The sequence below is a fragment of the Adiantum capillus-veneris genome, chromosome 21, assembly GCF_014529385.1.
Source record: "Adiantum capillus-veneris isolate H3 chromosome 21, ASM1452938v2, whole genome shotgun sequence".
Classification (NCBI taxonomy): domain Eukaryota; kingdom Viridiplantae; phylum Streptophyta; class Polypodiopsida; order Polypodiales; family Pteridaceae; genus Adiantum; species Adiantum capillus-veneris.
This window is the reverse complement of record NC_140951.1, coordinates 100,270,494-100,342,582: the sequence shown is the minus strand read 5'-3', so window position 1 is coordinate 100,342,582 and position 72,089 is coordinate 100,270,494. Positions and strand designations below refer to the sequence as shown.

Below are 72,089 nucleotides of genomic sequence, written 5' to 3'. Positions count from 1 at the left end.
TCTTTTGGAGCTCTTTTTGATCCCAAAATTTGGTCTCAGTCAATTCAAATCAAGATCTATCAATTGGTCTCAGTTTGGTTAAATTTTGTCTCTGGGGTACATGGATCACGATCCATGTTCCACCACAAATGAATCTGCAACTTTCTAGATTACTAAACACTGATTATTTCTAACTATTCCACTTAGTCTTTTCTGATTTGGATCTTAGAATCTCAAGATATGTCTAATTTTGTGTCTGAAAGCCTGTTTTTGCATTTTTTGCTCTATCAGCTAGTTTTGATGTGATTTTTGAAAATTTATTGCAACCAAACTTTCTCAGAGCAAGGTTCTACTTATGCAAAGTGTCACTCGCAAATTTTTTGCAAAAAAGACCTCTGAGATACATGGATCATGATCCATGTTCCTCCACAGATTCATGTGAAATTTATGAGATTGTTTCTTGAGAGTTTGTTGATATCCTTTTCCACCAAAATTTTGGGTTTTGATCAACTTTTATGTCTCTACCATCAAATTTCCTAAATTTCAAAGTTATGGTCATTTTTGCCCAAATATGGTTTTCATCCCTTTTTGCCCTAATCTTTTCAGCCCAATTTGATGGTTTTGGTTTATACTTACTCTACTTCTATGTGCTGAAAAGAAAGAACCAAAAAAAAACAAAACAAAACGATACAAATTAAAGCCAAAACGGAAAATGGAACAGTACTTTCAAATCATCGAGAAGATTTGCAGAATGAAATGCTTTTGGTATCTCACTCACAACTCTCTTTGTCCCTCAAAGATAGATCTAGCCGATCCCTCGACTTTAAACTCTATCAAGCACTAAACCCACGTCTAGCTGCATTGCTGCTAAAGTGTAAACGGAATGGAAGACAAATCGTTGGAAAAGAACGCTCTAAAGATGTACTAAGTCACTCACCATTTAAGGATCATTCCTCAGCAATGGTGCCAATATTAGCGGGTCGCCGCGATGGACGTTTGCAAGCAGAGGCACGGTGTGGTGGTCACCATGTCACCAACTACATAGGCATTGTGGGCCTAGAACCCAATACCCAATAAATCAATAACCTCACCCAAGGAGAGAGAGAGAGAGAGAGAGATCTCCCAACCCACTCACACAAGTTTTTCTCCTCCTCTTCATTCTCCATCCTCCCTCACCTCTGAGTGACATAACATAGAATCCTTTGTCCTTGTCAGTCTTCGTCTTCAAATCCAAGAAAGAAAGCGAGAGAGAGAGAGAGAGAGAGAGAGAGAGCGAGCGAGAGAGAAAAAACTTCTTCTTCACATGTGAGAGAGAAAAACTATTCCTTCTTCTACTCTGAAGTAAGAGAGCCCACAAATTCCTCTCTTCTTCCCTCCTTCAGAGCGAGCTAGAACCCTTGGTTATTTTTGCATTAGTAGAAACTCAGCCACCAACCACTAATAGTCTCATGCAATACCCACTTGGGGTTGTGATGGCACGTGACAATCCATTGCACCATCAATGTGTATGAGCCCAACTTTCATAACGGTAGCTTGTAGGCCCTCCCCCATCCCCAAAAATCCTCAACACCCATCATCAACAAATCACCAAGCTAAGCCACCATCGCCTAGTAGCTACGAATGGGCATGAATGAACATCCAACAATGTATTATTCATGACAAAGATTAAACAAAGACACCATGCTTCAAGCTCCAACTGAGCACCACGTTTGTGATGCCTTATGAAACTACACATTCTAGCATATATAGCCCTTAAAATTCTCTTGAAAATTACCCTCTGCCACATGGTGGCATGAGATGCACCCCTCTTTGGAACCAAAGGACCTCACCAAAATCTTGAGGGGTGTATCTTACAAAATCCTTTAGATTAGGTACGATCAAAGCGTAATCAGAACCCCCTCTATAGATTTTGTGGATTGCAATAAAAAACTACGCCTCTTTCTTCATATACCTATAACTTCTTTTCAAAATTGTATCAAAATCCCCCTTCTATAAGTATAAATGTGTAGCTAATATGAATTATAATATACTCTCATGTTGAGCACACGTGATACACCTACATACACGCAAGATGCACCCCCAAAACTAAAATTGACAAAAAAAAAGCGGTTTTTTGACCATAAATCCTTCACCTAAACCCCAATGAGAGCTTTGAAAAGCCCGCCATATTCTTGAACCAATTGTCTAAATCTTGAACTTCAATTTTGGATCACAAATCATGGAATTCCTCAACCATTATATTGAGTTTTTGCACATTGATAACTTTTTAAAAGCCATAAAACCAACATAATTGAAGAATCTAGCTTCATTTCAAAATCAATCCCTTGCATTTCAACATTTTCTCAGCGTTAAAAACTCTTGTCCCACCGTTTGTGGCTGCATCTGGTGCACACCCTAAGTGCTAAAACCTACCAAATTGACAAAATTACATAAATGACATTTGATTTTTGTTTTCCTCACTATGTCCACAGAACGGTGTGACAACATGAAGCTCATGGGATATTACAAATTTACAATGTGCATCAAAGGCTCAAGGTCAAGTGCCACTACATGTGGGGCCATCTACCTCTCAATTCATATCTCTGAAAATGCCCGTTCATGACTCATTTGCACAAACATTCTATCCTTCACAACCCCCTTGTCCATACTAGTGTTGTTTCCTTTGTATTGTCTAGCATTTTGCCTATACTTGAGATCGATGTTTATGAAGAAATTTTCTTTTTATCACAATGTTGTCAGTTTCAAGAACCAATCATTGTAAGTACTTCAAATTACAATGTTTTCAATTTGATGAACCAATCATTGTAAGTACTTGTAAGTACAAGTCGTCAGTTTCATGAACCAGTCAATGTAAGTACTTCATGAGCCAATCATTGTCAATACTTCAAATTACAAGCTGTCTTGACAATAGTGGTTATCTAAAAGCTAATGGTTTTGTGAAAGCCACTAGCCACCAAAAATGATGGGCCAAAAACCATGCATTCATAAATCCATATAAACTCTACGAATCTCTATAGTTTCACTTACATGGAATTTTATTTCTTGTAGTAGCATAATTTACTTGCAACACATAAGAATGTCTAATATAAGACATGATCAATCTCCAACACAATTCTCAACATAAGCCACCTCCTATTGATAGCACCTCGATAACTTCTCTGCGTGATGGCTGCATTTCATGCAACAACAAGCTAGGAATATGCCCAATGCTTTTAGGCCTCAAGAGAAGACTTGTGAGTTGGAGGGAAAGATGGTGTGGAGTCTGCTAGCTAGGAAAAACACAAGTTAGGAATATTCCCACTGCTTTTAGGGCTTAAGAGAAGACTCGTGAGTTGGAGGGAAAGATGGTGTGGAGTCTACTAGCTAGGAAAATTTATAGAAATAGACGGTGTGGTGGTACTCGCGACCTCAGTGTTTGGTCTTTGGGATGTCATGGGCTAATAGAGCCCCCCCATAGGACATCTTTGAGAAGGACTCTTGATAAATGGGCTATTTTACATTCTACATGACACTACCTATGAGTATTTAGTCTCTCTCTCTCTCTCTCTCTCTCTCTCTCTATCTATCTCTCTATTTTCAAAAAAGCTTGCTTGGCTGCCATAAAGCGCTTGCTAGAAAATGCTTGCCCAAAAATGTTGTTCATTTAAGTCCACCAACTCATGATTCTACCCACTAGTTATTATTGAAGCAACACATTAGAATGTCTAATACAAGACATGATCAATATCCAATGCAATTCTTGACATAAGCCACCTCCTATTGTAGCACCTCGATAATTGCTCTACGTGATGGGGTAAAGTGATGGCTGCATTTCATGCAACAATAAGCTAGGAACATGCCCAATGCTTTTAGGGCTCAAGGGGAGCCTCATGAGTTGGAGGGCAAGATGGCATGGAGTCTGTTAGCTAGGAAAATATTTATACATAAACGATGTGGTGGTACTCACAAACTCAGTGTTTGGTCTTTTGAAGGTCATAGGATTATAGAGACCCCCCCCCCCCCTTCTTGCACATCACGTTTAAGAAGAACTCTTGACAACTGGCCTAAAAGATGGAGAAATGTTTTTGCCAATTGACATGACACTACCTATGAGTATTCTTGGAGCCTCCCATAGGAGGAAAAAACTTTTCAAAATATCCCCAACATGGATGACTAGATAGGTATGATGTATGTAGAGATTAGTGAGAAGATTGAATTAGTAGATAGTATATGGAACACGACAATACTCTTGGTTGTAAGACTCTTTTAGTCAGCTGAAATTAAATCTTGTTTATTTTCTCTCTCTCTCTCTCTCTCTCTCTCTCTCTCTCTCTCAAAAGACTATACTTGCGATCCTCAAGGCTAATTCTATGGAACAACAAATCAATATATTCAAGCTACAGAGCAATAACACCATCAAACTAGTTAACCTATATGCCCAAATAATGATACAAAAGACCCAAGGGTGACATCTCAAAAGAAACACTAAAATCAACCTTAAATCTAACAATGTGATTTTCTTTTGGTGCATGTCATTACCTTGATTATCTAATATCGGTTTTGCCAATCCTGTAAGGAGACGTAGGCCACTTGGCAATACCTCATTGGAGGAGATAAAGATAATTATTGTTTAGCTTAACTCCACTGGTGGTAATTTAAAAAGCGCATGCAAAAAATATGCAGAAAAGCATGCAGCCACCACCTTATATAGCAGCCACATCGCACCGTTCTTAGCGTGCATAAAAGCAACGCGCGCGCACACAAAGATAGAGAGAGAGATCAATTGACGTAGGCTGCAGAAGAAGGTTGACGGAGAGAGCAATTCACTTGGAGTGCAGAAGAAGGTAGCGCAGAGAAGTAAACAAGATAAATATTCCTTGGTTAGTTGAGAGCGAGAGAGCGAGAGAGAGAGAGAGAGAGAGAGAGAGAGAGATTCAGTTGCAATTTCAATTGTGGTAGCATCATCCCATGCATATGGCGGCCCTTTATTTAGTGCTCTCATCTCCTTTGCAACGCTCTCCAGCAGCCCCTCTCCTTCTTCTCGATAACTGATGGTAAATATTCCTTGGTTGGTTGAGAGAGAGAGAGAGAGAGAGAGAGAGAGAGAGAGAGAGAGGAAGGACTGCAACCCAGGCCGGAAAAGAAGAAGAAGAAGAGAGTTGCAGTGTTACGTTTTCCTTGGAGAGAGAGAGAGAGAGAGAGGGAGAGAGGGGGGGGGAGGGATTCTGCGGGCATCTTGAGTAATTCGCGATAGTATGAGAGAGAGAGAGAGAGAGAGAGAGAGGGAGTCCGCGTGCATCTTGAGTAATTCACGAGAGGGAGTCTGCGTGCATCTTGAGTAATTCACGATGGTACTGTTAGTCAAAAGTTTTCCGATTATACTATTGCCAATTTATTCTTTGAAGTAATTCACCCTGATATTGTTAGTGGAAGGCGTTTCGATTATACTGTTTCTTATTATACTATTGAACAGTACCCAATTGCTTTTTTTTGAAGTGGCCATGGTAGTCCTTTCTTAAAAAATACTACATGCATTGCTTGTTTCTTGAATCAACTGTAAGACAACGAAGGTAACAAACTATCGTCATTTAAAAATAAAAGATTTTACTAAGAAAACTAGCCCCTCTAACACTAAAGGAAAAGCATAAGTCCCCCTTCAACACTGGAGGGGATAAAAGTGGCGGGGGAAAGGCACATTCCTTACGGCATTATAAAGAATGTGGAGAATTGTGCGAACTCCACACCTTAAGTCTGAGAGTGAAACCCTAACCGCTCTCTTGTACTTTGATGATTGATTAATATAAAAAGAAATACCGAAAGGGGCGCCAGTCTTTGGGGCCAATATCTCTAGGCACGGAACTCCGCCGGGCCAGTGCAAATCTATTGTGATCTGTGAATTGTTTTGAAGTGGTTATTTGGTGCTGTCGCGGTTGATTCTTGACTTGGAGTGTCCAAGTCTGTTTTACAGTTGGTATCAGAGCACGGCCGATTTCTCTTCTACGGGAAATCCGATCCGCGAAATTTTTTTTCCGCGGCACCTATGGCTTCAGGCAATGATCAGTCCACTCCCTTTGCATCTGGAGATGCAGGCTGGGATCACAACGAAGATTCAGACAGAGAGTATGGCCCGCCTAGGCCTACTCAAGCGGAGCAGCAAGAGATGGAGCGTCGTCAATTGATTGGCAATGCAACAAAGATGATGCTCAATTTTGCCAAGGACCCGAAGATGGCAAAATATATGAACCAGACCTCTTTGGAAGAGGTATAGACAGAGTGGCAGAAAACCACAACACCACTCCCGAAACCCGCTCTCAAGAAATCTTCTGCCTCCAAGAAATATACGGAGAAGGAACTAGAGAACGTGGTTGATGCACGGATTGCTCAGCTTTTCGACGTGCAAAAGAAGGACAAAAAGCACGGCAAAAAGCAGAAGAAAGGCACGGACTTCCCGGGATATTTGGGTCGTCGGTCAACATTCGACAAGGCAAAGAAACTGAAGAAGCGCGTCAAGTTTGAAGGCCTACCCAGTTCTTCTTCTTCTTCTGACAGTTCTTCTAGCTCTTCAGACTCTAGCGAAGAAGACAGGAAAAGCAAAAAGCGAAGCAAGAAACAACGCTTCGGAAAGGGTAAGAAAAAGGCAAGGAAATCTAGGTCTCGCCCAGTGAGTGACACTTCTACAGAGGACTCGTCTACGGACAGTTCAGACTCTGACAACGGAAACTTTTATGCAAACAAGAGGAATTTATACAAAGCCAACCAGTATGACTTTCTCGAAGATAAAAGCAAGAAAGTCCGAGAGTTTAAGGAAGGTGGCCAAGCACTTAAGTTTGATACTTTTTCGGGATACTCCGATGCTTCAAAGACTTTGTCTTTTATACAGCAGTTTGACATCGCTTTCGCGGGAGGACGCTATTCAGAGCACTCCAAGATTCGGAGAGCTGCCTCTTATTTTAAGGGGAATGCTCGCACTTGGTGGTCCACGCTTCTATTAAGCAAGACTGTGCCAATTGCATGGCTGAAATTCAAGAGGCTTTTTATTTCTTCTTGGTTGACTCAAGAGTTTGAGCGAGATATACGAGCTGCTTGGAACCATCTCCGGATGACCAAGAGCGATACAGTGAATTCTTATTGTGAAAGATTCTGGAGCTCTTTTCTACCCGCCTCTTCATTCAAGAAGATCTCATTCAGAGAACAGATTGAGCGGTTTACCTTGGGTCTACCTACAGAGATCTGAGATCACTGCTTGGAACAGAAGTCGGCTTCTATTCGGGAGTTGATGAGTCATGCGAAGCGGGGCTTTGCCATTCACTCTGGCAGTCTGACCTACCCCACAGATGAGGCCATGACACAACGAGCCGAACAGACTTCTGGGAATGAAAGTAGAATGAAAAAGAGCAACCCAGAGAAAAAAAAAAGGATGCACGACCCAAGCTTACTCCCGAGGAGAGAGCTCGCTTCATCAGAGAGGGGAAGTGCTTTGGATGCGGGGAACATGGACATATTTCCGCAAAGTCCCCTGATAAGGCACAGAAAGAACAGAATGATAAAGACAACAACAGGTCTAAGAGTTCGAGAGCACCTGAGGAATGTGGCAGAAAAGGCAGATAGAAAAGCAAAACTGGTACCACATGGCGTGGGACCTGCACCGAATCTAATGAATGAAAGTACAAACTTTGCCGCTTTCGGGGCAAAGTGAAGGATCAGGAAGCTCTTTTGAAGGAGCCAAGGCCAACTTCTTTTCACTTGGAATTGGCGGCTCGATTTGGAACTACACCCGACAGACTGACGTCACAGGCGGAGGTAGTTCAACTGGCACCCGGATGGGATGTTGCCATTACACCGAGCATTGGCAAACTTCGTTTGCAATGACAGGGGTGTTCAGGGCACGTGAGTGACGTTCTACTCGGGACGTCATTCTTAAGCATATAGTGCTCATGATGTTGCCCATCAACAAGCTGCTCATAGATCCTTGCAAAATCTGAATCTTCAGCATATTGTGTCTTCATTTCGTCTAGTTCACAATGGTACGGAATTGACACTGCTGAAATTTGGGGCTTTCGTGACAACGCATCAGCCACCACATTCTTTTTCCCTTGCACATGCACAATCTGAAAATGGAACATTGACAAGATGTTTGCCCATCGCATGTGCTTCTCAGACAACTTCGTCTGTGTGAGAAAATATCGCAAGGTTTGATGATCCGTTTGGACAACAAAATCAGCCCCTAGCAGATAGTGTTTCCAACTAGTGAGAGCATGAATTACTGCCAACAATTCTTTCTCATAGACTTGCAAGTTCCTTTCAGTCTTCAAAAGAATTATGCTCTCATATGCGACTACTCGGCCATTCTGCATTAGAACTGCACCAAGACTATGGCCACACGCATCACACTGAACCACAAAACGTTTCGAAAGATCTTGCAAAATGATTAACGGATCTGAAGTCAGCTTCTCTTTCAAGTGTTTGAACGCTAAAATTTCCTTGGCTGTCCACTTGAAAGTAACTCCTTTTCCTTGTAGTGCATGGAGTGGAGAAGCAATCTCAGCAAAATTTCGGATGAACCTCCAGTAGTAGGAACATAAGCCTAGAAAGCTTCGGATGTCATGTACGGACTTCAAGTCTGGCCATGATCTAATTGCTTCCACTTTAGCGGGATCCATGCGTACCCCATCCTTTGAAACAATGTGCCCAAGGAAGTGAATCTCTTGCAAAAAGAATTCACTCTTCTTCGCATTAATGAGTAGCCTGTTCGTACGTAACTCATTGAAAACTGCAGTCAAGTGATCCTTATGCTCCTCTTCAGACTTTGAATAGACAATCATGTCATCAAAGAAGGTACCCACCAAGTTTCTATGTGGTCTAAAAATTATGTCCATCATTCTATTAAACGTGGCAGGAGCATTTGTGAGACCAAATGGCATAACAAGAAACTCATAGAGACCAAATGTTGTCCTGAACGCAGTCTTATGGACATCTTCTGGCCTAATGTCACAAAGTGATGATGTGGCTACGGGTAGCTGAAACCCTAATTTGAGGTTGAAACCCTAAAATCCCTGCAAACCCTAAAAACTGCCAAAAACCCTAATTTCTGTGAAACCCTAATTTCTGACGGGGTGCCACGTGGCAACAGGAGCTTTCCGGAAATTGCGCCGCAAAACGCGCTGACAGCTTTTGGGCGTTGCTTTTGGGTCCACACGCCATGAAAGAGAGAGAGAGCTTGCTTTTTTTTTTTTTTTTAAAGATACTCTCTAAAGAGAGAGAGAACTGCTGCTTATGATTTTTAAAAGCTTTTGGGGCTCTGCTTTTGGGCATCCCTTGTACCTTTAAATATGTGGAGAGGGCTTCACTTCTGAGAGCATCTGGACGAAGAGTCTGAGAGTGAAACCCTAGCCACTCTCTTGTACTTTGATTTGATTAATATAAAAAGAAATACCGAAAGGGGCGCCAGTCTTTGGGGCAAATATCTCTAGGCACGGAACTCCGTCGGGCCAGTGCAAATCTATTGTGATCTGTGAATTGTTTGTCGCGGTTGATTCTTGACTTGGAGTGTCCAAGTCTGTTTTACAGTGGTATCAGAGCACGGCCGATTTCTCTTCTACGGGAAATCCGATCCCCGAAATTTTTTTTCCGCGGCACCTATGGCTTCAGGCAATGATCAGTCGACTCCCTCTGCATCTGGAGATGCAGGCTGGGATCACAACGAAGATTCAGACAGAGAGTATGGCCCGCCTAGGCCTACTCAAGCGGAGCAGCAAGAGATGGAGCGTCGTCAATTGATTGGCAATGCAACAAAGATGATGCTCAATTTTGCCAAGGACCCGAAGATGGCAAAATATATAAACCAGACCTCTTTGGAAGAGGTATAGACAGAGTGGCAGAAAACCACAACACCACTCCCGAAACCCGCTCTCAAGAAATCTTCTGCCTCCAAGAAATATACGGAGAAGGAACTAGAGAACGTGGTTGATGCACGCATTGCTCAGCTTTTCGACGTGCAAAAGAAGGACAAAAAGCACGGCAAAAAGCAGAAGAAAGGCACTGACTTCCCGGGATATTTGGGTCGTCGGTCAACATTCGACAAGGCAAAGAAACTGAAGAAGCGCGTCAAGTTTGAAGGCCTACCCAGTTCTTCTTCTTCTTCTTCTTCTTCTTCTGACAGTTCTTCTAGCTCTTCAGACTCGAGCGAAGAAGACAGGAAAAGCAAAAAGCGAAGCAAGAAACAACGCTTCGGAAAGGGCAAGAAAAAGGCAAGGAAGTCTAAGTCTCGCCCAGTGAGTGACACTTCTACAGAGGACTCGTCTACGGACAGTTCAGACTCTAACAACAGGAACTTTTATGCGAACAAGAAGAATTTATACAAAGCCAACCAGTATGACTTTCTCGAAGATAAAAGCAAGAAAGTCCGAGAGTTTAAGGAAGGTGGCCAAGCACTTAAGTTTGATACTTTTTCGGGATACTCCGATGCTTCGAAGGCTTTGTCTTTTATACAGCAATTTGATATCGCTTTCGCAAGAGGACGCTATTCAGAGCACTCCAAGATTCGGAGAGCTGCCTCTTATTTTAAGGGGAATGCTCGCACTTGGTGGTCCACGCTTCTATTAAGCAAGACTGTGCCAGTTACATGGCTGAAATTCAAGAGGCTTTTTATTTCTTCTTGGTTGACTCAAGAGTTTGAGCAAAATATACGAGCTGCTTGGAACCATCTCCGGATGACGAAGAGCGATACAGTGAATTCTTACTGTGAAAGATTCTGGAACTCTTTTCTACCTGCCTCTTCATTCAAGAAGATCTCGTTCAGAGAACAGATTGAGCGGTTTACATTAGGTCTACCTACACAGATCCGAGACCACTGCTTGGAACAGAAGTTAGCTTCTATTCAGGAGTTAATGAGTCATGCAAAGCGGGGCTTTGCAATTCACTCTGGCAATCTGACCTACCCCACAGATGAGATCACGACACAATGAACCGGACAGACTTCTGGGAATGAAAGTAGAAAAAGAAAGAGCAACCCAGAGAAAAAGGATGCACGACCCAGACTTACTCCTCAGGAGCGGACTCGCTACATCAGGGAGGGGAAGTGCTTTGGATGCGGGGAAACTGGACATATCTCCGCGAAGTGCCCTAAAAAGGCACAGAAAGAACAGAATGACAAGGACGACGAAAGGCCTGAGAGTTCGAGAGCAGCTGAGGACCGTGTACGAAAAGACAAGATGAAAACAGGACTGGTTCCAGATTGTGTGGTTATTGATCCCGACACCATGGATGAGAGTACAGAACTTTGTCGAGCTTGGGGCAAAGTGAAAGATCAAGAGGCCCTGATTTTCTTTGATGGAGGAGCCAAGGCCAACTTCATTTCACCGGAATTGGCGGCGCGGCTCAAGATTACTCCCGATCGGATGGGACCACTTGCAGAGGCAGTTCTAGCGACACCGGACAGGGACGTAGCCATTACACCTGTCATTGGCAAACTTCGGTTGCAATGTCAGGGGTATTTGGGGCATGAGGACTTTTTCATAATGCCTTTGGAGGGTTGTGATGTTCTCTTAGGGATTCCCTAGTACCACAAGAACAACGCCGTGGTCGATTATCGGGCGAGAAAAGCGACTTTGACTACAGAAAAGGGCAGAACAATTGTACTTGATATTAAACTGAAGGACGAGTCTGTCCCTATTGTATCGGCTTCGGCCATTTCAACATTAATGAAATCCAGTCTGTTTGCTTACTCGATCTTTATGAAAGAGTTGAGTGATGATGATAGGACAAATATGTCTAAACTTGATAAAGAACGCCAAGATTTTCTACACTCTCACGCCGATTGCTTCTCAGAAGGCCTGCCAGGAGAGTTACCACCTGCTCGTCCTGAAGATCATACCAGTGATCTGATACCTGGTAGTACACCACCGAACCGGCCACCCTACCGTGTGAGCCGAGCACAGAATAAAGAGATTATGAACCAAGTGAAAGACCTCTTGGAAAAGGGTCTTGTCCAGCCTAGTACTTCACCGTATTGCTCTCCAATGTTGTTGGTTTTGAAGAAAGACAGATCTTGGAGAATGTGCATCGATTATAGAGCTCTCAACAAAATCACCATCAAGAACACATTTCCGATTCCTAGGATCGATGATATACTCGACAGGTTACAAGGATCCTCGTGCTTTAGCAGGATTGACTTGAAGAGTGGATATCATAAGATCAGAATAGCGTCGGGAGACGTCTACAAGACAGCTTTTCGGATGACTTTTGGGTTATTTGAGTTTTTGGTGATGCCTTTTGGCTTAACCAATGCTCCTGCGACATTTAACCGGATGATGGATAGGATTTTTCGAGAGTGCAGGCTATTTGTTGGCACTTTCTTTGACGACATCATTGTTTTCTCCAAGAATGAGGCAGAACACAGAGATCATCTGCTTCAGGTCTTTCAGGCATTACGAGATCACAAGTTGGTGATTAATACAAAGAAAAGTGAATTTTTCCTACCAGAGATACACTTTTTGGGACACATTGTGTCAGCAGCAGAAGTGCAAATGGATCTGGCCAAGATAGAGACTATCTGTGATTGGCCCGACGTGAAGAATGTCCATGAAGTTAGAAGCTTCTTGGGACTATGTTCGTACTACAGACGGTTCATACGAAAGTTTGCAGAGGTTGCTTCCCCTTTGCATATCTTGACACAGAAAGGAGTACCTTTTTCGTGGGGACCCACAGAGGTGACTGCCTTTCAGACATTGAAAGAGAAATTGACTATGGGACCTATTTTGACTTTGCCGGACTTGCAAAAGTCATTCGAAGTATATTGTGATGCTTGTGGTCGTAGTCTGGGTGCGGTCTTGATGCAAGAAGGCCATGTCATAGCTTACGAGAGCCGTTTGTTCTCTAGGCCGGAGATGACAGCACAGATTTATGAGAAAGAGCTTTTGGCGGTTATCCATGCTCTTACTCAGTGGCGGCATTACCTACTCGGAGCGGATTTTACTGTCTTTACAGACCATCAGAGTTTGCGCTACTTCTTGTCACAGAAGCAGCTTTCGGAAAAACAGATGCGGTGGGCGAACATCTTGTCTCAGTTCCACTTCCAGATTGTCCATGTGCAGGGACAAAAGAATGTGGTGGCAGATGCTTTGTCTCGAAAACCGCTGGTTCTGGCTATTTCCGCGATACATCATAGGAGCTTCGAGGATATGGTCGATCAGTATGCCACAGATACAGATTTTGCAGATATTTTCACACGGCTACGGGATGGGGAGACAGTAGCTGGATACTCCCTTCGGGAAGGCTACTTGATGAAAAAGACTATGTTGTGCGTTACACAGCCGTTGAGGGAAAAGGTTATGACTGAATGCCATTGTCGACCTTTTACGGGTCACCGCGGCATTGCTACCACCATGAAAGGGGTAGAGAGAGATTTCTTTTGGCGGAGACTGAAGAAGGATATGGAAGAGTTTGTGCGCAGTTGCTTGGTATGCCAGAAGGTCAAGTTTGACAGGCATAAAGCACAGGGATTGTTACAGCCTTTACCCATACCCACCCGCCCCTGGGAAAGTATAGCGATGGATTTCATTTTTGATCTCCCGAGAACACGGAGTGGTCACGATGGTATTTGGACTGTTATTGACAGATTTAGCAAACAGGCTCATTTCATTCCAGTGAAGAAAACAGTCAAGCCGGATCACTTAGCGAGACTGTTTGTGGCCCAAATTTTTAGATTACATGGCATGCCTGAGACAATTGTCTCCGACAGAGACCCCAGATTTACGAGTTTGTTTTGGAAGGCAATTTGGGAGAACATTGGCACGCGGTTGCAGTTCTCGTCATCGTTCCACCCGCAGACTGACGGGCAATCCGAGATTGCCAATTCAGTGGTTCTAGATTTATTGAAGTCTTATATCTCAGATCAGAAGACTCAATGGGAAAGATATTTACCTTTGGTGGAATTTGCCTACAATAACACGATACACTTGTCGACAGGGAAGGCGCCATTTGAGATTGTTGAAGGTGTTACGAAGGTTCCACCCTTCCTGAGCACGAAAGATAAGATCTTTGAAGCGGATGAATATACGTGAGATCTGGATACGGCTTTTGCCAAGGTTCGCGAGACTTTGCAGAAGTCTCAAGAACGACAGAAAAAGGCAGCGGATCGCCATCGTCGCGACATGAAATTGAAGGAGGATGATTGGGTGCTCTTACGTTTTGAGAAGGCACGCCTACGAAAGAAAAAGGGAAAGGAGAGGCTTTTTCCAAAGCTTAGTATGCGATACTACGGCCCTTTCCAGATTACTGAAAAGATAAATGAAGTCTGCTTCCGACTGAAACTGCCAGATACTTGGAGGATTCACAATGCATTTCATGTGAGTCTCTTGAAACCTTTTAAAGGTGATGTGCCTGATGATGGGAAGCCTGATGAGCAACCCGAAGTGGAAGAAAACGAGGAGATCCTTGTTCCTGAACAGATTTTGGCACATAAGAATACGAAGAATAAGGGTAAAGTCCGAAGGCGGTTCTTGGTTAAGTTCAAGAATTCTCCTGCACTTGATGCGAAGTGGATGGAGGAGGAGGCCCTAGCAGATACTCCTCAGATTGTGAAACTTTACCTCGATGCTTTTGGTTTAGCATAGTCTACTCCAAATGGAACCCAGAATTCAGCTTGGCCGGAGATCTGGTGCAGTGGGATGCACAAGAGGAGAGTCACTCCACTACTTTGTCAACAGATGCCTTGATTTAGATACTAGAGTCACTGATGTCTCTTTGAGCTTCAGGGATACTGAGAGCTGACAGTATTCTGCTGGATGACTTTATGAAATGGAATTCCCGATAATGATACTGATTTGTTCTTGACTTCTTTTGAGTGCAGGAACTGATAGCCGAAATGACTGCAGCATTTTGGTCTGATTGATCTCGAATAGACATGGTTGCAATAGGGGTTAGTCAATCGGACATCGATGAGGTCCCGATTGGACCTAGATGTGATTGCTAGCTACATTGCCGATAAATCGTGGTCTAAGATCCGAATGAATGTTGAATGTCATGTGATGTCCTGTGATGTCTGGTGATGTCCTGTGATGTCGTGTGATGTGACTGTCGATTTAGTACATGTGCTAGATGTGTGTTCCTAGTACGTAGGTACTAACAGTCAGTGTCTGCTGACGGTTTATGCTTTTGTCGGTTTTGCAAGCGTAATCGCGGTCGATTACAATCCTTTCAAGACGGGGGTATGTCACAAAGTGATGACGTGGCTACGGGTAGCTGAAACCCTAATTTTAGGCTGAAACCCTAAAATCCCTGCAAACCCTAAAACTGCCAGAAACCCTAATTTCTGTGAAACCCTAATTTCTGACAGCAAACCCTAATTTTTGGCGGGGTGCCACGTGGCAGCAGGAGCTTTCCGGAAATTGCGCCACAAAACGCGCTGACAGCTTTTGGGCGTTGCTTTTGGGTCCACACGCCATGAAAGAGAGAGAGAGCTTGCTTTTTTTTTATAAAAAAAAAGATACTCTCTAAAGAGAGAGAGAGAACTACTGCTTATGATTTTTAAAAGCTTTTGGGGCTCTGCTTTTGGGCATCCCTTGTACCTTTAAATATGTGGAGAGGGCTTCACTTCTGAGAGCATCTAGACGCAGAGTCTGAGAGTGAAACCCTAGCCACTCTCTTGTACTTTGATTTGATTAATATAAAAAGAAATACCGAAAGGGGCGCCAATCTTTGGGGCCAATATCTCTAGGCAGGGAACTCCGCCGGGCCAGTGCAAATCTATTGTGATCTGTGAATTGTTTTGAAGTGGTTATTTGGTGCTGTCACGGTTGATTCTTGACTTGGAGTATCCAAGTCTATTACACCTAATGCGTATCTGATGATACCCACTCTTTAGGTCTATTCTTGTAAACAATGACGCTCCCTCAAGCGGATCAAGAATGTCATCTATCCTCGGTATGGGGAACCTGTTCTTGATGGTATTCTTATTCAAGGCGCGATAGTCAATGCACATACGCCATGAACCATCCTTCTTCTGCACTAAGAGTACAGGCGAACAAAAAGGGGATGAACTGGGCTGAATCAGCCCCTTCTCTAAAAGCTCGTTGACCTAACTCATAATCTCTTTCTACTGGGCTGCACTAACCCTGTATGGTGGTCTATTTGGTGGACTAGAACCTGGCACAAGATCTATACTATGATCCTCAGGTCTCTCAGGAGGTAACTCCCCTGGCAAAGAGTCCGAAAAACAATCACTGAAATCACTCAAAAAAGTTGACCTGTCTTTATCTAAGGTAGACAAATTAGATACAACTTGCGGTACTTCTTTTGCAAGGATCAAGTACGCAGAAAGATGATTCTTTATTACAGATGAAATAGCAGAAGCAGAAACAACTGAAACAGACTCGCCTTTAAGCTTTACATCAAGGACATGAGTCTTTCCTCTATGTACAAGGGTAATCTTTTTGTTGTAAGTATCCACCATAGCATGCAACTTGTAACACTATGGGATACCCAGTAACACATCACAGCCCTCAAGTGGCATAATATGAAACTCTTCCGCATCGACATAACTCCGAATGTGTAGACGAAGCTTCCCCAAAATGGGAGTAACGGGCTCTGAATGACCTGGGCATGCCAAACCTGCTTCCCCTGTCATACCCATCTCCTCTGCACGAATGCCCAACTTTGATGCCAATTCTGGTGATATGAAATTTGCACAGGCTCCTGGATCAAAGAAAACCAACATTGTCTGGTCTCTAACTTTGCCCCAAGCTCTGCACAGCTCCGTGGCATTCGTGTTTGGCTGGTCTCCAACCAAATCTGGAACAAGTCCTGCACTTGGCTTTGGCTTCTTCCCTTTATGGTCTGACTTGTCATCCTTATCCTGTGACTTCTTCTGTGGGCATTCATTCGCAAAATGTCCTTCCTGTTCACAAATGTAGCATTTCTTGGCCTCCCTAAGAGCTTTCCGTTCTTCAAAAGTTTTGCCAGAAAAATGCCTCTTTTGTCCTTGTCCTCGTCCCGAAGAAGACTTAGACTGCTTCTTGGACGTATCACCGTGGAGGGCTTCTTTGTGGGAGGCTCAGAAGGCTTTGCTGCAACATTGCCCTTGGCTGAAAACTGTTTGCCCTGGGACCCTTTCTTGTGGCTATTAAATCCATCGGAATCTCCCTTCGACAGATTGCTGGCCACTCTTGCATTCTCTATCAACTGAAACATATTAATGACAGTAGTCTTTGTGCAATAGTCCCTGATTTTCTTGGGCAATCCGCAACAGTACTTCTCAATTTGTTCTGACAATGGCACAAACCTGTAAGAGGTGACTGGCAACAGTGCGGCCCAAAACTGTTTATTGTACTCTTCCAGATTCGCACACTGTTTAGCATTCAACTCGTGCCATTCTGTCATCACATCCACTTCAAAAGTGTTTGTCAACCATGCAGGCGCAAAAAGCTGTTTTGAATTGGACCCACGTTGTTGGGGCTTGACCCTGGTTCAACAATGCGGTCCACCATTGAAGCGCATTCCCTCTCAAGAAAGTGGCAGCCTTGCGTATCTTTGAAGATTCCGTGAAGTTTCCTCCAGCATAAGCTGCATCGAACTGCTGTATGAAGGTCAAATCCTTCAATTGATCCTCAGTTCCTCTGAAAGTTTCAAACTTCACTCCCTGCCCACCTTCCTTGTAATCCTTAAGCTGACTCAAAGGAGCCACATTATCATAAACAGGTGCCTGTAACAGTGGTGCTCTATGATTGTTTATTCCAGCACTCGCATCAACTGTTTTACCTGTGGTATCTGCATTTGGTACGTATGGCTGCCAAAAACCAGCCATACCAAATTGTGTTCCAGGCACTCGAAACTAGCCGTAGGCACCCTGAAAACCTGGTTGGACACCCATGTTCGCGTATATAGGGTTACCCATGCTTGTTTGCATTGTCCCGAACACATTCCCTGGCATATAACCTGTGGAAGGTCCAGCCATAGCTTCAAACACTGAACCACCTCCAAAATAACCAGGATAAGTAATAGGTAATGGAAGGGTCTGACGCATAGCGTGTTCATTACTCCCTTGACCATGCACAATTGGTTCCTGTCCAGCTAAAGCAAGTTGCTTTGGATCATTGGACACCGCTAGTTGCTCAACCACATGGGCTTTCCCTCGAGCATCATGAGTCTTCTGCGCATTGGAAATCTCCTTTTCCTGCAACGGCTCAGTCATGCCCTGTGTAGGAGGCTGAAAACCCTGTGTCGAAGCCTGTAAGAACTCCTGTATCCTTGGGTTGTTAGCCAACTGCTGAAACATGTCCATGCAGCAACGCAGTTGAGTTCTAAACAACCTGTCCTCTTATTGAAGAGTTGAAGGAACTTTCTCCGTGCCATGTGAGGAAGATCCCTCTTCAGGTACTTGGTCTCTCTTCTCTGCCATAACGACAAGCTCTGTGTTGCTTTCACCCACAACAATCCACGCTGCACTTTTTGAAGAAAAAGTGACTATCCCATCAATGGAACCATATAACCGGCCTGTACAACATAGAGGGCTTTACTATTTCAATTACCTGTTAACTTTACACAGAGCACTGAGAAGGGAAGAGAACACAGTTGCGTCCAACGACTAGAATGTCACTGCGCACACGAGACCGACACCCTGTAGGCTCCCAAAGACTGGCGCCCCTTTCGGTATTTCTTTATTCAAATTAAGGTAGACGATCCGACCACTTCGCACAAGCTTTCACAAAGCTGTCCAAACCTGGCGAGGGCTGAAAACGCAGGTTTTCGACCTGATTTTGGCAACATAACGACGCAAAAACCCCTGTAGGTCAAAAGCACCTGTCTAGGACGGATTCCCTCGCTATCTGGAAGTTTTCTGGTGAGCTGTCACAGAAATTCAGCAGGTTGTAATTCCCTGTTTTTCACTGCCGGGTGCCCAAAAGCCTGTACACGCATCCCAAGGCTCTCGCGAGGCTCCCCCGGTGTTCCCTTGCAATTTAGGTGCGAAACCCTAAACCTGCAGAAAAACACAGCAGGCTGTAATTCGCTGTTTCGGATCGTTTTTAGCGGAGCGAACATGCCTACGCGTGTCCCAAGGGCTCCCGCACGCAATGGGACAGTTCCCCTGTACGCGAGAAAACTCTCCGAACTCGCAATCTTTCGCGATGGAACAGTGCGTACCTGTGGGGGATTAGCAATTAGCTAATCCGGTTCCTACTCAGAAGGCTCTTGCCTTGGCAAACGCACATAAACCCCCAGAACTGTACATGTTCAACTGAGTAGCCCAACTAGTGGGGTATTACCATATGTGCCAAAGGGGAGAGAGAGATGCACGAGAGCAAGTCATCGCGCTACATGAGACAGAGGAGAAGGCAAGCTTTCCATTAAAGCTGCAGACCTGCACCCACTACTCACACACACACACTGTAGGTCACTTATGTGTGAAAAATCAGCCCCCTCTCTCTTGGGCGCCTCCTCTAGCTGAGGTGTCCTGCAGATGGCTCTACAACTGCCAAGTGTCCAGTTTGCCCCTTTGAGTTAATTCCCTAGTTCCCACTGACTTATAAAGTTATAAGTGACTTTCCGAGTGGCCCAGAGTTCATTTGGCGCACACAGCCTTCCATACTCATCAGAATTCAGTGCTAACTGGCCCGACCAGTCCCAGACTGACCGACCCAGACTCCCGCTGTGAGAAACCTATTCGGCCGCAGCCGTTTCACACTGGCCATGCAATGTCCACTTGCACCTTTTCAAGGGTCCCGGGGAAAATAAATAAAAATTTCTAGTACTTATTTACGGAAGGCAACAGGAAAAATACACCTCCTGGTGACACAAAGGCTGGCTGTACACAAACCTGTTGCTGAAAGACTTCTACACGCAGGTATCTAGTCAAACTGAAAGCTGCACACACACACACTCTCACAGGATGAGGGCGAAAACTGAACCAGGGCAAAGAGGGGACGTAGAGGTGGACAGCACACCGAAGCTGCAGTGCACAGAGCAAGGCAGTGCACGCAGGGTTAGCAGCGCGCAGACCAGGGCAAAGAGGGGACGTAGAGGTGGACAGCACACCGAAGCTGCAGTGCACAGAGCAGGGCAGTGCACGCAGGGTTAGCAGCGCGCAGAACAACTTCTGACAACGCGCAGAGCAGAGCAATGCCACGAACTGTCTCCACACGCACACACACATGAGCATACATCAACACAAAGTTCAGCGTACTGAGTTTCTGTCATGACTCCGGAGATAAGGGCAAACTCAGCCATAATGAAGCCTAGCACTAAAAGAAGCATTAAATCGAAATATCTTTGTGATCAACTTGAACTTCGAGGCCACAAGGCAAGATGGGCCGAGCTCATGTAGTAGTTCAACTTTGAGATACACTACCGTAAGGATGCTACCAATGTGGTGGTCGATGCCCTTAGTAGGATCCCGGAGATGAATGTTCTTTCGTTCACCGAAATCTCCATTGACTTCTATCGTTTGTAGCCCGAAGAGCAATGGCAGTCTGGATGCATGTAGGTTGGCTACAGAGAGAAAGGTAGCCAGAAAGCGAGAATGTACACAATGTCAGCTTATTAAAGCCTAACAAAGCTAAACGTCAAAAGCCTGTTGGGCTCTTACATCCTCTGCAAATTCCCGATAAGAACTAGCATTTCTATGGATTTTGTAGTTGGATTGCCTTGGACAAATAGTGGTCGTGATTACCATCTAGGTCGTTGTTGATTGACTCACGAAAATGGCGCATTTAATACTACTCGCACCACTATAAAGAGTCATGAGTTAGCTCAGCTCTTGTAGAGCACTAATGTAAGTTGTAAGGTTTACCGAAGGAGATTGTTAGTGACCATGACCCTAGGTTCACTAGCAATTTTTGGCAAATGGTCTTCCAAAAATTGGAGACGCGCTTAGGTATGTCATCCTCAGATCAGTCTGAGACTAATGGACATACTAAATGCACCAACCAAACCATGGAAGATATGCTACATGCATATGTCTCCCGCCGTCAGTCTGAATGGGAACGTTATCTACCGCAGATTGAATTTTCTCATAGAAGCACTCTGGCACAAGTTATGATCAAAGGAACAGGCGGTCTCTAAAGGCTTCTTACCCCGAGTATTTGATCAAGTGGAAGCATCAACCTGAGTCAAGTGCTACTTGGAAATCAATACAATTCTTCGAGGGTCGTTTTCCCGGATTTATCACCGAGGATATTGCTAAGGACAACAAATAAAATTAAGGGGGGAAGTGTTACGTCCCCAGACATTAGGATGGGCACCAGAGCTATGCCACGGCCAAGTGTCAACATGACCCTTTGGTTAGGGCGGTTCTATAAATAGGACCCTAGGCTCATTTGTGAGCTATCTTGTGTAATCACCACACTTAGACTCTAGGCCCTTGGCTGCTCTACCCACACACCTGTATCGGTGTGGGCTTGGAGGTAAGGAAAACCAGCCCTTGTGGTACCCACTAGAAAGTTGCAGGAGCATTGGTCGATCCAGAAGGTAAGACTACCAATCGGTAACGTCCATAACGTGTATGGAATGCGGTTTTCACGACATCACGCAGGTATATCCGTATCTGATGGTAACCACACCAAAGATCAACATTGGTGAAGTATCACATACCCGAGAGTCAATCCATGAGGTCATCAGTAACAAATACTTATTCTTGACGGTGACCTTATTAAGACCCTTGTACTCTACGCAAAAGCGCATCCCTCCGTTCTTCGTTTTGGCGATAAGAAGACGAGCATTCCACGGAGATTTACTAGGCTGAATAAAACCTTTCGCAAGATAGGCTTGTAGCTACATAGCAATCTTGTCCTTCTCTTTCGGGCTGAACTTATAAGGTTGCCGAGAGACAAGATGGCAAGGTCGGATCCACGAGACAATGGAAGCCCATCGGATAAATCTGTTGGAAACACGTTAGCGAACTCTTTTAAAACAGAATATCCTTCTACAGTAGCATCATGCTCGGATGAAAGCACATTAACATTTAAACATATTGAATGACAATCAAAAGAGAAATCAAGATTGCAGTCCTTAAAACAGGAGACTGAGACAAACATTAGGATCTTGACACCATATCTCACATTCTTTTGTTTGCCCAAAAATAACCTCCCAATATATCGGCTGCCAATGACCAAATGATGGTGTCACACACACATGCGCGCGCCCGCACGCCTACCCGCACATGCGCTCACACAACAAAGAGACAACACACGCACCAATCCATGAAAAGTAAAGTAAATACAACATATGTACATGCAAGTATGTGAATGTGACTTACACGTAAGAGAAACTTACAGATATATCAAGCTTTTCAATTGGGAAAGCTCTGCAGGCAAGGATCCTGAAATAGCATTGTTGTCAAGTTTCCTGTGAATATGGAAAATGAGAATTTTACAGAATGTCAAAATACACCACAGCTTCATAACTGATTATAAGCACTTACAAAGTGATGAGGTTTGACAGGTTGTAAATGGCAGTAGGAAAGGTGTTCAACTGAATGTGGTTGAAACTTAAATTCCTACAAAGAAAAATTAGTCGTGCTAAATATAAAATTACAGACTCAAGACCTGTCTGAGTATGACATATTTCTTTAGATAGAAGGAAATAAGAGAAAGACAAAAACAAAAAGCTACTAACACAACACACCACAGTACATGTAAATCCGCATATTTTCAATGAAAACGGTGACATTTTCTAGGAAACAACAGTCATACAAGTGTAAGAGGCTTGTTAGAGATCCTAGTGGAGACAAGTCGCCTACAATAAGATTGTGAGGGGGTTTGGAGTTCCTGACATTGCTCAAGTCCAGATTCGTGAGATGATTAAGGTTTCTGATCTCATCTGGCACAGGTCCATCAATTCCAGTGTTCGATAGGTCCCTATGGAGACGGTTGCACAAAAGCAAAATCATGACATGCCCAATTACTACACAGTGCTACTTGCACATCACATGAAAGCTTATTTCTCAATTTATCATTAAAAAAAACCAAAAAAGGTACTTTAGAATTTTTCTCATGGAGAAACAATGTGAAAGGAACAAAAGTGACATAAACTGGATGCACTAGATGTAAGTCCTCACGGTGAAAGCATTTGCGACTATTCAGGTGCAGTAGATGTGAGTTTTCTTCCTGAAGACATGACTAACAGCCCAAAATCGCAAATATTTCCAAAGTTTCGGGTAGTACTGAAAGAAAAGATGGAAACACTGGGAATTATGTTGATGAGATGAGGTCAAAATTTTCTGAAATGTTTTAACTGTTTTTGTCATTGCAGACATCTGATATATCGATGATGGTATTGCTCACCTTACAAATTTTCTGAAATGTTTTAACTGTTTTTGTCATTGCAGCCATCTGATATACTGATGACGGTATTGCTCACCTTATACACACGCATGATGTTTTTTTTGTTTGGTTCAGGCCTTTGAGCAACCAAGCCTTACATTGTATGAAATAGTAGCTACACATGCAAAAAAAGATGTCGTGTGCAGAGCTTTGTACAAAGAAAAGCACCTACACAAATGGCTCATTAGAATAAGCGTTGCGAAAGTCATGATAAGCCTTTCTTACTCTCTTGACGGCCCTCTTTACATAAAAACAGGGACCGTACAAATGCACCTTTGTAACAAATAAAGTTGGCGGAGATTTTCTCACTTATTGCATCTCAAGAAAAGAATAAAATATCAGTGGGAGGCTCTCATATAAGAACGCTCTACAATAAAACTAGAATGGTCAATCAATCAGAGCTATGCACTTGATTGTTAATCCTGTGCTTTACAAGCTTACACCATTGTCCATATAGCCGGTCGAGACGATGCAACCATGACTGTAGAGCTTTTTAAAGAACCACTGAGGTAAATGCATCCTAGATGTGGATTGAATGTTAAAATCTCCCATCAACAAACCAGGTCTTCCAAGTTTAATGCATGAATGTAGCTGCTTCCATAAATCACAGCATTGCTTCACATCATTCGGTGCATATACACCAGCAAACCAAATAATCTCAACTTAATATATAAACTCTAACAAGGAATCTGCCATAAACATCCCATTTAATCAAAACTGGCTGATAGTGTTTGCAAACTCCAATAAACGTTTCCTATATGCATCTGATTGACTAGCAGCTTGAGCATATGCCAACATACGAGCACATGACATGATGAAGGGTCTGAAACATGCATAAAAGTGTCCTTGTTATGTCAAAGTTGAAGGTTACAACCCCAAAAATGAATGGAATGTGAATGAGTTCCTAATGTACTTTATGTATGAGAACAGGTGGAGTTTGTCAAAAAGAAAGTTTGTGGATTTGATACGACCCAATCCAGTACGCTTCCATACAAAGTGACATTTAACCTTGGCCAAAATTTGATGCCCTGTTTTTACGCAAATATGTTTGCAAATCATGCACCAGAATATTCCACAGAATAACTTTCCTCTGCACATCCTCTCGCACACAGGCGACAACCTGACCGTGCGCCATGTCTTCACATGCAAACACGTGCACCCCTGGCACTTAACTCTCCGTGATGAGACGAGCATCATAAGGCTGAATTTGTGTCGTAGCTGTCAACCTCAACGGATGGATGTCACAAAGTGATGACGTGGCGGACAACAGAAACCCTAATTTCTGCCAAAAACCCTAAAATTCCTGCAAACCCTAATTTTTGCCAAAAACCCTAAATTCCGAAAATCGCGGAGGCGGATTATTAAAAAAAAAAAAAAAAAATTGGAAAATGATGAGCGACGCGAATTTTGCTTTTGCTTTTTTTTATTAAAAAAAAAGAAAAGACTCTCTAAGAGAGAGAGAGAGAACTGATGCTTTTGATTTTAAAAGCTTTTGGGGCTCTGCTTTTGGGCATCCCTTGTAACCTTTAAATTAGTGGTGAGGGCCTCACTTCTCAGAGCATCTGGACGCAGAGTCTGAGAGTGAAACCCTAACCGCTCTCTTGTACTTTGATGATTGATTAATATAAAAAGAAATACCGAAAGGGGCGCCAGTCTTTGGGGCCAATATCTCTAGGCACGGAACTCCGCCGGGCCAGTGCAAATCTATTGTGATCTGTGAATTGTTTTGAAGTGGTTATTTGGTGCTGTCGCGGTTGATTCTTGACTTGGAGTGTCCAAGTCTGTTACAGTGGTATCAGAGCACGGCCGATTTCTCTTCTACGGGAAATCCGATCCCCGAAATTTTTTTCCGCGGCACCTATGGCTTCAGGCAATGATCAGTCGACTCCCTCTGCATCTGGAGATGCAGGCTGGGATCACAACGAAGATTCAGACAGAGAGTATGGCCCGCCTAGGCCTACTCAAGCGGAACAGCAAGAGATGGAGCGTCGTCAATTGATTGGCAATGCAACAAAGATGATGCTCAATTTTGCCAAGGACCCGACGATGGCAAAATATATGAACCAGACCTCTTTGGAAGAGGTATAGACAGAGTGGCAGAAAACCACAACACCACTCCCGAAACCCGCTCTCAAGAAATCTTCTGCCTCCAAGAAATATACGGAGAAGGAACTAGAGAACGTGGTTGATGCACGGATTGCTCAGCTTTTTGACGTGCAAAAGAAGGACAAAAAGCACGGCAAAAAGCAGAAGAAAGGCACTGACTTCCCGGGATATTTGGGTCGTCGGTCAACATTCGACAAGGCAAAGAAACTGAAGAAGCGCGTCAAGTTTGAAGGCCTACCCAGTTCTTCTTCTTCTTCTGACAGTTCTTCTAGCTCTTCAGACTCTAGCGAAGAAGACAGGAAAAGCAAAAAGCGAAGCAAGAAACAACGCTTCGGAAAGGGTAAGAAAAAGCCCAGTGAGTGACACTTCTACAGAGGACTCGTCTACGGACAGTTCAGACTCTGACAACGGAAACTTTTATGCAAACAAGAGGAATTTTTACAAAGCCAACCAGTATGACTTTCTCGAAGATAAAAGCAAGAAAGTCCGAGAGTTTAAGGAAGGTGGCCAAGCACTTAAGTTTGATACTTTTTCGGGATACTCCGATGCTTCAAAGACTTTGTCTTTTATACAGCAGTTTGACATCGCTTTCGCGGGAGGACGCTATTCAGAGCACTCCAAGATTCGGAGAGCTGCCTCTTATTTTAAGGGGAATGCTCGCACTTGGTGGTCCACGCTTCTATTAAGCAAGACTGTGCCAATTGCATGGCTGAAATTCAAGAGGCTTTTTATTTCTTCTTGGTTGACTCAAGAGTTTGAGCGAGATATACGAGCTGCTTGGAACCATCTCCGGATGACCAAGAGCGATACAGTGAATTCTTATTGTGAAAGATTCTGGAGCTCTTTTCTACCCGCCTCTTCATTCAAGAAGATCTCATTCAAAGAACAGATTGAGCGGTTTACCTTGGGTCTACCTACAGAGATCTGAGATCACTGCTTGGAACAGAAGTCGGCTTCTATTCGGGAGTTGATGAGTCATGCGAAGCGGGGCTTTGCCATTCACTCTGGCAGTCTGACCTACCCCACAGATGAGGCCATGACACAACGAGCCGAACAGACTTCTGGGAATGAAAGTAGAATGAAAAAGAGCAACCAAGAGAAAAAAAAAAGGATGCACGACCCAAGCTTACTCCTGAGGAGAGAGCTCGCTTCATCAGAGAGGGGAAGTGCTTTGGATGCGGGGAACATGGACATATTTCCGCAAAGTGCCCTGATAAGGCACAGAAAGAACAGAATGATAAAGACAACGACAGGTCTAAGAGTTCGAGAGCACCTGAGGAATGTGGCAGAAAAGGCAGATAGAAAAGCAAACTGGTACCACATGGCGTGGGACCTGCACCGAATCTAATGAATGAAAGTACAAACTTTGCCGCTTTCGGGGCAAAGTGAAGGATCAGGAAGCTCTTTTGAAGGAGCCAAGGCCAACTTCTTTTCACTTGGAATTGGCGGCTCGATTTGGAACTACACCCGACAGACTGACGCCACAGGCGGAGGTAGTTCAACTGGCACCCGGATGGGATGTTGCCATTACACCGAGCATTGGCAAACTTCGTTTGCAATGACAGGGGTGTTCAGGGCACGTGAGTGACGTTCTACTCGGGATCCCTTGGTACCACAAGAACTACGCCGTTGTTGACTACCGGGCCGAGAAAGCGACTTTGATAAATGAAGGGCTTAGAGATTGTACTTGATGAACTTCAGTTTTCTTACTCATTCTTTTGGGAGAACTGAACGATGGATAAAAGTTGAAAATGTTTTGACCTGAAGAAAAGAACGCCAAGATTTTTTTTTCTCCACGCTCATGCCGATTGCTTTTGAGAGGGCCTGAAGATCATACCATTGATCTGATATCTGGAAGCACGCCACCGAATCGGCCACCTTATCGTGTGAGCCGAGTACAGAATGAAAAGATTATGAACTCAGTGAAAGACCTCTTGGAAAAGGGTCTTGTCCAGCCTAGTACTTCACCGTATTGCTCTCCAGTGTTGTTGGTTTTGAAGAAAGACGGATCTTGGAGAATGTGCATCGATTATAGCACTCTCAACGAAATCACCATCAAGAACAGATTTCCGATTCCTAGGATCGATGATATACTCGACAGGTTACAGGGATCCTCGTGCTTTAGCAGGATTGACTTGAAGAGTGGATATCATCAGATCAGGATAGCGCCAGGAGATGTCTACAAGACAGCCTTTCGGACGACTTTTGGGTTATTTGAGTTTTTGGTGATGCCTTTTGGCTTAACCAATGGTCCTGCGACATTTAATCGGATGATGGATAGGATTTTTCGAGAGTACAGGCTATTTGTTGGCACTTTCTTTGACGACATCATTGTTTTCTCCAAGAATGAGGCAGAACACAGAGATCATCTGCTTCAAGTCTTTCAAGCATTACGAGATCACACATTAGTGATTAATGCTAAGAAAAGTGAATTTTTCCTACCAGAGATGCAAATGAACCCGGCCAAGATAGAGACTATCCGTGATTGGCCCGATTTGAGGAATGTCCATGAAGTTAGAAGCTTCTTGGGACTGTGTTCGTACTACAGGCGGTTCATACGAAAGTTTGCAGAGGTTGCTTCCCCTTTGTATACCTTGACACAGAAAGGAGTACCTTTTTCGTGGGGACCCACAGAGGTGACTGCCTTTCAGACATTGAAAGAGAAATTCACTACAGGACCAGATTTGACTTTGCCGGACTTGCAGAAGTCATTTGAAGTATTTTGTGATGCTTGTGGTCGTAGTCTGGGTGCGGTCTTGATGCAAGAAGGCCATGTCATAGCTTACGAGAGTCGTTTGTTCTCTAGGCCGGAGATGACAGCACAGATTTATGAGAAAGAGCTTTTGGTGGTTATCCATGCTCTTACTCAGTGGCGGCATTACCTACTCGAAGCGGATTTTACTGTCTTTACAGACCATCAGAGTTTGCGCTACTTCTTGTCACAGAAGCAGCTTTCGGAAAAGCAGATGTGGTGGGCAAACATCTTGTCACAGTTCCACTTCAAGATAGTCCATGTGCAGGGACAAAAGAATGTGGTGGCAGATGCTTTGTCTCGGAAACCGTTGGTTCTGGCTATTTCCGCGATACATCATAGGAGCTTCGAGGATATGGTCGATCAGTGTGCCATAGATACAGGTTTTGCAGATATTTTCACACGGATACGGGATGGGGAGACAGTAGCTGGATACTCCCTTCGGGAAGGCTACTTGATGAAAAAGACTATGTTGTGCGTTACACAGCCGTTGAGGGAAAAGGTTATGACTGAATGCCATTGTCCACCTTTTACGGGTCACCGCGGCATTGCTACCACCATGAAAGGGGTAGAGAGAGATTTCTTTTGGCGGAGACTGAAGAAGGATATGGAAGAGTTTGTGCGCAGTTGCTTGGTATGCCAGAAGGTGAAGTTTGACAGGCATAAGGCACAGGGATTGTTACAGCCTTTACCCATACCCACCCGCCCGTGGGAAAATATTGAAATGGATTTCATTTTTTTTTATCTCCCGAGAATACAGAATGATCACGATGATTTTCCGATTACATAGCACGCCTGAGACAATTGTCTCCGACAGAGACCCCAGATTTATGAGTTTGTTTTGGAAGGCAATTTGGGAGAACATTGGCACGCGGTTGCAGTTCTCGTCATCGTTCCACTTGCAGACTGACGGGCAATCTGAGATTGCCAATTCAGTGATTTTAGATTTATTGAAGTCTTGTATCTCGCATCAGAAGACTCAATGGGAAAAGAACTTACCTTTGGTGGAATTTGTCTACAATAACACGATATACTCTTCGACGGGGAAGACGCCATGAGAGATTGTTGAAACTGCTGCGAAGGTTCCATCCTTCCTGAGTACGAAAGATTAGAAATTTGAAGCGGATGAATTTTCGCGAGATTTGGATACGGCTTTTGCCAAGGTTCGCGAGACTTTGTAGGAGTCTCAAGAACGACAGAAAAAGGCAACGGATCGCCATCTTCGCAACTGGAAACTGAAGGAGGATGATTGGGTGCTCTTACTTTTGAGAAGGCACGCCTAAGAAAGAAAAAGGGAAAGGAGAGGCTTTTTCCAAAGCTTAGTATGTGATACTACGGACCTTTCCAGATTACTGACAAGATAAATGATGTCTCCTTCCGATTGGAACTGCCAGATACTTGGAGGATTCATAATGCATTGCATGTGAGTCTCTTGAAACCTGTTAAGGGTGATGTGCCTGATGATGGGGAGCCTGATGAGCAACCCGAAGTGGAAGAAAACGAGGAGATCCTTGTTCCTGAACAGATTTTGGCACATAATGATACGAAGAAAGGTAAAGTCCGAAGGCGGTTCTTGGTTAAGTTCAAGAACTTTCCTGCATTTGATGCGAAGTGGATGGAGGAGGAGGACCTAGCAGATACTCCTCGGATTGTGAAACTTTACCTCGATGTTTTGGTTTAGCATAGTCTACTCCAAACGGAACCCAGAAACTCAGCTTGGCCGAAGATCTGGTGCAGTGGGATGCACAAGAGGGGAGTTACTCCACTCCTTTATCAACAGATGCCTCGATTTTGATACTAAAGTCACTGATGTCTCTTTGAGCTTCAGGGATACTGAGAGCTGACAATATTCTGCTGGATGACTTTATGAAATGGAATTCCTGATTATGATACTGATTTGTTCTTGACTTCTTGTGAGTGCAGGAATTGATAGCCGAAATGACTGCAACATTTTGGTCGATTGATCTCGAATGGACATGGTTGCAATAGGGGTTAGTCAATCGGACATCGATGAGGTCCCGATTGGACCTAGATGTGATTGCTAGCTACATTGCCGATAAATCATGGTCTAAGATCCGAATGAATGTTGAATGTCATGTGATGTCCTGTGATGTCTGGTGATGTCGTGTGATGTGACTATCGATTTTGTACATGTGCTAGATGTGCGTTCCTAGTACGTAGGTACTAACAATCAGTGTCTGCTAAGACGGTTTATGACTTTTGTCGGTTTTGCAGGCGTAATCGCGGTCGATTACAATGCTTTCAAGAGGGGGGTATGTCACAAAGTGATGACGTGGCGGACAGCAGAAACCCTAATTTCTGCCAAAAACCCTAAAATTCTTGCAAACCCTAATTTTTGCTAAAAACCCTAAATTCCGAAAATCGCGGAGGCGGATTATTAAAAAAAAAAAATTTGGAAAATGATGAGCGACGCGAATTTTGCTTTTGCTTTTTTTTATTAAAAAAAAAGAAAAGACTCTCTAAGAGAGAGAGAGAACTGATGCTTTTGATTTTAAAAGCTTTTGGGGCTCTGCTTTTGGGCATCCCTTGTAACCTTTAAATTAGTGGTGAGGGCCTCACTTCTCAGAGCATCTGGACGCAGAGTCTGAGAGTGAAACCCTAACCGCTCTCTTGTACTTTGATGATTGATTAATATAAAAAGAAATACCGAAAGGGGCGCCAGTCTTTGGGGCCAATATCTCTAGGCACGGAACTCCGCCGGGCCAGTGCAAATCTATTGTGATCTGTGAATTGTTTTGAAGTGGTTATTTGGTGCTGTCGCGGTTGATTCTTGACTTGGAGTGTCCAAGTCTGTTACAATGGAGATAAGCACCCCAAGAACACTCAGCCTGTGCACATTCATGACATTTCAAACATTCAAAACATGCTGAAGATAGAATTCAATAAGAACCGGCAAGAATCTCCGATTTCTCACCTGTGCAAATTCATAGCGCTTCAAAAACTCATACAATCTTATGATAGACTTGAGGCGGAACTGGCGAGGATTCTTGCAATCCTCAGCGGAGCCCGCGCCAGAGATTTGCTTGCTCTTCTTCAATAATACGTAGAGCAGCTTTGTAAACGCAGATTGCGCGACCACAAATTCCACTGGCAGGCAAAACACCTCTTCCACAATCTCTGCTTTTGTCTTGAAAGCTTCCACACCTCGTTGAGCCAGATAAATGAGTATGCTCGTGTCAATAGCCACTTTAGAACCCACAGGAAGATGGAGTAGACCATGACCTTGATCACTTGTGAACAAAGTATCTGTTCCAGCCACCACCTTCACGCTATTGTTTCCCCTCTTCCGCTCCAACTCCATCTCAATATCTACAAGAGAATTTGACGACCAGTGAAAAAGATCAAACAACATGAATCTGTATATGTGAATCACAAAGCTTCATAAATGAACTTGTTATCAACTAGTTTGAAACAGAAAGATACATTGCAGCTCTTACATATCAGTTGTTAAGGTCAATCACCTTCAATCTGATGTAACACTGCATAAGTCTAGAACCAATCTAGACACCAACATACGTACTCTTTGAGAGTCGACCCTTATGACGCACCACCAAATAATCTATTCTATATCAGCAAAAAGAGCAAACCAATTTTAATCAATTTATGGATTCAAACGCCAAGGCAATCTCAACGTTGACGACTCAGCAACACATTCACAACAAACCAGATCAAGTAGTAGACAAAATTACGAGTCATCACAATATTCAATAATGAAATTAGCAAACGACTAGACAACTTCACATCCAAGCCCTTAAAGGACCAATATATTATAAACAATATGCTCATTACAAGAGAATGACAAGTATGCATCAAAAGAAAACCGAACGAAATAGATCATCTTGATTTAAAGATCGATGTCTTGTAGAACATGGGTTGAAAACTAGCTGCTCGACTAGGTCATTGCATTGATCCTTGAGCTAAGGGCTCACATTCGAAATTTATACAAAATTAACTTTTGGGTTGACAAGCTAGGGATTAGTTGACTGAGTGCTTACTCCTCCCCACACGATGGTTCTTGTCAGCTTTCTCTTTCGAGAATGGAGGTAGACCACACAATTCCTCATCAAGTGGTTCACACTCATCGTTCGAGCTTGACCTGCACCTTTTCATGACTGAAACCAGATCTGTATCTTTAATTTCCTCTTCAAGCTTCTGAGTGACATCTTTTGCTCTTCTCCCATCTCTTCGCCTCAAAGCGAGATAGCAATTCACATCAGAGAACCTATAAACATCCACCTATTATGAAAGCATAAAATTTTCAACTATCCATACAACTACTGCCATAAAACCTACCACTCGAAGGATACTCCGCCACAACCTAACGCAGTCACAAATCGATCATAATGCTCATCCGACATTTCTTCCCAATCAACAACACTCAATTTTTTTGCAAGCTCCCTAAAAAAAAGATGAACATCGGCAGTTCCCCATCTAAATAACTCTTAAGCAAATGTAAAGGCAAAAATAAACATTTACCTGGGATTCTCAATCCAAGTGTCTAAGACGATGCTGAAAACCATAAGCCAATGCATACTTTAGAATAAATGGGAAAGATAATTGAAGGATCTTTTTCTCGGGGGGAAAAAAAACACGTGAGGTGTTACTCAATTTCAAGTCGCATCAAATTGCACCTCTTCCAATCTTGTATAGCACAAGACTCCGAGTCACTCATGATCAATGCTGGGTCAGAAGCATCTGTGCACTTGCTGCTGCACATGCAATTTGTCAAAATGCTACAAATATACAAATACATTTTAAAATCAGACAAAAGGAAAATAAATAGAACCTGCTTGAAGTGGAGATTCCAGCCATGGATACCTCTGAACAAAACAACAAAAGAGTTGAGAATAACATACTTATTAAATCAAGAAGAGACTCCCTCTGCATGCCTGTCTATGCTCATAGAGAACAAGCGCTCTCTCTCTCTCTCTCTCTCTCTCTCTCTCTCTCTCTCTCTCTCAGAGTTACTAAAATCTTTGCTACTTGCTATGAATATAGCATTGTGGCGGGTGGGGCAAGTGCACAAGTAAAGAGGCAAGCGAGCAGCCCAAGGACTTATTGGCAAAGACGTCCAAGGATGTGGTCAAGCTGATGACGTCTCAAACAAAGTTGGCACTAACTTGCCAACGGTGGCACTGCCTGAGAGAGAGAGAGAGAGAGAGAGAGAGAGATGCTTACACTTAGTCATAGAAACAGAGGAAAATGGTCCCATTTGTTGCATTCGAGTGTAGACACATACACACATACATACACGTAGGGGAGACACACACACACACACAGACATATTTTTTGAGAAAGGCTTGGAGTTGCAAGAGGCATTTACACAATTTTTGACCGATTCAGAGTCAGAACGACATTGTACAGAGCAATTATCCTCTAAGCATACATGAAGAGTCACAAGAGATTCCTCATCCTTCCAATCCTTTGCATGAGTCTCCAATCAAACAAATTGCGAGGAGCAGACCTTGCCGATGAAGCAAGAGATGTCAAAGGCCCGAGAATTGTACTTGTGCAGAGGGTGAGGGTGCAGATCTCTAGGCTAATATCTTCCATCTGTACAGTATGCTTTGTATCATGGGTTCTTATGGATGGAGTTGAGATGCATGAATGCAATTCTTGACAGTCTATGTTGTTGACCTGAGATACAAGCTCATTGTCGTCAGATGCAAGCTCCATGGTAAGCTTACATGAGCATTTGCATCAAGATCACATTGACAGAAAAGAGCCTTCTATGCCAAATTTCATAATGCATAGATTCGTTCCTGCTGGCCAAGAAATTGCAGCTATGGAGCAAGAAAGCTCATAGCTTTAATTGCAAGCAAAAATCGGGCAACTGCTATGTCTCCATTGCCATCAAGGTCTCAAAGACCGTTCGTCACACCTCGAAAGGTTCCACAACTACATGCCTAATACATGCAAAACAACAAGAAGATGCCATGTCCTTGAAATCTTGTGGATTCTTTTGCCTGGGACTGAAGAGTGCACTCTTCTAGGCCCATCGCTCTGCAACAAAGCAGACAAGTTGGGAGGAGGAAAGCTCCATATCGGCCATTTCTTTGGCGGTTGCGGATGCTTGTGCGCACACCTCGACTGGAAGTGTGTTATTATGCTCTGCATGGTAAGCTTACATGAGCATTTGCGTCAAGATCACATTGACAAAGAAGAGCCTTCTATGCCAAATTTCATAATGCATAGATTCCTTCCTGCTGCCCAAGAAATTGCAGCTATGGAGCAAGAAATCTTCATAGCTTAATTTCAAGCAGATTTCAGGCAGCTACTATGTCTCCATCACCAACAAGGCCTCAAAGACTGTCCATCACACGTCGCATCAAAACAAAAGCTCTCTCATCCTCAAAAGGTTTCACAACTACATGCCTAATGCATGCAAAAGCAGCAAGAAGATTCCATGTCCTTGAAATCTTGTGGATTCTTTCACCTAGGACTCAAGAGTGCACTCTTCTAAGCCCATCACTCTGCAATAACAGGGTGTCACATCTAGTTGGCCATCCCAAAATAAAGGTGGCATTGTCATTGCATGACATACAAGTAGAGATATATAATATGCCCTGTTTTTGCCTGGACAACGTGGTCTTCCTTCTGGCAGGGAGCGACAAAGGCTATGGAAGCTGGGAGTCACTTTTACTCACCCTCTCGAGCAGGTGTTAAGTTTCACGAAACTCGTCGGAGACATAGCAGTGTCGAATCCAAACCTCTCTACAGCCAATTGGGGAAGTTGGATGCAGCAGGTAATTTAGACCAACAAATGGAATTAGTAGGCGATGCTAAGCTACATCTTGTTGGCATGGCGTCGAAAAGACAATTAGAAGACATTATGAAGGAAGATTCTTCTGAGTTTTTTCCTGATGGAAATATAGCGCCATAAATCAAGAAGGAACTCTCAAAGTAGGCATGGGGGCCACACAACTTAACAAGTTCAGTTTCTAATGATCATGCTCGAAACCTTTAAACACATGTTCGTGTGAATGCAGACATAACTGAAAGCCCTAACCAAGTCCACCGAGATGCAATGGAAGCAATAAGCTACCCTGAACAAGATCAGGCTTGGCAAGATGGGGATGTGGAACAAGACCAAGCTTGGCAAGAGAGCCATAGTAACACGGATGGCGAATCTCCCTTTTTTGATTCTCTGTAAAATCAACTGCATCCATCTACACATTTGGGTCGCATGCGCGTGCGCGTGCACACACACACACACACGTAGAAATTTGCATACCTTGCACTTCTGCTCTGCAGAGATCTCCTCGCGCGCTCTCGTCTCGTCTCTGCACTCCTCGCGCTGGCAAAGCCCCAAGTGCTATTTTCTTTTACAACGCATTGCTATTTTTGGCCTGCCATACTGGCAGCCTTAGCGTTTGCCTTGAACTTGGGGCACACACGTGTCGGTTGCCTACTGGTTGGACTTTAGGCCTGCTTTTACCCTTATTTGGGAATCCACGTGGTTACGGCCACTTTCTCTGGCGCGTGAGATGCAGAGGCCCCTTTTGTGTTCTTCTCGTTCGCGCGTGTCCGCGTCCCGATTCGGGGGGCTGTGGACCTGGTCTTTTGTCGTCTCTCGCTCATGGAGACTCCTTGCTGACGTTGGTGTAGGGAATGAAATCGACGCTGATTGCGATGGAAGGTTCGGTCTCTACAGCCTTTGTGACGGTACCATGCTGTGCCAATTCTGCTCAGACTGCTTTGGTGGAGTTGGCTCATCATTGCGTGATGGGGTTGCATGTGATTCCCAAATCTGGTTGGGGACTGTAAGGGCTTTAAATTCACCATTTCTGAGGTTGTAATTGTTGATTGTTTTCGAGGCCTACGTGTAAGGTGCTGCTCTCTTTCTTGAGCATGTCTTATGTTGTGTTTTGATCCTTCCATGCACTGCCATGCGAAACTGATTCATGACTGCTGTCTCGTCTCTGTAGTAATTGAAGGCACATCATCGAAATATCATTGTGTTGAAGTCCATTGCGTTCTGTGTAGGGAATGAAGGGTTGAAGATTATAGCCTCAATTTATTTTCCTTTTTGCTCTCTGTGTAAAGGTGGCTTTGCTTTTGTTCATAGCCTCAATTTATTTTCCTTTTGCTTTCTGTCGAAAGGTGGCTTTACTTTTATTCATACTCAGTTGAGGTATGTGGGAATACGTGAGGAGAAATTACCTCATCATATTGCCTTGCCAAAAAAGAGTTTGTGGAGTCCTTGCAAGCACAATTCATCTTGTTTTTCTTTCAGGCTCGTGATGTTCTTTGTGAACTAACCTAGTGTACAACATCAAATTGTTAAGTTAAGGGTCACAGGCACGCTCACACACAGCTTCGAGAAGAAGAAGCTAAAGAGTACACAAAGAAATTTTGTTCTCGACCAGCATCGAGGGGTTTTTCCTTTAGATCTACTCACCTAATTTGCAAGCTCATAAATTCACAAACCTCTCGCCACTTACCGTTTCTGCTCTAAGAAAGATGCCCGGATCGCTGAGCCACAACTTCTGAGAACAAGGACGATGAGAAAACTGGTTGTGTATAAAATTAGGGCTTCATGCATTGTAGGGTTCTGGGTGTGAACATCAACACACCCGCGCAGGGTTTCTGATAGGTTAATTCTTTTGCTTTGTGCTTGTTCTTTGAGTTTGACAGTTTCTCATATCCTATGCGACGAAAGAAGCCACCGCGATTGCCCTGCTGCCTCAAGGTGCCAATTGGCAATAGAAGGAGCAGAAATTGTGGCGCTATTCTTCCTCTTTCAAGCCATGCATGTGCATCCATGGTTGGAGGATTCTTCCTCCTTCAAGCCTTGTATGTGGTGCAATATCCATAGTCGGCACACCATCCGATAGTTGGATTGCATGTATTGAGCGCACTTCGACTAAGGCTGAAAGTGCATACAGCAACCCATCTACCATAGGATGTGACGATGAGATAGGACTATCTGGTATTCAGTACAAGAAAAGATATCACTAGAAAATTGATTTCTGGCCTCAATCATAGTGCAGGTGCCCGTCCTTAATATGTCTAATGAAATTGAATGATGCCCTCCCTTCTTCCTAGAACTTTGGATTGCTATTTGGTTGCTATGTAATAGTAGGATGTGACGTGCACTAGCTTGTCATCTTACTGCAGAGTTCCTGCTTCTGATTGGAAACCGGCCAGTACCGCCCTCTGAGCTCGGCCTCTCGCTGGGCCAACTGTTTTTTTTTTTCCTTTGTGTGGCTTAGAATCAGGCACTAACTGGGCTGACTGTTTTTTTCTCCTGCGCGACTCAGAATTAGGCACTGAGGAGTTGGTCGATGAGTGTTGGCAGAAAGGGGAAAGAGTGCAGGGGTTATGTGGCTCTTTCTGAGGTGGTGGATCAGCTTGTACTGCGTCAAGGCATGCTCTTCGAGCGTCAATTTCAGTAGGATATTTAGGTGTTCATAAAGAAATGTTTGGTCTTGGGACGGTCTTGGGACGCGAGTTCTTGTGAGCAGAGCATGAGCTCATTTGCATACACAAGATCAGTTCAGAGATCATGTTCAGGTCTTGCATGCATAGCTTATACAGGTGGGTAATTTCGTTAATTAGGCTGCTCTTCGAAGTAATAACAATCTCTTGTGTTGCAAGTTGTTGGACACAGGTACTGGGGGACTGTTTGTAATGTGGTTGGTTGTTTGTGTGGTTGACTTGCTCGATTCTGGGTGTCATAGCTGCCTTTTTGGGTTTGAGAGATCTTCTTCAAGCCAAGAAGAGGCTAGATGCTGGTTCAGTTAGATTGGGAATGGGTTCTTGGGGTAGTGTGTGCAGTGTATGGTTCACAGTAATGGACCATTAAAGAATAATTGCATGACTCTTGCAAGTATGAAATGGTTGGATCTGGCCTGTGCTTTGCCGGGGATGTTTAGTGTTGTCCTTTTTGAGTTTTGCCTGCTGTTACTTTCTGTGGTTGGTGCATGGCCTCTCATCAGCCAAGGTGTGGAAAGGGGAAAACCTCTTTGTGGTATTTTTGTGTATGGTGAGTTAATAATGAAGTCCATGCTCATTTAGAAAAGCCGATACACAAGAAAAGCCAGGCAATGTCACGGTGAGACTCACCTTTCTTTTCTTCACCTCAATCTCTGTTTTCCAGATCATGAAGCTGTGTTCTGGATAGTGTTGTTCGCTGTTTTCTAGTATTTTTTCTCGAGCATGTGTAAAGATTTCTTTTGCTGGTGGTCAAGTGCAACGCATGGCAAAAGGTTTGCTGAAGGCTTTGATGTGATTTCATGTTGTTGACTGTGTTCTGAATCGTCTTGTTGACTACGTTATGATGTCTTTTTTTCGGAGTATGTTTATAGATTTCTAAATGGTGGGAACGTGTTCGTTTGTTGGCGATTGGGTGCATTTGTTTGTGTAAATGCATGCAACTGTTTGGGATGGTTTCTTGTCGCTCGCGTCATCACTTGCATGTATTGCTTGTGACCATTGACAGTTGAGAGGAAAAGGGATCTAAAGGCAAGGCAGTCAAGATATGCAGCAACCATGGATTGAAGGCCTTCTGATTAGTTTTTTTTTTGCAGAATGCTGTCTACCGTGTGTGTTTCCTTGTTCTATGTCTTTTCAGTTGTGTGTGATCATTTACATGTGTAATGTTTCGTATTTGTTGTGTAAGGGATTTTGAAGGTGGCGTTTCATAGTGTGCTACGTGTGAACGCGTTGAGGTCACGTCGAGCATTCCCTTCCCCCTTTTTCTCCCTACTTGTCCCTCTTCTTTTCTCCTCCCGTGTCTAAAAAAAATTCGCGAGATTCAAAATGTGGGCTCTTCTCGTGTCACGAGTCTACTGACGCAACCTTGGTGTCGATTCCCCCCCCCCCCTCTCTCTCTCCCTCCCTCCCTCTCTCTCTCTCTCTCTCTCTCTCTGTCTATCTATCTATCTATCTATCTATCTATCTATCTATATATATATATATATATATATATATATATATATATATATATATAGATGACAAGTGAAATCTTCTCTCGGCTAGGTCTTCCTGTCCTCTTCCTTTTTCTCCCCCCCCTTCCCCTCCCCGCTTGCCTTGAGCATTGCAACCTTGCATCTTGCATTGGTCGTCGCTTGTTCTCCCTCTCCCCCCCCCCTCTCTTCTATCCACTTCCCCCCAATTCTCTCTCTCTCTCTCTCTCTCTCTCTCTCTCTCTCTCTCTCTCTCTCTCTCTCTGACCTTGTTGACTCTGTTCGAGGTTGAAAAAATACAATTTGTGCGCCGTTAGTTTTCTTTACGGTGTCGTGCTTTATGATGGATTGGTGGTACAATATGGATTGTCATCACTAAAGAAAAATGACATTCACTTTTTCTCCTCTCTCCATTATTGTCGAGTGGCACTATTCTATATTGAATCGATGTAGTGAAGGTTCTTGTTGCTTCAAAATGCCTTTCCTCCTTTTCACTACTCTCTTCACTTCTGTTTATTGGGTGTGGATGTCGCCTTCCCTCTTTCTTGTGCCCCTTTAAAAGACAATGGTTTGTTTGGGATACGTGGTATCAGAAAGATGCAATCCCCTCCCCCCCTTTTCTGACTCTCTCTTCTTTGTAGGTTTAGTTTGGATAATTGGTGACAAAATCATAGTTCAGAAGTGTTCTCAATTTTTTTCATTTGTTTGTGTTATGTAGATAAAGTGAGTAAGTGCGTTGAAATATGGCCTATAGCCGTGGTGGCGTGCAAAGCCTGGAGATTGACAGTATGGAGTATAGGTCTTGCGGTGTCCTTTGTGCTTTTGGTCTTCTTACTTGAACATATTCGTTTTGAAGAGCCGAAAAAAATGTTGCCCTTGCACGTATTGCTATCCAAAAAGTGGAACTTCCAAACGTGAATGTGTACGCATTGATGCAAGTGAGTCATCTGCAAGCACTCCGACAACTTCTCGCAAGCGTAGTGTATACAGTGAACCAAACTTTGCTATCCAGCCATCTCTTTCGAAAGGCAAAGTGCAAGCTTGCAGTGCGTTGATTTCTACCTTTTTCTAAAGAAAGTGTATACGAGATTCGATTACCTTTTACATTTTACAGTGTCCCTTTCTTTTTCAATAGGTGCACAAGTTGGATGCTCGAAAGCGCAAAAAGCAAAGATGGATGTCGTTAAGATCGAGAGACATGGTATATATAAAACCAAAAAAATTTGACCATATACTTGTTTTTAATATAAATCGTTTATCATGTTCTCCTGTACTGTTTTGTAGATGCTTTAATTGACACTGAAGAAGATGAAGTGAAAGCCAACCCTTTCCCACAACAAGAACCTTCTATTGAAGAGCATAATGTGCCTTTTTTACATATAACTGACCTCTCTGACATCACTCCTAGATTTGCAATTGAGGGGTGTGTGCTGAACAATTATGGTACTTTCAAGCTTTTTGATCCAAAGATTGTGAAGTTCTTCAAGACTGATCTTGTGGATTCGCACAACTCCACACACAATCACTGTCGTCGTCGGTTCATCTTTGATAAGTCAATTTGCTTTCTTTTTGAGTGTTGGTAGCTTTGTGCGGATAGAGGGTTCAACAATCAAAACAAAGAACAAGGCAGATGGTGGGACGTCACCTTTCTCTCTTTACCTGGATGCTACCTCGATCGTCACTTGCATTGCTTCGTTTCCAATTCGCTTGAGCTTTTACCCAGAAATGAAGATAAGATTTTTCTTAGATGAGGCGGCAAGTGCGGGTCTAAGCGGTGCAAAAAGTTATTTGGGTACGCTTGCTTTTGTTGTTATTGAGAGTGAGAGTTTTGAAATGTACACCAACTCCACTCGTGGAGAACTACTGGTGGATGACGGTTCTACTCCCAAAGATCGAGCAACTGTAAGTTTCGTACATTAAAATCGTTTGCACTTCTTTGGGTGGATAAGATTTCGTGATTTTTAACGTGTACTTGTTTCAGCTGACTTTTGTCAACGATCACAAAGAAGAGTATAAGTCTATCAAGAGGGATATTGACAATGGAGAAGTGAAAACTTTTGTTGCAAGGAATGTCGGAGCTTTCTTAGGTCATGAGAATACGCTGTCTGTTTTGGATCTCACGATCTTGGTGCCTGTTCATAGCAAGCATCTACAATCTGATCTCTTACAAACTTACAAGACACAGGTTGAGAGTCTTGGCTACGGAAAACAGGTAATGTTAGATAACTTGATTGCCTAGAAACTGTACTGACTTTCTTTGTAATTTTTTCGTTATCACTTTTGACCTGGAGGTATTCGGTGTCTTGCGTTTCCCTAATATAAATGGTGTTCTTCTAGAGACACTATGTGTCATTTGCAAATCGAACAAGGTTCATAAAACGATGGAAGGTCTTTTCTGTGTCACTTGCCAAAAGACCACCACAAGCTACGAGATTCCCAAGCTTCAAGTGCAGATCAAAGCCACGCGAAGGTCCTGTCATTTCTGCACAACTAGTTGGACTCATTGTTGATGAGGTCTTGGCTTTGGGCAAGACTTTTCAAAGCTTGTATTCTAAAAGTCCAATAGTTGCAAGGGAGATCTTCGCATCAAAAAACACGCACTGGCACGTTCAAAATCAGCCTAGCAGGAAATATGACGGCTTTTTATCCAGGGTAAAGGTCTTGGAAGTAGAATAGAAATTACCATTGTATATAAATAATACTGGTAAAGCTCTTAGAGAGTTTCGATCTAGTTTTCCTTTTCATGGTCTTGAATGCACCAAAAAAGCCTTGTACAAAAACCCTTGTAAAAAAAAAAACCTCTGTAAAAAGACTTGCAACTCTGCTTTCATACCGTTTTCGAGATTCCCTTCCCGTCTCTCTCTCTCTCTCTCTCTCTCTCTCTCTCTCTCTCTCTCTCTCTCTTTATTCACTCATTTTTCCCCCTCCCTCTCTCTCTCTAAGTATTGTGCATAGGCCTCTCTGTCGTTAGTGAACCAACTGTCTTTTCTCTCTCTCTCTCTCTCTCTCTCTCTCTCTCTCTCTCTCTCTCTCAAACATGATCATGTAAAGAGTCCCGTTATTTCCAGTAGCCAACAGCTTTGGATTCTCTCTCTCTCTCTCTCTCTCTCTCTCTCTCTCTCTCTCTCTCTCTCTCTCTCTCTCTGGCTATCTATCTATTTCAGTATTATTCATAAAGACTCCCTTGCTTGTGTTTGTCAGTTACAGTATTGCAGATAGAGGTTCACTACTTCCAGTCATTCGCATATTTCTCTCGTTTCCCTTTTCTCTATCTACAGTTGGATAAGAAACTCTCCCCCCCCCGCCCCTCTCTCTCTCTCTCTCTCTCTCTCTCTCTCTCTCTCTCTCTCTCTCTCTATGCTCATTCAGTTCACTCAAACAATGGCTATCTCCACTATTGACGACATTAAAAAACTTGGCGTCGATGAATCTTTCTTGTGTACATACAATCAAAATGTTGATATATTCATTGTTTTCCAGTATATTACAAAAACAACAATTGCACCGACAGATCTTCTGAGAAACTTAGCTGCTTATGCCCTCTTTCAAATGGAACAACAAACCGCATCGACAAATGTAATAAACTCTCTCATGGTGGGAAACAACAGTAGCATAACCAAAATAACTTACGATAGAGTCTATAGGTTGCTAAAAACCTCTCGCAATTCCTTGGCACTAACTATTCATATAATCGAGCTTTTCAGTGAAGCGAACCGCTTGTGCATTGAGGTGGTTTTACATAGTGGACATCGTAAGAAGCAAAAGAAATTTATCGTCGGTGCATGCAACCATGACGGTATGAAACATCGAATATTGGTCACAGACATCGATGGGACTTTGTACGTGTATCCTATGCGCGAACCTGCATCAGGGTCGAAAAGATCTGAAATTTGGATATCTTCTGAAGTTTCAAAACTTTGTGTGTTACTGGTTTTGTATCCTAACGACAGTAACAAATGTGTCGCCAAAGAGTATTTGTCTCAAGAAACCAACACACTTCGTACAAAAACAACGATAATAACAAAGGTAAAACGCTTGAGAAATTCATATCAAGATATTTCTCCTGAGGAACACAAACCCTGCTCGAAAAAGAGATTGCGTTTCAGTGATACACCTTTGGAAATGTATTTAAAAGAAATACAGGATACTCCTTCAACCTTATGTGAGCATTGCAATAGAATGCTTTTTTGTTACCAAATAACATTGACGAAAAAAAAGAAAGCTAGCGACACCTTCACACGAATTTGTGAAGCTTGCAAAAGAAAGAGAAGAAAACCAGCAATAACTTATAAATCTTTACAAGAAATCGGGTTGAACGACAAGAATGAAACTGTACAAAAGCTAAACAAGTTAGAAAAAAGATTGATCGCACCTCGAATACTGTTCTCGAAAATATGAGAGTTAACATACGACGGACAATACGGTTTACATGGAAGTATTGTGAACGTGCTAGCAAACGTTACCGAAACACAAGTAAGCTTGCCTCGATTCATTGATGAAGAAAACTCGATTCTTGTAGGTTTAAAGAGAAAACTAGAATACAACCATTGTTATTTGAGCGGACTAGTGCGTCCACTTCTCACTCTTGAAGCGCTAAAAGAGTTTCTACATTCCGATCTTTACGTGAAAGAGAACATAAGCTTGAATGAGAATTGGTTACGACATATTACCCTCTTGCAAAAGGCGCATTCAGTTTGTCTTGCAAGGTGCAATGATGACGACGAGGATGATGAGAATTATCACGATATTCTCATTTATCAGTTCACATCGGCACAACAGATCATTGATTACAACGATAAGATTTTGCACGTTGCACCTAGTGAAGGAAATCATCCACTTGGTTTATTAAAAGACACATTTTGTGAAGAACTAGGTTTTCCAAAGATATTCTTCGGTGAACCACATAAGTATCACGATCTAGCAATTAAAAACTATCATAAAATTGCAAAATGGGAATTACTTCATGGGGACAGACGATTTGCATTGGATATAGAAAACTTGTTCTTTAAAGCAGTGAAAATAATGACACAACAAATTATTTCGCCTATATAGGTCTGTCTAAGAAAGGTTAAACTCGAAGGGATCGTTCTTCACGCCCGAGATGTGTTGCACGATACAAACGTCAACATAATTATTTGATCGAAGATAGGTTACAGAGATTATGAAGCTTTGAGAACTTCTCCAGATTATAAGCAAAAGATTTTAAAAAAATATCTTCGCGATGATAAGACAACTAGGTCCTCCTACCTTTTTTGTCACTTTCTCGGCTGTAGAGAGATGCTGGAAAGAACTAATTAATTGTTTAGAAAAACTCTCTCCCATGACCAAAGATGAAAACGAAACAGAAAATGCCTACATTAGACGTCTCGTGCGATCGGACCGATTACATGTTCTAGATATTATTTACACAGATTTTAAAGTTTGAAAAAACTACTCAACAAAGACAACAACATACTGGGAGGAAAAGTGAAAGACTACTTTTTGTGACCGAATTCCAAAGTCGTGGCAGTCAACACGATCATGGTCTAATATGGATTGAAAATGCACCTCAGCTAACTGATGCAAATACAAATAGTGTAACGATATTCATTGAAAAATGCATTAGCACTGACAAGAACCTTCTTCAGGAAGATTTGAGAGATGTTCAACAACACGCACATCGAAAAACTTGCTTGAAAAAAAAATGTTGTTTTGATTTCCCCCGATACCCAATGCCTTACACTTGTGTACTTAAACCATTGCAAAAAGAAGAAAAACATAACAAATAGCACAAGAAAAATCTTAAGAGAATCAAAGAACTCCTCGAAACAATCAAACTCGATGAATTACCAGTTGATTTCAAGAATTGGCTCGAAGAATTAGAACTTTCTTTCGACGATTACGTATTCGCAATTCGATCAAAAATTGTGACACCGATCGTGCTAATGAGACGAAGAACAAGAGACGTTTTTACAAATAATTTCAATCCAAAAATTTCAGAATTATGGAACGCTAATACCGACATCCAATACATAGTGAACGCGTATGGTGCTGCTGCATACTGCTCATCATACATAACAAAAATGGATACTACATTGATAACAACTATTAAAGCTGAAATCGATACTTGTATCGCAAATAATGCCAACACTGTTGAAAGATTACGGCGCATTGGAAATACGATTTTAAATATGCAACAATTGAGTGCACAACAAGCTGCTTATATTGTTTTATCTTCACCTTTGCACAGTTCTACTAGAGAATTTGTTTTCATCAACACAAATCCTCCAAACCAGCGTTCGCTTATTTTAAAAAGAAAAGAAACACTGAAACAGTTAGATCCAGACAGCCATGACATATTTTTTGAAAACATCGTCGATAAATATAGCAAAAGACCAACGTACTTGCATAATATCTGCTTGGCAGAATTTTGCTCGTGCTAAAAGCATTATGGATGCAAAATTGTTTCGTTGAAAGATAACCGAATCATTCGTTACGTTCGATACGACAAGCATAAAGATCCCAATAACTTTTATCGAGAACAATGCTTGTTGTATTTATCTTGGAACAATGACGAGAATCAACATCTTCATTGCTCTGAAACATGGGCAGATATATATAAACGTCATCTAGATCTTGTATCCTACAACGAGAAAAAATTTAGCAAAGATATTATAGACGAAAATAATATCTCACAAGTTGCAACAGCATCAACATCATGCTCCTTTGCTTCTTCACTCAAAAATATGCACGACAACATCACTTCAAATCTTCCAGACTTGAACACTACCAACAACAGAAAACTAGCAATAACGAAGCTGATAGCAATTTCAAATAAACAATTAAACGAAGGCTTACAAATGCTGAATACCCGACAACGTCTTTTATTCGATGATATCATGCTGAGAAAATGAACAGATCCAAACAAAGCAATACACCTGTTTTTGACCGGAGGTACTGGAACTGGTAAAACTTTTTTACTGTTACTATTGGTTCAAGGCTTGCTGCGGCACTACAATTTTAAATTGCCTGCAAACATTGAATCTACTAAAATTTTATTGATGGCATACACTGGAAAAGCAGCATTCAATATTGGCGGAACCACGATACATTCTGCTCTCCGTCTACCACTGATAGCGAGTGACCAAACCTCGTTGAGCGTGGAAAATTTAGATGAACTCTCTACACAGTATGCAAATTTATAGTTAGTGGTTATTGATGAGATCTCCCTCGTTGGATGTAATCTATTCGAACAAGCTGATGCACGACTCTGCGCTATAAAAAAAATACATGATAAACCATTTGCAGGCATAGACGTTATCCTCTGTGGAGATCTTTGTCAAGCAAGTCCTGTTCGTGATAGCTGGATCTTCTCATACCACAAAAACATACTCAACACATTGCTCGTTTCATTTTGGCACTCACATATCAAGCAATACGAACTAACACAACCAATGCGACAAGAAAATATAAGATTCATTGAAATTTTAAATCGGATACGCAAAAGTGAACACACAGAGGAAGATATTAAACACTTGAACGATTCTTTCTGCCGTGAACCACCTCCACTGAATAATTATTCTTATTTGTTTTACGACAATAAAAGCAAAGACGCGTATAACAAGTACATATTTGAAGCCACACCAAGAACACCAGATATATTTGAAGCTGCTTACAGAAAGTCAAAAAGTTGCCAAAAATATGTAAAGATTCCAGAAGATTCAAAACAATGTGGAGGGTTACAAAAAACCTTGCATTTGAAACCAAACTTAGTCGTAGAACTATGCGCCGGAAACTTAAACATTACAGATGGGCTTGTAAATGGAGTCGATGGACTTTACAAGAGTCATTCAGAGGCATCAAACGAAAAAATAATTTGGATTGAGTTTTACAACGTCAGAGTAGGTCAACGTACAAGATTTGAGAACCAACATCTGTTCACAGAATTTATACTGAGAAAATGGACTCCGATAAGAAAAATCACAAGAGAGTTCCAAGTCGAGAAAAATATGCTTAATGTCGTATCAAGAACACAGTATCCTGTTCAACATGCATCAGCTCGAACTATTCATATATCTCAAGGATTAACACTTCACACATTGGTCTTCGACCGTTCGAAAGTAAAAAGCCATGGACTGATATACACAGTGTTGTCACGCATTAAAAATCCTCAAAACTTGTTTCTCCTCTCCAGAATTGACTCGAAGCAAATAAAAACAGATAATATAGTGTTACAAGCAATAGAACGCCAGAAACAAAAAGCAACATGGAAAACCGTAAACAGAAACTTAAGAGACTACTTCGAGAACAATATCATTATTCAATCTTTAAACAGAGCGTCCATGTCTGCGCATTACAGTGACATTATAAAAAACATGAGCCTTATGTCATCAGACATTCTGTGCATCCAAGAAACACATTTCCCGAATTTGATTGTATATCCTCTGAAGGACCATCAGGTGTTCTTATGCTGCACAAGAATAAGTATCACTTTGTTGACACAAATATATTAATATCAGACGGAATCAAATTGTTTCATTGACCATGTTTATTGCAAGCAATAAGAAATTAAACATCGTATCATTATACAGACATCCTTCATCGAAACTCTCGTCCCTTTGGCAAGAACTGGATAAAATTTTGCACGCATTGGATATGACCACAGAAACCATTATTATAGGAGATTTCAATATAGATGCAAACAATAGCAATAGTTATTACATCTCTCTACAACATTACGTGGCACTGTATGGATTCAAACAAATAATCAAAGAACCAACAACAATAAATTACTCAACGTTGGATCACATTTGGATCAACTCAAGAGCAAATGAATTCTCATGCGAGACAAACTATTGTTATTGGTCTGATCATTCCATCACTTACATTATCTTGCCACTGGCACATGGCAGGCCCTTCTGAAGTTTGGCTTCGATTCTCGGCTTGTTATTTGTGTAAAAAGCCTAAAAGAAATCCTAAAAATTGTGTACATCATTTGATAGGCACCACGCCTATATCACTACCTGCAAAAGCAGGCAGTGCCAACAAAGCTACTCATGACGGCAAGGACATGCAAGGCAATGAGCGAAGTCCTACCTCAGATTTGTTGGAATTAGGGTTGCAGAGAAACACACACAGCTTGGAGAAGATGAAGGAAGCTCAAGGCACACAATAGAGAGTATGTTACTTAGTATGCAATGGAAAGATAGATAGCCCTAGAGTGATGGGCGTATATACAATGCATGGGGGAAAAAACCTCCTAAAGAGGGAAAAAATGCCTCGGCGGTCCTAGTGTGTTCACACACATCACTACCACATGTATGTGGTAACAAATCCCCCTTGGAGTGATGCGGTGAACGAGAGCTGGCACATGAGTAAAGGGAAGTGCCATGCCCTGAGGACAGGATCAGTCCACAAAGGGGAGTAAGCCCAAAGCTTTGCGGAAAGCTTCAAGCTTCTCACGAGACAATGCCTTTGTGAAAAGATCTGCAAGGTTGTCCTGTGTTGGCACATAAGCCAAGCTGATCTCTCCTACTGAGAGCCTCTCCCTGACATAGTGGTAATGCACCTCAATGTGCTTTGTGCGAGCATGAAAAACTGGGTTCCTCGCAACTGCCAATGCGCTCTGACTGTCAGTGTAGATAGTGTTGGCAGTGTCCTGTCCAACACCCAAATCAGCCATAAGGCGTCTGAGCCATACACACTCAACCGTAGCTGTGAAGACTGCCCTGTACTCAACCTCACAACTCAAAGTGGCCACAGTAGGTTGCTTCTTGCTCAACCATGATATACATGAATTGCCAAGCATGAAACAAAAACCACTTGTGGACACTCTCGTGTCAAAACAACCAGCCCAATCTGAGTTCGAAAAAGCATGTAAGTCTGGCGGCAATGATCCCCCCTTGGGATAAAACAAGCCAAGATGTAAAGTGCCACTAAGGTAGCGGAAAATCCTCTTGACAGCCTGCCAATGCTTAGACCCTGGGCTATGCATAATCTGCTGACCTGTGAGACTGCAAACTGAATATCCGGCCTCGTGTTGCATACATAAATGAGGCAGCCAACAGTAGTTTGGTAAAGAGTGACATCAGCAGGATTGCTAGCATCATGTAGACTCAACTTCAAACCTGTTTCCATGGGAGTGGCAATAGGTTTGCAATCCTCAAGTCCAAACTTACATAGCAATGTCTCTATGTAACTTTTCTGACACAAGGCAATACCACCATCACATTGCTTAAACTGTATGCCCAAATAATGATGCAACAGCCCCAAATCTTTCATCTTGAAAGTAGCATTCAAATCAGCCTTAAATTCAGCAATATGTCTCTCATTTGGTCCAGTGATCAGCAAATCATCAACATAAAGAACCACGATGAGAAATACATCACCCTCATGCTTTACATACAATGTGCTTTCTGTTGGACTGTTACGAAAGCCTTGTTTGACCAAATGAGTGTCAGCTTTCTCATACCAAGCACGAGGAGATTGCTTCAACCCATACAAAGCCTTGTTACATTTGCACACTTTGCTTTTTGCTGTGCATAACCTTTTGGGAGTAAAAGTCTCTTCATAATCTATGCCTTTTTGCTGTGCATAACCTTTTGCAACAAGTCGAGCCTTATGGCGATCGATCTGACCATCCATCTTGCGTTTCAACTTGTAAACCCACTTCGTACCAATGGCCTTTTTGCCAAGAGGCAAATCACATAAAGTGCATGTGTCATTTTCTATAAGTGCATCATATTCTGATTGCATGGCAGCCATCCAATTTTCTGAATTCTGTGCTTCATCAAAAGATAGAGGCTCCTCAACATCATGTAAACTAGACACAGCCAAAGCATAACAATCTGATGCATAAGATGCATGGCAAGAGCCTGAATGAGTACGACTAGACAAAGGTGCATCCAATTTACTGTCACGCAAAGTGTGCACCAACCATTTTGGCTTACCTCTAGCCTGCTCATTTTCAGCCCTTTCCTCATCAAGTACATCATGTACATCTGCATCAATACATAGGCTGTACATTTGCCTCATTGGAACTTACATTCGTATTTCCACCACTGAAAAGCGGCAACAAAGTGTCATAAATGTCCTGTGAGCTTACATTACTGTCTCTAGTACATGACAGCAAGGGCTGAATAGAATCTTCCACAAACACTACATCCCGTGAAACCAGAATACGTTTTGTTTGCGGATGATACAACCTGTAACCTTTGCTTTCAGCACTATAACCAACAAAAATACATTTGACAGCCTTATCATCCAATTTTCTGCGCTGCACTTGTGGCACCAAAGCATATGCCAAACAGCCAAAAACACGCATGTGCTCAATAGAAGGCTTTCTATCATGCCATGCTTCATATGGAGTAATAGACTGCAAAGCTTTCGTAGGACACCTGTTAAGTAATCCTAGTGGGACACTAGGTGGCATGATTTCAAAGATACACTTATTTTAATGCATTATTGCAAGCGTGATTACAAAAATCTGTCAAGGAGCAATGTCATTCTTTCATATGGCATGAGGTGTCCTTTGGAATTAAATGAAAGTCTAAGCTAAGGGGACCACGGGAAGACTTTTGCTGTCAAAAATGGACCCTATTTTGATGAATTTTTTACACAAGGTTCCAATCCGAATTGGAAAATGATTTTAAAATAAAAATCATATCTAATGGAGCTGAAGTTTTTGCCCATATTTTTACTTTTTTATTTGGAGCCACGGTTGAGGAGATATGATCAAAATACTGGACCCCAGTCTGCCCACATCATGCAGGGACAACTCATTTCCAACTTTTCCAATTCCTATTCTCTTGCAGGGAGGTGCTTCAAATCCATGCTTATTTGAGGTGGATAATCTCATTCTAATGTATATTTTAGGATTATTGGATGGAAATACTTGCAAATTTGTACAACATATACTTAACAAGTGTCTTTATTATATAGCTTGCAAATGTTGAATTCATGTATGTTTTTGTTTGAAGAACATGTCTCTAACGCGTCATGATATAAGGTGACCTATTACTATGCTAGTTGAGTGGATTTGTTTGCAAGAATGTCTCAAGGAACTGGTATAACGCCCTGCACAATGTTCCAGACACCCTTTGACACAAGAACATGTTGCATCATATAAGCCCACATAGGGTAGTTGTCCCCATCCAACCTATCCTCAACAGCAAACATCTTGAACACATCTGTGTTGTTGTTGTCAGCCATGGTAAATGCTGCACCTGATGTGAAAACTGCCCGAAAATAGGAGAAACGAAGCGGGAACAACCTCTGCTATATAGCACAAACCGTAGAAGACTATAAGGCACCTGTTATGCAGAAAATGGCACTGACAAAAATTCTGCACAAAATGATGAAATAGCCTGTGCAGTACTGCCTGTAGTGGAAACGGAGGCCGAAATGAGCCCAAATCAAAATTCTGAGCAGACCAAACTCTTCGAGCTCACCCAAAAATTTTGTCAACCTGCGAACGCTCGCCAAAGCTCACTGAAATCGGAGAAAGTGAGCAGGCGTGTGCTGGAGTAGCTGGCGAGTAAGCCCGGGAGGGCGTGACCTGCTCTAATACCAATTGTTGGAATTAGGGTTACAGAGAAACACACACAGCTTGGAGAAGATGAAGGAAGCTCAAGGCACACAATAGAGAGTGTGTTACTTAGTGTGCAATGGAAAGACAGATAGCCCTAGAGTGATGGGCGTATATACAATGCACGGGGGAAAAAACCTCCTAAAGAGGGAAAAAATGCCCCGGCGGTCCTGGTGTGTTCACACACATCACTACCACATGTATATGGTAACAAGATTTGAGCAGCAAAGCCCAGTTCCTCTCAAGGTGTAGTTTTTGTATATGCCTCAAGTATCTACCTGAAATAGTACGTATGAACAATAGGAACAAGAAAATGCGGATGATGGAAATACAGATGGCGATAAAAAGAATTTCAGAAAGACAATACACACGACATCAGACCTGGCAATGGCAACAAAGTGGTAGAGAAGCACATGCAGCAGCCTTTCTTCCTCTCCTCCGACCTTTGTTGTTGAAAGATGGCGCTCACAACCTAATTCGTGAGAAATGGGGACAAAATTAGACGCTCTCGTTTGAGAAAAAGCTATTCCCATACCAGGTTGCCAAGACATGAGCTTTGTTTTTTAGCAGACCGCACTCATCCGATGCGAGGTGTGACAAACACGTCCTTGAGCACTACAAGGGTCGCCTGACTGCATTCGAACCGATGACCCGAGTCACTGAAGATGAATGCTCAACCAACCAAGCTAGGTCCTTTGGTCGCGGACTCCACTATTATTGAGCTACAACAAAACAACATGAGTAGTTAAACTTATGTGCCATGCAATAAGCAAAAGAGAAACAATATATATCAAATAATGTGCATCGCACAGAAGTGCCATACAGAAGTATGGTAGAGAGTCGGCACTGTGTCTCCCCAGAAATAATAAGGAACGGAAGCCGTGTCCTGTCCCGTAGACTAGTTGTGTCGACCAAGCAAACACATAGACATGGAGGTTTAGAGGCAGATTACAAACCTCGAAGCTTGCTTGTATCTTCGAAATGTACATTGCTATTATGTCCTTGTATGACTATTACCACCTTTATCCCTTCGTTTTGATCACGACCATGAAAGCCTGCGAGCTGCACAAAGTAGCCATGATCCATGTCATGGCTACCCTACCTATGTAAACATTGAACAGCTCAATTTCCTATGATTGATTCCCCCTTGAAGAGCTCTTATATTGATCCCTTCTACTTTGCATCCATCATCATCATCATCATCATTACTAGCATATCCATTGTATCCATCTTTGTGATCATAATGTTCTCAGTCATCATGCAATTGATCATGTCTACTGTGAGCTCCATCATCATCTCTTCTGCGACTTTTCTATTGTGGTTACTATTGTGCTCAATTCTACTTTCATGTACCATCATTACTGCTTCTATGCTGTTCCACTTCTTTCAACTTAGCCTGATGCTCAAGCTCCTGACTAACAATATCATCATGGGTTATTTTGTCCATCTCAACGTCTTTGAAATTGCCACATGCCTTCAAGATGCAAGCATAGGTGATTGCATTTGGAGAGATGAGCTCCCTTTGTATTAGCTGAAAACAGTTTAGAGCTTCCTAGTCCCCACATGGACTAGGAAGCTCTAAACTACCACCCGTAGGTGGCAGTGAATGCGGAACAATTTCTATACTTCCCTGATGTATGCGAATCATCGGTATTGCAATATAGAATTTCATGCAGTACCTTGGTGAAAGGGAAGCGTCAAGTTGTAGAGTAGGAGACTCCCATGGAGGGTCAAAGGTCCAACCAAAAGTCAATTCATCTAACTTGCAGGTACTTCCAAACACTTGTTGAAAAGAACTTTGCATTAAAGACTTTGGTGTAAAAGATCCAAAATCCGATTTGAAAAATGGCAATGAACAATACGCTTCTTTAGATAGTCTTCTTTGCACAGAAACAGCTTCCCCGAAGAAGTTCGATTGATCTGAAAGACCAATTCAATCAAGAGTTAAACATTTTATTGATAGGGAGATTCTTTCCTCTTCTTTTGACATAGCTTCTAGCTTTATTACGTCCTTCAGAGGACCCAGGTGTAGAAGAGAGGAATAAAAAGGAGGTGATAGAATGTGAAGCAGAACTAGTTAGCAGAGGCCTTTTAAGGGTGGGAGACTCATCTGCATCAAGTGAAGGTTTGAGAAGGTTCTTTTATGTCAAGGACCTCAAAGAGCCAAAAATATGAAACAAAGGGTAGCTTTCAATTTGTCTTCCAAAAACTACAGTCCATATAGATGACAAAGCTTTACCATTCCTCTTCTAGCACCCTTTATTTTCAATACAAGTTTGAGCAAGCCTCTCCCTGTTATCATTTATCCACTCGGCAACTGAAGGGTTCCTAACAGGTCTCACTAGGCTTAATCAATTAAGAAAACATAGTCAAGACAATTTTGATTTCCAATGGACAATCTCTAGTCACAAGGTAACTTGAGTCCGAGCGGATCCTAGCCCTGTCTTGCAGCGAAAGCTTAAAACTAGTACAAAATTTTATGCGATCCTAAATTCTCATTTTCCAAAAGAGAGAATCTCAAATGCCGTTTTCCCCATAGCTTTCAAAGGCACTAACATTTTGAGAATTCTCGGCTCTTGGTGCAATGAGTCTCTCTTGACCAATTGAGACCACCCATCCATAGATATGGCAACCTGACCCCCAGTCCCCACTTTCCACCCCCACAATCACACTTTTTTACTTGTTTCTTAATTACTACCACTTTATTGTTAATAACACATGTCATAAAAACTAATATCTAACTCTCCCAAATGATTTTCTCATGTTAAACTCATAATTTAATATGAGGAGGTGCCAGGGGAGCAAAGGCTAGAATATTGGTAAGGCTGCCAGACCGGTCTTAGCAAGGGACCCAAAGGAGGGAAAATAGGGATCCAAATGGGGATGGTCTGCTAAAGAGCAATGTGCATCAATGGGGTTTTAAAATACCACAGGGTTTAACTCCATTAAGACTTCCAAAGGCTAATGTAAAATTCTAAGGTCCTATGCCATGGGAACTATCCTTAGGTGACTAAGGTGTTAATCCCTAAAGTCAACAAAGGGGATACAAAGGAGGGAGCGAGCCCTTCTTGTAGGGGATGAGAGAGAACACACACACACACACACACACACACACACACACACACACACACACACACACACACACACACACACTACACAAGAGTCCCCAATACACATAAAGGAAATAGGACACATGTTAGGCTTTTAGGTGAGTTTCCCCAAATTAAGCCTGAATCCTATTGGATGGCCAAAGAGGTGGACCAATGAGAATTAAGCAAGAGTAAATTCAGCTTTATCATTTTAGAAATACTTGATAACATAACCAATGAAAACTAAGCTCCCTAAAAGACTATTGGACAATCTGCCAAGGGGTCCAATGAGAATTAAGCAGCCCATAAGCTTGCTTAATTCCTATTGGCCAGAAGACTAAAAGGTCCAATGAGAGTTTAGATTAATTAAACTACTTATCTAAGCTCTCACTAAAGGGGAAAGGATGACACTTGTCACAAGGCTCTTGATTCTGCTCATTAAATCCTATTGGCTAAGCTTTGCAAGGACCAATAGGGTGAAAGCATGAGTAAATCCCAAGAGGGGTCGAACAAGAAGAGAGAGAAGGTTTGCATTAGGTATACACAACTCCACACACTCGCACATTCCATGTGTTGAGCAAGAACTCCATCTCCTTCTCCAAGCATTGAGAAGTGGAGGCCTACACCAACAACTCTTGGCTATGGAATGCAAATCCAACCAAGAGCCAAGCTTCAATGGCATGCTCATCTCCTCTATCATTATAATTACTAAGCTATGATATGCTATAAGAGTGATTATGTGAGGAGAATACTTCTTTCTCGTAGATACTTCTTCTTCCTCTTCATCTAATCTCATTCCCTACTAGCTCTCACCATCTTTGAAGGTGTGTGAGGTCTTGGGACTGAGACCATGAGGAAATTCACGTGTTTTCAAGCATAATTTGGTGCATGAAGCTTCCATCTTCATTGCACCAACAAGTTTTACCAAGGAACAGGATGTTTTGTATTGTACAAAGTCTCTCTTGATGGGAGATGCTATAATACGAATGCCTTTTGGAGGGGCGATCGGCTCCATGTAAATCCAGTCCTCAATTGTTGTCAATTGCTCTATTTCTCTCTCTTTTTCAAGTATTTTTCATGCCAAACTAACTAGGTGTTATGCTTATGTTGCTTTCTCCAACCAAGCACTCTTTCTATGCTCATTAGGAACATGTTCTTAATGAAATGCTCACTATGTTAAGTTATTTTCCGCTACACACAAATTACTAGACCATTGAAATTTACATTGGTATCAGAGCTACTGGTTTCTCTTTTCTTGCTAAAGAAGAGAGGTCATAAAGATTGCTACAAATGGTTGGTATTATTAATTGCAAAAGAATAAGTAGAATATGGATTTTTCACCCTTAAGGCCCGCCTGCTTTACACAGTTAACGGGGTATCACCGTCGAGAGCTATGGTCTTAATAATGGAGTCCTACGGGGCTTGTTGCTTGCCTACGGCTTAGCCTACGGCTTAGCCATTATTGAGCTATTAGAAGCTTGACAAGAACCGGTGCTGTCTTGGCTCTGTTTAACCCTCTCATCTATTTCTTGCAATTAATGATATTCCAAGCCACGGGTATACATGCTTGAGTGCTTATCTTTGAAATTAAAGAGGAGTAGCAACTAGGGCTTGAAGTGCCAAAGTACAAGTAAATATTTACACCTAAAATTTGTTAGTATGGACAATAGTAAAGAGAGTGAAATAAATGTTGATGGCTTTGATTTTGCTAATGATCGAGCTACTAATGATGCCCCTATGCTTGTAAACTATCTTGTTACTAAGATTCAACAAGCCATGGGCTATCCATCCCTCCAAGGTGAAGTGCTACAACAATTACACACCCATGGGATTCTCCAAACTCCTCACCAAGAAGAGGGAGTGCCTAGGAAAGCTCCCAGTGAGATTTCCAAAAGAGGGCTCTCTACGGTGAGAGAAGAAGAGGATCCATATGAAGGGCTCAAAAGCTTATTGTGTGATGGGGCATCTCTCCCTCACAAAGGAGAGCCCAAGTCTCAATGGTAGAGCCCCCATCAAAAGAACGAGAAAGAAGTGAGTCTCCCTCCACCTCGCCAGAGATGGCACCATGAAGACGGCGACGTTGGACCTAGTGATAGAACCCAAATTCAAAATAGCAAAAAGAAAAAGGCACCTGAGATGGAGTGGCAATATGCAAAAAAAATCGGTGATTGATTCATAGATTGGGAGTGTAAGCTATGCCATACAACAAAATCAAGCGGGGCACCTCGACAAAGAGATCATTTTTTAGGTGGACCTAACAAACTTGGTCGCACATGTTCCCATCCCAGTGCAGCTGCAGTTGTCAAACGCCTGAGAGAGGAAATTCAAAAGAAAGAATCAAAGAAACATTACACATCTATGTTTAATGTTTCAAGGATGCCAGAATATCATGGTTCCAATCAACAAACTCCGAAAACATCGTCGGCTTGCACTCCAAACTCCAATGTGCAACCAAAAAGCAATGTACCTAGTGCATCCTCATCGAAGCGTCATTTTGACTTTAGAAAGATGTCTATGCATCAAACTTCATTGCAAGAAAGCTTACGTAACGGTCTGCTTGATGATGCACAACTCGCTCTTCCTGAAGCAATTTACTTTTCAGGGAGTGCTATGATGATGGTGGACAGTGAGCATTGGAAGAGAGCATGGAAGAAAATTGGTGAGTTTGAACCAGGGTTTTCACCTCCCTCATACCATGCTATACAAAATGATTTATTAGAGAAATATTATGGTCAAGTAAAAGAACGTGTGCAAAGATTAATTCTCTGTAATATAAAGCTTTCTAGATGTACTATAGTTAGCGACAGTTGGTCCAATGTACAAAGAAAACAACTAATTGATTTAACGATTGTCTCACCTAGAGGTGAAACATTTTTTCGAACTGTGGATTTACATGGTTCAATTAAGTCTGGGAATTATATTGCCGATGTAATTGCCGATGCAATAGATGAAGTGAGTGCAAAACATGTAGTCCAAATTGTGATGGACAATGCAAAGAACTGCAAGAATGCTAGCAAAATCTTGAAGCGATATCCGCATGTTTTTCCTTCTGGTTGCAATACACATGGATTGAATCTTGTATTAAAAGGTTGGTACAAAAGTGATGATACCAAGTGGTTTCCCACTATTGTCGATATTGCTTACCAACTTGTGAGATTTATGCTCAAAATACAGAGAGTATTAGTTTTTTTTGACCTCGCATGTCAATTATGTTAAAACTACCTGCAGAGATTAGATTTTACACTCACTTCTACACTTTTGAATCTCTTCCTAGAAACAAAGATGCAGTCATAACCACATTTACATGTATGGCATTTCATGACTGGGAGAGTACTGAGAGAGCAAAAGTGAAAGAGAAAATCAAAGTCTTGAGGGTAGCGCTTACGAAAAGAACTTGGTGGAGTAGTGTGATGGATGTATATCATGTAATGATGCCTATTATGTATGCCATGCGCAATCTTGACCAAAAGGCACCTAATCTTGAAAAAGTATGGATGCAGTGGTGGACTATCTAAAGGAGTTTGGAGTGTCCTGAAAAATTAGAGCACTCGGTGGTGGAAAAGCATTGGCATGTTCCATTCTCTTGGAAACAAAGGAAAGTTCTCTTTCATGCTAGATGGATTGGGGCGCATACACCATCAAATAGTGCTGCTTACATGCTAGACCTTAAATACTGGAATATGGATTTGATGTCATGTCATAATAATCAATATCTAATTCTCCTAAATGATTTTCTCATATTAAACTGATCATTTAATGTGGGGAAGTGCCAAGGGAGAAAAAGCTAGAATATTGGTTAAGTTAGCAGACCGGCCACAGTAGGGATCCAAAGGAGGGAAAATAGGGATCCAAAGGGGGGGCCATCTGCAAAAGAGCCATGTGAAACAACGGGCTAAAAAGACCCTAAGGTTCAGCCCATTAAGACTTCCAAAATGCTAAGGTTCCAAAATTCAAAGGTTGTGTCCAAAGGTCAACCTTAGGGAAAATTGGATGCTTAGTGTGGTGCCCAAAAAGTCTTTCTGCATCCCTACATGGGAGGGGGCGAGCCCCAAAGCTAGGGGATGAGAGAGAAAACCACACACACACACACACAGGCTCCCTTTACACAAAGGGAATGAGGGACACATGTCAGCTCCCTAGGCCAGATGCCCACAAGGTGTGCCCAATTCCTATTGGAAGACCCTTGAAGTGGACCAATGAGAATTAAGCTAGAGTAAATCTAGTTTAATTAATTTAAAAACATTTAATAAAAGAAACCAATAAGAATTAAGTGTCCTAGAAGACTATTGGGCAGTCTCCCAAGGGGTCCAATGAGCATTCATAAGCCCCATGGCTTGCCTGATTCCTATTGGCCAGGAGGCAAAGGGGTCCAATGAGAGTTTAGTTTAATTATTTAATTATCTAAAGCTCTCACAAAAGGGGAAAGGGGGACACATGTCAGAAGGCTATCACTTATGCTGCTTAATTCCTATTGGCTTGACCTGGGGAGGTCCAATGAGGAAAAAGCCAGCCTAACTTAGCAGCTAGGGCTCGCCCAAGAGAGAGGGGGGGCTGATTTTTGCTGGGCATTCACTCTCACACTCTCACACTTGACCATGTGTGAAGGGAAAAACACTCTATCTCCTCCCAAGCTTTAATGGAGAGCTCATCACCTACTCCAAGCTTGTGAGATAGAAGCCTACATCAACACTCTCTTGGCATGTGGATGCAAATCCAACCAAGAGCCAAGCTTCAATGCATGCTCATCTTCTCTACCAAGCTAATTACTAAGCTAAGCTATGCTAATATGAGTGATTATGTGAGGAGATGTACTTCTTTCTCGTAAGATACTTCTTTTTCCTCTCAATCTACTCTCATACCCTGCTAGCTCTCACCATCTTCGAAGGTGTGTGAGGTCTTGGGTCTGAGAACGGGGATAATTCAAGTTGTGTTTGATTAAGTGTTTTGCTTGGTGTATGAAGCTTCCATCTTCATTGCACTAGCTAGTCTTGAAGGAACACAAAGAATTGTATTGTACAATGTCTCTCTTGATGGGAGAAACCATAATACAAAGCCTTTTGGAGGGGGGACCGGCTCCATGCAAATCCGGTCCTCAACTGTTGTCAATAGTTTAATTGCTCTCTCTTTTGAAAGTATTGTCGATGCTATCTAACTAGGTGTTATGCTTTTTGTTGCTCTCTCCACCCAAGCACTCTTGTAATTATCATTAGGAATCTATTCTAATGAAATGCCCACTATGTTCATGCTAATTTCCGCTACAAATAAGATTCTAGGCCGTTAAATGTTACATTGGTATCAGAGCTCAAGGTTTCTCTTTTCTTGCTCAAGAAGGGAGGTCCTCAAGCTAGCTACAAATGATTGGTATTATTAATTGCCTGTGAGTAAGTAGAATAGGGATTTTTCAGCCTTGCAGTGCGCCTGCCTTTGTGCAGTTAACGGGGCATCACCGTCGAGAGCTATGGTCTTAATAGTGGAGTCCTACGGGGCTTGCCTACGGCTTATTGCCTACGGCTTAACCACTATTGAGCTATTAGAAGCTTGACAGGAGCCGGTGCTGTTTTGGTGTCGAAAGACCCTCTCTTCTATTCCTTGCAATTAATGGTATTCGAGCCGCGGGTACAGTAGCTTGAGTGCTTTTTCTAAAGGGGTAAAGAGGAGTAGCAACTAGGGCTTGAAGTGCCAAAGTACACCTAAAAAGTTTACACCTAAAAATTGTTAGAATGGCTGACAATATTAAAGAGAGTGAAATTAATGTTGATAACTTTGATTTTGCTCATGAGCAAGCTACTAATGATGCTTCAATGCTTGTTAATTATCTTGTTTCTAGGCTTCAACAAGCCATGGGCAATCCATCTCTCCAAAGTGAAGTGCAACGGCAGCTCCGTGCTCACGGGATTCTCCAAGCTCATCACCATGACGAGAGAACACCTAGGAAGCCTCCTTGTGAGACTACCAAAAGAGGTCTCTCTCCGATTCGGGAAGAAGAAGAGAATCCATATGAAGGGCTCAAGAACTTACTTCTTGATGATGCATCTCCTTCCCAAAGGAGAACTCAAGAGCCTCCACCGAAGGAACGAGAAAGAAGCGAGTCTCCCGCCACCTCGGCGGAGATGGCTCCACGAAGACGGCGGGCTAAACGCTCTCCATCACCACCAAAGCGGAGAAGACCATCACACTCTTCTCCACGCCATAATTCAAAGAGGGATGATAAAAAGCAAGAGAAGAAAAAGGCGAGAAAGAGGACACCCTCTTCTCCATCTTCTTTATCCTCTCCTCTTATGAAAGCTATGGTGAAGACGACAAAGATCAAGACAAGAAAAAGGCGAGAAAGAGGTCACCCTCTTCTCCACCTTCTTCAAATTCTTCATCTTCTGAAGAAAGTGATGGTGCAACTTTTGAACCATCAAAAAGAAGAGGCCATAGGAAATCCTATGCCGCATGGAAGAGGTCGTCCAAGCTGAAGAAATTCAAAGAGGGAGGGAAGAGCATCTCTTTCCTTACCTATGATGGTACCTTCGGTGCTACAGACAAAGTTTTGGCCTTTATCCAGCAATTCGATGCGGCGTTTGGAGATGAGGGCTTCACGGAGTCCTCTAAGCTACGCCATGTAGCTATGCACTTTCAAAAGTCCGCCAGACAATGGTGGTCTAGCCTACGAGCCAACGGTGAAGCTCCACGAACATGGAAGGCTTTAAGAGCTTCCATTATGAAGCAGTTTTTGGCCACCGATGCCAAAGACAAAGTACTCACCGAATGGCGAAGCTTAAAGCTCTCTCCCAATGAATCCATCCACAAATATGTAGACAAGTTTTGGGACTTACAACTCAAAGCCACTGTCTTCAAAAGGTTGGATTTTGGAGAGCAAAAGCAACAATTTTGTGCGGGCTTAACCGAAGAAATGGCGGAGTATGTCAACTCCCAAAGGCCACGTACCATATCGGCGGTAATACATCATACTATGGTGGCCTCGCGAATCAATTTCCAAACGGGGGGTAAAAGAAATAATAAGCCCCCGGAAAACAAGGGTTCCAATGAGCCTAAGGGGAAGGACAATGTCCAAAAGTCTCCTAAGGGCAATTCCAACAAAGCCAAAGAGAAGGGAGTTTACAAAGGAAAGAATAAACTCTCTCCTGAAGAGCTTGAGCGTTATCGTAAAGATAACCGGTGTTTCAAGTGCGGCGAACAAGGGCATGCGTACCGCGCTTGTCCCCAAAAGAACAACCGCCAAGATCCTCCTAGAGCTTCTTTGGTTGAAATCCAAGAGGAGGAGATTCACCAAACTCACCACAAAGGATCTCCTCTATGCCATGCTTGGGGAAAGGTAAGAGAACATGATGCTTTTATTCTCTTTGACCCTGGTTCTACTCACAATTTCATATCTATGGAGTTAGCCACCAAGCTAGGCATACAATCCTACGAGATGGGAGATATCCTACCCGCAGACAGTGCCTTCAAGGGGCAAGAAGCTTCAGTCACTCCCTTAATCGGGAAATTGAGGCTTCATGTCCAAGGCTATGTGGACAAAGAGGATTTCTTTATCTCTCCTCTCAAGCATGAGGATGTAATCCTAGGGGCACCATGGTTTGACCGTTTGGCTGCCCATGTTAAATTTCCTGAAAGGAGAATCTCCTTTAAGTTCAGGGAAAAGGACATGTATATAGATGCTAGGGAGATGGGTAACACCATCCCCATTGTACATACACCAGCTTTCAACAAGTCAATAAAGAGCTCTATTTCCGTGTACATGATTTTTGTTAAAGATTCTCAAAATGAACCTAATGCTTTAGCAAAAGAAAATAAAAGCAACCAAAAGGAATTAGAGTTATCCAATTTTCTCAAGGGGTTTCAAGATGTCTTTATTGACGACATCCCTTCTGAGCTACCTCCTAAACGAGGTAATGACGACCATGCAATTGAACTTCTTCCAGGAAGTTCACCGCCTAACAAACCTCCTTATAGAGTTTCTCAAGCTCAACAAGAGGAGATTATGCGGCAAGTGCATGAGTTAATTGAGAAGGGCATGGTTAGGCCTAGCTCATCTCCATTTTGCTCACCTGTGCTATTAGTGCAAAAGAAAGACGGCACATATCGTATGTGTGTCGACTATAGAGCACTAAATAGGATCACTATCAAGAATAGGTTTCCCGTTCCACGGGTAGAAGACCTATTTGATAAGCTACAAGGATCGACCTACTTCAGTAGGATTGACCTAAAAAGTGGCTATCATCAAATAAGGATAGTTGATCAAGACATTGTAAAGACCGCATTTCGTACTACATTTGGTCTTTACGAATACATTGTCATGCCTTTTGGCTTGACTAATGCACCAGCCACATTTAACCGCTTGATGGAGAAGCTGTTCAGACCTCATCGAACCTTCACTGGAGTGTTCTTTGATGATATTATCATCTACTCTAATTCATTAGAGGAACATAAGCAACACCTCCAGGTAATATTTCAAGTTTTAAGAGAGAATAAACTTTATGTTAATCGAAAGAAAAGTGAATTTTTCTTGCAAGAGATTCAATATTTAGGTCACATTATCTCTCAAGATGGAATCCAAATGGATCCATCCAAGTTAGAGGTAATAAAAGGATGGCCTAAACCAAGGAATCTTCATGAATTAAGAAGCTTTATAGGTATGTGTGCATACTATAGACGCTTCATAGAAAAGTTCTCACAAATTGCGGGACCATTACATGACCTAACAAAGAAAAATGTTAGGTATACGTGGTCTGCTAAGGAGAACAATGCTTTCGAAAAGCTTAAAGAAAAGCTTATCTCTCAACCTGTGCTTACACTACCGGATCTCTCAAAACCATTTGAGGTCCAATGTGATGCTTGTGGTGATTGCCTTGGGGCTGTTTTACTCCAAGAAGGGCACGCCATAGGCTATGAAAGTTGAAGGCTCGACCCTGTTGAGCAAGCTCTAGGCATATACGAAAAAGAACTCCTTGCAGTTCTACATGCCTTAGACTCATGGAAGCACTATTTATTGGGGACTCCTTTCATTCTGCGAACGGATCACCAAAGTCTTAAGTACTTCATGACGCAGACCAAGCTCTCCGACAAACAAATGAGGTGGGCAAATTTCCTTTCGCAATTTCATTTTCATATTGCTCACATTGCTGGCAAGCATAATCAAGTAGCCGATGCACTCTCAAGACGACCGAGAGTGAATGCGGTTTCCATAGCAACTCACAATGATCTATCTTTAATGATAGATGAGTATGCTATTGATCCCGATTTTAGAGATGTGATTTCAGCCCTTGCCTTAGGGAAGAAAGAAGAACCATTTACTTTACAAGATGGCTATCTTCTCTATGGCAATAGACTCTGCGTTACTAACTCACTACGTGAGAAAGTAATGTATGAATCTCATGCTCCCCCATATGCGGGGCATAGAGGGATTCAGTCTACCCTAAAGGGAATTGAAACATATTTCTATTGGCCTACCATGAAAGTGAACATACATGAGTATGTTTCCAAATGTGTGGTATGTCAAAAGACAAAATTTGATAGAGGGAAGCAACTTGGATTGCTTCAACCCTTGCCAATTCCTAATTCACCGTGGGAGAGCATATCCATGGATTTTATCTTTGGATTGCCTAAGTCTATCCATGGGAATACGGGAACATGGACGATAGTAGACAGGTTCAGTAAACAAGATCATTTTATACCTGTCAAAAAGACTATCAAAGCCCATCAAATGGCAACCCTCTTCATTTCACAAATTTTCAAGTACCATGGCTTGCCAATGTCCATAGTGTCGGATAGAGATCCTAGAATGACCAGTAATTTCTGGAAGGGTCTCTTTGAGAATTTAGGAACAAGGCTAAACTTCTCTTCGGCCTATCATCCACAAACTGATGGCCAAAGTGAAATAGCTAACCTAACTATTCTCGATCTACTAAAAGCCTATGTAACGGAAGTAGATCAAAGATCCCAATGGGAGAAGTACTTACCCTTAGTAGAGTATGCTTACAATAACACTGTACATACTTCTACAGGAAAAGCACCTTTCGAGGTAATTGAGGGAAGATCAAAAAGTCCCTTGCTACTTAAGGTACATGGGAAGATCTTCGCTGCAGATGAGTATAGCCGAGACCTACAAGAATCTTTCCAAAAAATTAAGGATGCTATCTCTATCTCACAGCAAAGGCAAAAGGCTGCTGCTGACAAGCACAGAAGAGCCCAAACCTTTAAAGAAAACGATTGGGTCTTGTTAAAGTTTCCCAAGGCTCGATTAAGGCACACGACGGGCAAGAATCCTACGGGCCACCAAAAGTACTATGCTAAACTAGCAAAAAGGTACTATGGTCCCTTCCAGATTCTTAGGCCAATCAATGAGATGGCCTATCAACTTAAGTTGCCCAATCATTGGCTCATACACAATGCTTTTCATGTGAGCCTCTTAAAGCCTTACAAAGGAGAGCCACCTCAAGAACCAACTATTGAAGACCCACCGGAGATCGAGGACCACGAGGAGGTGCTGCAGCCCGAGTCCATTCTCCGACATGAAGACAAGGTATTAAGAGGCGGTAAGACTATCCGACGATATCTTATTAAGTTTAAGAATTATCCTTTTGAAGATGCTAGATGGATGCAAGGCATACAATTAAAGGATAACCTAAACCTTGTCAATGCTTACAATGCTTCCCAAGAGTAAGCAAATGTACAAAATGTTAAAAAAAAATGAACAAAAATTTTTGTCTTATAAGACTCTCTTTTTCTTTATTTGTGCACAAAAATAAAGTAGTATGCATGCTTAGATCAAGTTTGTGGAGACGACGTCTCCCAAACACCAAGTAGAGCTTGTCACTCTACTATGGAAGACTGATAGGACTAATGTGCAGACATGCTTGCGGCAGCCTCAGGCTCTCAAGCGCCAAATGGACTAGTCATCCATTATGGAATGATGTCGTAGGGTAACATAGGGATCCTCTACCCGCTAAGAAAAGGACTCATGTATCTGCTTTATCTTCTCTACACCATAGTCGAGGACGACTATGATTTCAAGAGAGAGGTAATGTCATAATAATCAATATCTAATTCTCCTAAATGATTTTCTCATATTAAACTGATCATTTAATGTGGGGAAGTGCCAAGGGAGAAAAAGCTAGAATATTGGTTAAGTTAGCAGACCGGCCACAGTAGGGATCCAAAGGAGGGAAAATAGGGATCCAAAGGGGGGGCCATCTGCAAAAGAGCCATGTGAAACAACGGGCTAAAAAGACCCTAAGGTTCAGCCCATTAAGACTTCCAAAATGCTAAGGTTCCAAAATTCAAAGGTTGTGTCCAAAGGTCAACCTTAGGGAAAATTGGATGCTTAGTGTGGTGCCCAAAAAGTCTTTCTGCATCCCTACATGGGAGGGGGCGAGCCCCAAAGCTAGGGGATGAGAGAGAAAACCACACACACACACACACAGGCTCCCTTTACACAAAGGGAATGAGGGACACATGTCAGCTCCCTAGGCCAGATGCCCACAAGGTGTGCCCAATTCCTATTGGAAGACCCTTAAAGTGGACCAATGAGAATTAAGCTAGAGTAAATCTAGTTTAATTAATTTAAAAACATTTAATAAAAGAAACCAATAAGAATTAAGTGTCCTAGAAGACTATTGGGCAGTCTCCCAAGGGGTCCAATGAGCATTCATAAGCCCCATGGCTTGCCTGATTCCTATTGGCCAGGAGGCAAAGGGGTCCAATGAGAGTTTAGTTTAATTATTTAATTATCTAAAGCTCTCACAAAAGGGGAAAGGGGGACACATGTCAGAAGGCTATCACTTATGCTGCTTAATTCCTATTGGCTTGACCTGGGGAGGTCCAATGAGGAAAAAGCCAGCCTAACTTAGCAGCTAGGGCTCGCCCAAGAGAGAGGGGGGGCTGATTTTTGCTGGGCATTCACTCTCACACTCTCACACTTGACCATGTGTGAAGGGAAAAACACTCTATCTCCTCCCAAGCTTTAATGGAGAGCTCATCACCTACTCCAAGCTTGTGAGATAGAAGCCTACATCAACACTCTCTTGGCATGTGGATGCAAATCCAACCAAGAGCCAAGCTTCAATGCATGCTCATCTTCTCTACCAAGCTAATTACTAAGCTAAGCTATGCTAATATGAGTGATTATGTGAGGAGATGTACTTCTTTCTCGTAAGATACTTCTTTTTCCTCTCAATCTACTCTCATACCCTGCTAGCTCTCACCATCTTCGAAGGTGTGTGAGGTCTTGGGTCTGAGAACGGGGATAATTCAAGTTGTGTTTGATTAAGTGTTTTGCTTGGTGTATGAAGCTTCCATCTTCATTGCACTAGCTAGTCTTGAAGGAACACAAAGAATTGTATTGTACAATGTCTCTCTTGATGGGAGAAACCATAATACAAAGCCTTTTGGAGGGGGGACCGGCTCCATGCAAATCCGGTCCTCAACTGTTGTCAATAGTTTAATTGCTCTCTCTTTTGAAAGTATTGTCGATGCTATCTAACTAGGTGTTATGCTTTTTGTTGCTCTCTCCACCCAAGCACTCTTGTAATTATCATTAGGAATCTATTCTAATGAAATGCCCACTATGTTCATGCTAATTTCCGCTACAAATAAGATTCTAGGCCGTTAAATGTTACATGTCAAATGTTGAAGTGGTTCATGATTTTTATGAAGTGGTGAATACTTTTTATGCCAATGTTGATGATCGTGTAAGATGCATCAAAGAAATGTCCGCCTTTCGATTGAAATAAGGTCTGTTTTCAAACACCCTTGTTCAACAAATGGCAAAAGAGCAACCTGCATGGAAATGGTGGATGATGAATGGTGGAGAACACTATGCTTTGTCGCATAACTTTGCAATGAAGGTTTTAGGCCAGTGTTCTTTGAATTCAAGCTCCGAAAGAAATTGGAGCATGTATAAATATATTCACAGCACTACTCGCAACCGACTTCTTGTGGATCGAGCAGATAAACTTGTTTACACATATTGCAATGAAAAAAATCTGTGTCACATTGAAAGTGAAGAATATGAAGAAGATATGCCCAGATGGATGTACGACTGTGATGATGTGGAAGATGAGCACTTTGATGTTGGAGTTGTGATGTGCACAAGCCTTGAGCTAAAGGAAAATATCGATATTGACCTAAATGAGCTCATTCAAGCAAGCGACAAAGTAAACACATATGACAGAATCTTGGAAAATGATGACAATGAAGAAGATTAATCAACGGTTACATTGAATTTGTAAAAGTGTGTCATATTAGTTTCATGCATCTTAATTTACAAAAACACATTTATATGGTTTAAAGATTACTTGAAAGAATCACTCTACGATGCTTGAGATTTAATAAAAATTGATATTGTACATCTATAAAGATTAATAACTATGTACATACCCTAAACTTTGTAATGGTGTGCTTCAAATAAGTTAAGCTCACGTCATTCTCCAAGCACAACATTTGTGCTTGTGGGAAGTATGTGGACTTCCTCCAAGAACAAGTGGTGTGCTTGGAGAATGAGGTAGACTACTAACTCCTTCATGGGTAAAGAGAATTATTAAATTGATTTGCCCATTTATATGGATACTTTTGATTACAAAAGAGGGGATCGGGGGTAGTCATGAATCACAAACAGTTACATTGAATCTGTAAAAGTGTGTCATATTAGTAAAAGATTACAATCGGTTTTCGTCTTGAAGTAGATTTTGAAATACACTAGGAGTTGCCTCCTGCGGTCCCGGTGGTTTCTATTCATTGGCCATGCCAAGCATGGTATATAGGCCTTCATTAATTGTTGCACCGCACAATGCACATGTGGACATATTTTGCATTTGCCTCACCAAGCATGTAAGATGGTAATAGTGTCCACATGGCAACATATAATGGCCGCTCCAACCGTCTCAAAGACTTTGTAGCACAGGGGACATTGGTTGGTGGAGGAACTACTAGCCACATTTGAGACCCCCACAACCTCAGGATGCATTAAAAAGTGGGAGATATGATTGCCTTGGCATAGAGGATTCAAACGTTCAGACAGACCCTGCACATCTTCACTAAGCTTGTTAAGTTGAACTTCAACCCTTGCAATGGCCGGGCGCGGATTGTGCTTGCGATAGTCTCACTGCTTCTTGCTCTTTCTCTGCAAGTTTTGCTCCCAAGATTTCTTGAACCTTGCTCAACTCCATTCCGGCCCCTTCCACCATAAGAGCAAGCTCTTGCCTTGTGAATGTCACCGTCTTTTTTATTTCTCTATTTCATTTTCATCTTCTTCTCTCATCCCTTCCTCCCATCCATAACTTGTTCCTCTCTCTAGGTATGTAGGTGTGTGTGTGTGTGTTTTTTTTTTGGGGGGGGGGGGGGGAAAGCAAGTGCCTACCACCATGGGTATTATCCCTTAAACCATGTATTTAAAAATATTGGCATGAATTTCATGCATACTTTTGTATGTTAAAAAAAATAAAATCCTATGAATTGAATTCTCTTCTTCCCCCCCCCCCCCCCCCCCCCCCCTCTCTCTCTCTCTCTCTCTCTCTCTCTCTCTCTCTCTCTCTCTCCCCTTCCTTCTTGCTCATGAGCTACCATGTTAACCCTCACGGCTCACGGACACCCTATCACCTACGAGACGGACGTTGTAACCTACGGTGGACATTGTATTATTTATTTGGTAGAGTCAGGTACCGGGTTTGTCGGTCCAATAGGAAAAGGGTAAGAGTGATCGCCGATGAGAGGCGCACTCTAACTGGGACATTCAAGGGATTAGTTGGCTAAGCATGGGCGCCCCAGTGTGAATGGGGTGAGCTCATATAAAAGCCAACTAAACCTAAAATTCACTCATTTCTCTCATTTGTGCAATGCAAGAAGAGTGCTCTTGCTCCATCTCCTTGGGTACTAGTGTGTGTGTGTGTGTACTTGAGAGAGAGAGAGTGTGTGTGTGTGTGTGTGATCGAGCATTGCGGTGGCACGACGGTGGTGAAGCGGTTGAGCACGACGTAGCGGCGTCTCCTTCTTCTTCGCGGCGAGGAATCCTCCACGGCAGGAGCATAGAGCGGCGAGTGACACACCATTGCCCTCTTTTGAGCTTACTAGATAAGCTAGTTGTGTGCTTGGAGCCGTCTGTGGGTCGCACACATTGTTAGGCAAGTCCCTTGCTTCGACAGTGCGGCAAGGAGCGCACATTTTTGGCGCCGCTGCCTGGGAATCGCCCTGCACTAAACCCAAGAGGCACTTTGTGCTTCTTCTATGAGTTGTTTGTAGTAGGAAAGAAGAGGAAGAGGAAGAGGAATGAGTTATTTTTCTGCAAGTTGTTAATTTCTGTATTGTCTGCAAGTTCTGTGATTTCTGCATAATCTTGTGTTTTCTGTTTGCACACAGTCTTTGCACAATTAGTAGTCGTTAGCTTGTTCGCAGTGAATGAGTAAGTAGGTAGACAGTTAGCAATTTCTGTTTGCACACAGTCTGTACACAGTTTTCTGTTAAGGTTTGCTTGCACACAGTCTTTGCACAGTAAGGTAGTGAGAGAGGAAGTAGGTGGACAGTTAGCTCACTGTCAGTAAGCAGTTAGCAGAGTGTTAACAGATTAGTTAGTGGTTAGCAGCATTGTTAGTAAGTAGATAAGGTAGTGAGCTGTGAGCTGTTGACAGAGAGGTTAGGTAGGTGTTGACAGTGTGTGTGGCCAAGAAAGGGTCACCTAAACCGGCGCGGTCGCCGCCTTTAAAAAAAAAAAAAAAAACAACCGAAAATATTTAAGCGTGAGTGAATGGGGGGCTACACTAAAATTTTGATTGGGATCATTTGCCCAAGCCCAAGCCCAGGCCCATGCCTCAGTCCTCAGTCTTATGATATATACTAGACTCACTCTTATATATATACCCTACCCCCTCAAGAGGGAATGAGAGCATGTGGGGCAAGTCCTCCACTCTCCTCCCTTCTCTTCCCACTTGCACCCTTAGACTTTCTAATTTGGGCCTAGTTCCCTACTAGAAATTGACGGTTTTAGGGATTCTGAGGGCATAAAGTGACCAAACGGAGGGCTGTAAAGCACGGCACGTCCCTCTGACCGAGATGCTCGTTTTGAGCTATCATACGTTCTATTCTATAGCTGGGTCAGAAAAAAAAGGACCAAAAAATAATAAAAAAATAAAATAAGAAACGACTTGGGTTGCAAAACACCCAAGAATACTAGGTGAGCAGCCTTCACGGGCACTCAATGACACTTCTAGGGGATCCAATAGCGTTACACTGTTTGACTCATATGGGTTTGTTGTCGATAGGGAAGGACACATTTTACATTTAGGTACCCAAATTTGCTCATTTCCATCATAGTAGCCTTGGGCTTCTAATAGTTGATTTGGAATCCATCGTGATTTGTTCTTGACACTCCTAGGGCGCGCTCTTGGTTTTCCCAGGAAATTTTTTCTTGGAATGCATGGGAGGGTTGAGGTAGTTGGAAGTAAGGCCTTGGGGACCCATTGATATGTACTCTTAGGTTGTGGATGAGTACTTGCAATATTACTGCTTGCTGCAACTACAAGTGTTGAAGTGCTAGGTTCATGGGTAGCAGGAAAAGACGAGTTAACCACCTTGGCTTGTGAATGTTGGCTATCCTTCAACTTTGCTAGATTTTGCAACGTAGGTGACTTTGCTTGAATGATAGGGGTAAGAGTTGGTGGTCGCGTCGTGACACTAACAGTATCCCAATAAATAGTGCATTTGGTTGCCAACATCCACGTGCATCCCAGGTTTACGTTGCCTTCCATAGCTCCCGCGGGCATGACTAGAAACCTCTACACTATGCTTCCATTGTCATAGACAACAGGGGTCTGAAGGACTCCAAGAATAGCAGTTTTCTTTTTATTAATGCCCTTGACTTGCATCGTACTCGGGGATAGGGTCGGTTTCCCTAATTGACACCAAACTTCATAGGATAACAAATTGTGTTTAGCTCCCGTATCTAATAAGGCATTGTATAGTACTTTCCCATAGGGGCTATTTAGCTCAATTGGGTATCGTAGGGGTGGCTCAGATTCTAATGAGTCGCCATCTGTGTACTCGAAAAATGCTTGCGTGATTCCCAGATTAGCCTCTCGTTGGCGTCTAAGACGTTGTTGTCGTTCTCGAGCCTCAACTCTTGCTTGGATTTTTTAAGCTCTGCTTGTTCCTTGGCAGCCTTCTTTTGACTCCGTGCTTAACCCAAAATTGGCATTTGAAAGGGTTCAATGGAATGCGATAAAATCTGCACCTTTCAAATATTTTTCGTAGATATAACAAATGCTTCTCCCAAGAAGAATAAACACAAAGGTCGTCTAGGAAAGTTTCACAAAACTCCCTTAGAAATTCTTTAAACGCAGTGTTTATTAATCGTTGGAATGTAGCAAGGGCATTCGTTAAGCC

The 72,089-nt window shown here is 42.6% G+C and overlaps 1 protein-coding gene and 3 pseudogenes across 2 annotated transcripts; 3 read left to right on the top strand and 1 right to left on the bottom strand.

The window, feature by feature from the left end:
* Positions 1–24,273: 24,273 nt before the first annotated feature.
* On the bottom strand, positions 24,274–53,428 carry LOC147431421 (uncharacterized; annotated as a pseudogene).
* Positions 34,256–37,489, top strand: LOC147431423 (uncharacterized; annotated as a pseudogene).
* Positions 36,925–41,889, top strand: LOC147431422 (uncharacterized; annotated as a pseudogene). The gene is made up of 7 exons (XR_015185696.1): positions 36,925–38,137; positions 39,778–39,845; positions 39,916–40,105; positions 40,195–40,260; positions 40,344–40,961; positions 41,041–41,271; positions 41,397–41,889. The product of XR_015185696.1 is annotated as an uncharacterized LOC147431422 (transcript).
* A 3,793-nt stretch (positions 53,429–57,221) lies between the features above and the next one.
* Positions 57,222–58,228, top strand: LOC147431420 (uncharacterized). The gene is made up of 2 exons (XM_086493672.1): positions 57,222–57,801; positions 57,942–58,228. Exons 1-2 carry the CDS (start codon positions 57,222–57,224, stop codon positions 58,226–58,228), a joined length of 867 nt encoding a protein of 288 aa, XP_086349798.1.
* Positions 58,229–72,089: the final 13,861 nt, after the last annotated feature.

Coding starts and splice junctions, on each gene's coding strand:
- LOC147431420 (XM_086493672.1), top strand. CDS start 57,222: ATGTCTATGCATCAAACTTCATTGCAAGAAAGCTTACGTAACGGTCTG. Junction 57,802..57,941: donor ATTGAATCTTGTATTAAAAG/GTTGGTACAAAA, acceptor AACTACCTGCAG/AGATTAGATTTTACACTCAC.